Genomic DNA, 72089 nt, shown 5'->3' on the forward strand with positions numbered 1-72089 from the left:
ACTTTTTAATTCTTATATAATACTATATAGTAATATATCTTAATTTATATCAATAATAAAAAAGAATATCATTATATTACGTCAGATTCGAAGAATTTATCAAGTGATTGTATAGATTTGTTTTATTATGACGTATAAGGGGCTCAGTGGTAGAGCGTTAACCTCTGGTGCGTGGGGTCCCTGGTTCGATACCTGACCGAGAAAGCTTGTGGTGGACAACATCGTACTCATGAGTTTTGTCAGAGTATTATCATTTCCTCCCACTTTCCATTCCACCAATTCTTTCATCATAATTCGCTTGCTTTAATCATCGTCTCCCTTAAACAAAAAAGTCATAACCGTTGGACGTTAAACTGAAAGATTTCATTTTCTTATAACGTATAGGCCTAAACCGACTGAAAACAGTCCACTGATATTCAATATCTGTGATCAGAATTTTTTAACTTGTGTTTTTGGTTGCGAACTGGGATTGAACCAAGAACCCTATACACCATAGGTGAACGCTCTAGCTTTCCAAGAAGAGACATCGTTCCCAGGATGTCTTTTCAAAATGATACTGCTTCAGTTCTCGTAGTATACAATCTTAGATTCAGGGGCGAATCCAGGACGGGTTTCTGGGGGAGGGGCGATGGGTTGGAATACTGCTACTTAGAGCTACCTTTAAGAGGTCCAAATTCTGGGATAGGTTTTATTTATATCAGTGGCGTATTTAAGGGGGGGGGCTTCCGGGCTTAAGCCCCCCCCCCGAAATCTTACTTACTGTCTTGCAGAATTTTCACATTTTCAGGCAACCCCCCCCCCGAAAGTTAGCAAAGCCCCTCCCGAAACAAAATCGTAAATACGCCACTGATTTATATATATAAAATAAGAAAGTTTACTCTTCTGGGGAGCGATCGCCCAGATCGCCCCTCTCCCTGTATCCGCCACTGCTTAGATTACACCTCAACCGTTCGTATAAGAGGTAAGCGATCTACCACTACTTATATCTCCATAAAAATAAAAATCTAAAATGCTACCACTAAACCACTAGGCTATATCTCCATAAAATAAAACTACAGCAAATAATTATCATCAAAATAAAGGGATAACTTTTTGAGAACATGAGAAGATCGGAAAGAGAGAAAGAATAGGTATAGTCCACGATAAATGAGAAATTGATCAAGTGATAGAACAGGTGGAAAGTTACTGTGTGCATTACTAGTGGAATTTTTTTTACAGCACTGTCCTCTAACGTCGAAGTCTCGAACTATCTTGTTTTCCTCATGCAACGCTTCACCCACTGCTTTTATAATATAGGTCATTGTGTTATGAAGTCAGCTGCATTCTGCTGGCAGCACCAAACGAGAGCAGAATTCATGGCGACGTGTTTCAAACACACAAACAATTTGGATGAATGACAGGTTTCCTGTGATAGTGAATACAAGTTCTCCCCGCTTCCTGACCGTCTGCTTATTTCGTTAATGCTAATCATTATTTTGAAGGCTGTTCGAGAACTGTCTGAAGCATTAAGTTGCCACAACTGTTGCTGTTCTCGGTCACAGTAAACAACAAACAGGTAGGTAAACTTGTCTACAATCTTTCATCTTGTGATATTATACATACATAGCGGAGTTATTTTATTTTAAAATGTTAAGAGAGAATGGTGCAAATTAATAATAAGCTAGCATAGAAAGTTATTTAAAACATATTAATTTAGAAAAAAATACTTTTTTTTAGACCTATACAAGCTTCTTAACTAAGGTAATAGGGTCTAAGGCAGGGGTTCTAAATCTGTGGTACGTGAGACACTGTCAGGGGCGGATCCAGGACCAACCTCTGGGGGGGTTGTCATACTGTTACTTTTAAGGGCTCCAAACTTCGGAATGGGTTTTATTTATACATATAAAATAAGAAAGTTTTACTCTTCTGATGGGCGATCGCCCTGATCACCCCTCTGGATCCGCCCCTGGACACTGTTGATGCTGGTGTTGGTGGAGTTATGGAAGTACACCTTTGGTGGTACGCGAGTGGAAAAAGTTGAGAAACCCTGGTCTAAGGTAAACAACACTATAGATACGAACAAAAATCCCGCCCGGCAGAACGCTGGGGGTGAAAATAGCTCAGGCCAAAACCGTGACATAATTAATTCAGTGGCTAAGCGGTTAGCGTATGCGCCTTTAGTGTGGGAGACCCGGGTTCGAATCCCAGAGGGAGATCATGTTCGGATTCCACGTTCATGTCTCATATAGCCTCTGCTAACGGCACGTTAAACTCGAAATCAACTCAACACAATTTATTCAATGCACAATGTTCAGTACTGGGCTACGGACTTGACTCTCTCGTTCTGAGAAATATTAACGTCATGCAGCAGGGTTGATTGGAAAACCTGAAGGAAAATATACATCATGTTGCATTAAAACCGACTATTTTCCTGAACAATTATCATCGTACATATTTTTTAATTTGGGTAAGGTTATTTATTTGACTCATTCTAGCCGTTTGAAAAGAACATCATACGTAGCATGAAAGCAAAAATGAAAATGAAATCTTTAAGTTTAACGTCCCACGCATATGCCGGTTAGGCTAAAGGAGACGGTGATAATGAGAAATGAGTGAATGAAGAAAGTGGGAGGAAACGGGAGAAACCCAAGAAAACCCACGAGCACGGTGTTTGTCCACCACAAAGTCCACACGGCGCGAGCTGGGATCGAACCAGGGACCCCAAGCACCGGCGGTGAACACTCTACTACTGAGCCACCGCGCCCCCCAGCATGAAAGTAAATGCAGAGACGGATCTAAGAGGTAAAAACTGGGGGAAGCAGTCAGAACCCAGACTATGATAGGTATACCATGAGTATACTATAAACTTCCAAAATTATATAAATAATAGCTTAAATTGTTTTTGTCATTCAAAATACTGGGGGGCCTAGGCCCCAGTCTAGATCCGCCATTGAATAAATGTAAGCAATTGCCTCAAAATCTAACAATTTTCGCGAAAGATATCGGAAAAATCGTTTTAATCATGCTGTTTTAATAAGGAAGTGTTGAATTTCGGTAAACCTTCCATTTTCTACCCGCTTTTCTTTAACCAATTTTAACCAGAGCCGGATCCAAGACAGACTTCTAGGGGGGAAGTTGTAATACTGCTACTTAGAGCTACTTTTAAGTGCTCTAAACTGAGGAATGGGTTTTATTTATGTATAAAATAAGAAAGTTTCCTGGGGGGGGGGGGCGATCACCCGCACTGGATCCGTCCTTGACCCGAGCAACGGAAATTATAGGGAAGCCCTGATTAAAAATACACACTATGTTGTATCAAAATACAACAATGTTTAGTTCATTACACTTCAAATTGCAGGGTCATTGTTACAGTTGGTAATTTTAGGTGAGGTAGTGAGGTGATTTTGAGTTTAACGTCCCGTTCAGCAGCGAGGCTATATGAGACGTGAACCTACTGATTAAGTGGAATCCGAACCACATCAGCTCCCACCGGGAATCTAACTCGAGCCCCAACGCCAAAGGCGCGTACGCTAACCGCTTAGCCACGAAAGAGCTCATAATTTTAGGTGGTACAGTCACGAAAGAAAGTATTCTTCAGTTGACAAAATTCTTAATAACTCAACAATAAATTAAGCTATTACAGTACCGATTTTGGCAAGTTATCAAATTATAACTCCTATGAATAAGAACAAAAAGATTCAAGTTAATTCACTTGTTCCAGAGTTATTGGCAAAAGAAAATTTGTCAACTGTCAAATACTTTCTTTTCATTGTGTACCTCTGTTTTCTATTAAAATGCCCAAATAAGCTTGTGCTACGTAGGCAATAATACATTAACACTCCTGTCCTTTAGTTAAACTCTTTTCAATGCAAGCACCTTTTCTCAACATAATAACCGTTTTGTACTTTTCTTTCTTGCTTCTCTCTCACATTTTATTACTGTAATAAGTAATGAAACGAAATTTAATATTTCAGTTTAACATCCCACGATTATCCCCGTTAGGCTAAGGGAGACGATGATTAAGTGCGTTTAAATATAAGATGTGGGAAGTCTGAAGAGTACTGGTTTCCCTCTAAATAGCTATTACCAAATAGAATATAGGACATTTAGATAACCAATTTCTTGATTATTTTCCACTCCTTTTTTTTTTATTTTTGTTCTTTCTCTTTCTCTCGCACACACACTCTTTGATGGTATATTTTTTAATCTATTAATGTTTTTAAATTTTAATACATTCTGGAAATTAATTTAAGCGTAATTTTCAAAGTTTGATACACTGTGAACATAAGCATATGGAAAAAATCCTGATTATTATTACTTACTTTTATTTTCATCAGAATTGTGTGCAGATCACTTTTCCCGGTTCCACTCAATCAGCAATGATTGAATAGAATATTTGTTGACAAGTCAAAGTAGAATTATTATTATTTTGAAACGAAACCAGCACAATCAAACACTCTTTCAAAAGCTCCAGGGCTAATCCATATGAAGTGGTCCAGAGTAGGTTGCTCGACCATCTCCGAAAATTATAAAAAGTGGGGTGTGAAGAACCTTGTGTATGAGAAGGTCAATAACACGAGTCACGTTTTCGGAGGTACAATTGTTCCTCAATGGCGGCCATCTTTGTTGTCGGCGGCGTCTCATTTTCTGCAGTTGTAAGCGTTTACGAAAACCACATTTGCTCAAGACTTACTAATCAGAGGAACATGAAACAAAAACTAATGTGTACAGGAGAGACCAAGGTATACGGAGAATATATAGTCGTGCGCCCACGTAGAGATTCAGGGTTGCAAACTAATACATGAAATCACCAAAAAAGTACAGAAAAGTGCGCGTTTCAAGGGGCTGTATTTTGGAATGGCATAAAGGTAGTGGTTTAGAATTTATGGTGTGAATACTAGTGCATGTACAGATTCTTCAGAAACATTCACAGCTATGATACGACTGTTGCCACAGAGTTATGGGAGTTCGAAAGTTGGAGTTTGTCATTTTTATGGCATTTTTGGGGCTTAATATCTCAGGATGGCAAACTGCTAAAAATTGCTGCTGCAGCCACAAAGTAGTTCTGTATGTTAATAAACTATTACAAAAAAATCATGACTGATATTACATGGAGAACAAAGTTACGACAATGTTAAGAAAGCACGTGCACGACGATGGTATTCAGTGTATTAGTACTGATCGAGCAACAAAGCAGTACAAAAATCAGAATTAGTTCTCAGTGTGTTACGGACACACATTTGGCAACAGGAAAGTCCTGAAATTCGTCACTTGTTGATGTAACATAACATCGTAAGGTATGTTCAGAAATGGGGGTAAAACGATGGAAGTTTCTTGTGCCTGGAATGGACTGACAGCTCGCAAATCGCTCTTTCAGTTCATCTTCATGTTGAGACACGACTTCAGTGGAAACAAAGACATAAGTGATCCCCTTGATGTGTTCTGAACAAAACTGAAACATATCGTAAGGTGTAAGGATTTGATCAGTAACTGGCCTCTGCAAACTAGCCCTTGCAACTTCTCTCTTCGTCACCCCACCAACACCATCACATGCAGTTTTGCCGTGTGACGTAGCAAAGAAATGCCATTCGGCTTCGAGCCCAAAGTCTGCTTGATGGTGACACAGATTAACAAAGTTCTTCTTGTTCTTGTACTGGCTGGACGCACCATCAGAAAAGTATGTAATCTTTGCTACGTGTGGTAAATGTTCTCGAATGTGACTGATAAGATGTTGCTGAAACACGTGAACTGCCACAGTATTATGCGCTAAATGATCACTTATTACGCAGAGACAAGAGTGCTTCTGTTCTCCACCTTGTTGGTAGTAGTAGACAAAAGGATGCAGAGTGGCTTGCTGATTTACCCAATGATAGGACTGTATGGCATCTTGGGTGATGAGTGTATAGTTTTCAGCAAAATCAGCCAAAACTATACACTCAGAATCACTGAGATTGTCTTTCTTGTGTTTTAGGTATTGTGCTTGAACCTTGGAAATATAGTGATGCTTTTTGAGACCCTCGAGTTTCTCACATAATGTTTCAAAAAATTCGTCCGCATGTTTGACTACTGTAATCAGTTCAGTCCTATCAACTGTAATCCATTGCTTGTATTGAATAATGTCAGGGAAAACTTCACTTTCCATGGCTTCATCAAACATCGACAGAAGGGCAGCTTTTCCTGGACAGTGTTCGCATGTTTGCATCATGTAGGCATTGCTGTTAATATCACATACGAGTAACTCGAGGAGATCCTTGTATCCAACGTTTAGTTTTGCCCCATCAATCATTAACTTTATATTTTGGTGGTACATACATACGCAGACACTATGAGTACCCGCAGCACCGGCAAGAATGCACCATTTAGGTCTCATTGCACAAAACTTAGCCCTGTGAATATCTGTGCATTCTGGATGGTTCTGTTTAAATGCCAGGTAAAGCTCGTGCAGGTTACATAACAACAGTCGTTTCTGTTTCTGAACTCTCACACTTCCTGCACGTACTGGTCTACAATCTTTCTTGCCTGGACACAAACGGCTGTATTCATCATCTTCATAAAAATGGAGAACCTTTTCTGTTGTCTCTGGTGACACTGATACTCCCTGCTTGTGCCCAAGATCTGGTAAAATTCCCTGCTCACTCACCAGTTTCCTAGTAATCTTGACAAGACGTTCTGACACATTAAATTCAGTTGCAATCTTCTTACGAGGCCATGTTGTTGGGAGCAAACTTAAGATTTTTACTTTTCCTTCCTTGGTAGCAATGGTACATTTCTCTTTTAATTGACATATCAGGATTTCATAATCCGAGGACACTTGTACGCTGCCGTCTTCATCTTCAATAGTTTCCTCGAAGGCAAGTTCTAATTGTCTTCTTAGCGCTTGTGACACTTGGTCCATTTTGCGTTGAAGCTTACGTTTCCTTTTCTCGGCACTGACTTTTCGTATTTTTGACGGTGGCGATAATCCTAACGTACAACATGCTGAATCTAAAGTTTCTAAGACGGATGTTGACGGAACAAATTCAACATCACTGTTTCTGTTTTGATCTTCCAGGTTACTTGCACTGGATGCAAACACCGCGGAATAACAATTGGGACAAAGTGCTTTTCCTGGTATTAACTGAACACCAATCTTCTTTCCTTGTAGCATGTGTTCAACGAGAATTTTTCGAAGTCCCTTTTTAATAGATTTCTTATGAATGTTCATTGGGTCACAACACACACGACCGAACAGATGGTTATATTGCTCTAAATATCTTATTTCATGGTACTTGCACACTGTAACAGGTTCACAGCCAATTCGCAGACGAAGCAGCTCCTGACTTTTGGTTTGCAAGTCCGACATATACTTTAGTTCCTTTGCACAAACACCATACGTAGATTTATAGCATTCCTCATTAGTCGCATTTCCCACAGAACACTGAGAGGACAGTTTCAGCGCACAACACAACAACCTTCCACTGTGGCTATAGCAAAACGACTGACGGATACTCCAAACAGCTGACTGACATTCGGAGGGTAAATGCACTGATAACAAAAAACAATACAGGTGGGTAACTCCAACGTGAACGATTTATACCATGATTTCACTGCCACCTGCTGCCTGTTTCCTCACACTGATAAAGTAGAATGAATATCCATCCGATCATAACGTAAAAGGTGATACATGCACCGACTTTTTATCGTCACGCACGTGCTTTCTTAACATTGTCGTAACTTTGTTCTCCATGTAATATCAGTCATGATTTTTTTGTAATAGTTTATTAACATACAGAGCTACTTTGTGGCTGCAGCAGCAATTTTTAGCAGTTTGCCATCCTGAGATATTAAGCCCCAAAAATGCCATAAAAATGACAAACTCCAACTTTCGAATCCCCACAACTCTGTGGCAACAGTCGTATCATAGCTGTGAATGTTTCTGAAGAACCTGTGCATGCACTAGTATTCACACCATAAATTCTGAATCACTACCTTTATGCCATTCCAAAATACAGCCCCTTGAAACGCGCACTTTTCTGTACTTTTTTGGTGATTTCATGTATTAGTTTGCAACCCTGAATCTCTACGTGGGCGCACGACTATATATTCTCCGTATACCTTGGTCTCTCCTGTACACATTAGTTTTTGTTTCATGTTCCTCTGATTAGTAAGTCCTGAGCAAATGTGGTTTTCGTAAACGCTTACAACTGCAGAAAATGAGACGCCGCCGACAACAAAGATGGCCGCCATTGAGGAACAATTGTACCTCCGAAAACGTGACTCGTGTTATTGACCTTCTCATACACAAGGTTCATCACACTCCACTTTTTATAATTTTCGGAGATGGTCGTGCAACCACTTTCACCATTTTTGGACCACTTCATATGGATTAGCCCTCCAAGGACAAGTTACTCATTTGGCATTTTCTTGATTGTGATCTCTGCAATAGGGATGTGACTTCATGCTTCACTTGTTGCAGATTTTTTTCCTCTCATTTCCAAAACTATCCCAAATCCCCCCCTTTTTAAAAATAATTTGTGGAATGGCAATTGAAAACAAAGACCAAAGCTATGTATCCAAGTTTTCCCTCTCCCCTTTGTACCGGGATCGACCCCCTGATAGAGTTCTGCAGTTTAGCTACAGTGACTGAATGAAAAGGTTGTGTATTATTGCATTCGTATCTTTCTAGTTTTGCTTAGATTTTTAGAGATGGCAGGGATTTTTCCATTCGATATTTTAATCCTTATTGAACTTGTGGAATGTAATGAAATCTTTTAAGTTTTATGTCCCACAGTTTTGCCGGTTAGGCTAAAGGAGACGGTGATGATGAGAGATGAGTGAAATGGTGGAATGAAGAAAGTGGGAGGAAACGGGAGAACCCCAAGAAAACCCACGAGCACGATATTTGTCCACCACAAAGTCGAACCAGGGACCCCAAGCACCGGAGGTGAACGCTCTACCACTAAGCCACCGCGCCCCTTTTGGAATGTAGACCTTGCATATGGAATAAGATAAGACTACTTCAAGGACAGAATTAAAACGCAAAATGCATGGCGAAAAGTTTATGCAAGCCTTGCCCAGGATTTTTAGTTGATGGACAAAAAGAAACGAGAAACGACAGGTATGTATGCAACAGCGCAAATCTGTCTTCAACATTGGGGAGGGGGGGTTCGTTTCCATATTATATATATATATATATATATATATATATATATATATATATATATAGCGATGTTCAAACTATTTCTGTAGTCTAGAAACAATGCTGTGGAGGATCAGGGGAGCAGAGTTGTCTTCAACACTGGGAGGCGGACATATTTAAGGCTTATTCTGAGTGGACATTAATTTCATCTCACTTTCCGTTCTGGCGATCGGACACAATCAAATTTATCTCCCAAAAAACACATTTCAAATCGGATTATTGGGGGGGGCAATCTCCCCAGTTCCAAGATTGGAGGGGACATGTCCCCTTCATTCCCCCGGGATTTGCGCCAGTGTATGTATGGAGCAATGTAAAACAGAATTACTAATTCGAATCTTATCATTTAATCTACTATGACATTAATGTTAATTGCATAGAAAACAAAATAATATACATACAATATGTAATAGTGTTCCAACAAAAATTAAAACTAATATAGTTTGCAATGTACAGCAGCATCAATTCTCATCGAAACGAAAATATGTTCACAGCATCTATTTAAAACGGCACTGTTAAATCTAAACATGTTTAGGCATAGGACTGTTTTTTCTAAGTTTTGTACCATCCTCTACACGACTTCAGAACAGTTTTTGTAGTCCTTGTTTTAAAAATTAATTTTCCCAATTATTATTTTTTTTATTTGTTTTCATATATGGATAAGATTTTTTTGTGTGTCCCTTACTTCGCTCATCGCCAGCAACGATATTGTTGGGGCTTTCACCGATATTGTCGGTGACGTGTGCAAACGCACTAAGGCAAATGAATAATAATAATAATAATAATAATAATAATAATAATAATAATAATAATAATAATAATAATAATAGAAGAATCGATGGAATGAGAGTGTGGGAGGAAAGAAGGCCGATATTTAGTATCTCTCCCTATCTTTCACATGCAAGATGTCTAGTTTTATCTCTAGTGTTAGTTACTACAGAAGATATAGCTGAACGAGCGACAACGAGCGAAGGGGGTTTAGAATAGGGATGGCCAGAACCGGTTCCTGGTGGAACAGGTTTTCGGGCCTGAACGGATCCGGTTTTTCGGATTCAGATCTGGAACCGGTTCCCAAGATCCGGTTCTGGAACCGGGACTTTGTGGCCATCCCTAGTTTACAAGCCTCACAGGGTCCGTTTTTTCTACCTTTATCACAATTTAGACAAAGTACTCGGTTCTGGAGCCATGAAACTAGTTGGGGGAGATACTAAATGCCATCTGAAAACGGGACTACTCCGAGAAGACACGATGAAGCCTGATCTAACCCACACTAACTTGGCCGGGGAATCGAATCAAGGATCCTACGCACCAGAGGTAAGCACTCTACCACTGAGCCAGAGTGCCTCCTATAATAACCAAACAAGGAACGCCAATCATGTACGACATCATGTTAATTTCTCTTCGATACAGTTTCGTTAGCGAAAGGTACTGAATAGAACGTAAAGAGGTGTGACAAATTCAAACTGATTAATCACAGTAATCACCAATCGCTAGTATAAATTCTTTTATACTTACAAATATTATTGAAAGTCCAGAGATCCAGCGTCACTGAAGAAAGAAATAAAAAAAGACAAAAAATATTAAAATGTTAAATGTTACCTGTTCTAATAGTTTTGTGGATTTGTGTCTTTAATATCATTGTAATCGGAAACTTGTTTTAGGCAGACATTTTAACACATGACTCAATTTTGAGTATTTCTATATGATTTAATTAGTTTTGAAACTGTTTGTATAAATAGGTCCTAATTACAATTAAAATTTACACAATTTTCCCAAGACTTTACACCTTTTTTTCCAAACCTAAAATTTTGCACCTATGGATTTTCTGCCTTTTAGTCCCTTACTCTTGACAGATTCAACAACGAACAATATGGTTGTTTCCTGATGTTGAAAGAAAGCACATGTCAAGATTTAATAAATCCGATAAATTAGAACTTCAAGAAAATCTATTTTTTTAAAGCCAGAATTTGAGTATGATCCATCGTTTTACACTGCAAAGCGAGGGCACTAATTCATCTTGATACAGGGTAATCTCCCTAAATACATGTGATAGGTTAGTCTTAACCAGCAGCACCTACTTCTGAAGTTACTCAATGACCTTCCATTTCTCCACCAAAACTTTGGTGCGCACGTTTTCTTCGAGAAAATATTTAGGGACAGGGAGAAATTGAAATGTGAGAATCTGCGCTGGGATGTTATTTTGCTAAAGAATATCCATTGCATAAAGCTGACATATACTGGAATTTAATTTATGGTAGTCCGGGCAGGGCGGTTGGCCAACTCGTTTTTATTTATTTTTTTCCCCTTTGGAAGTTTGTCGGAAGAAAACGCTATGAGTTGCAGTTTTGGTTAAAACTATCTCTATTATATATTTTATATCTAATTATACATTTATAAGTTACTCATTAGTTTCACCTAATTTTCTGGCGCGGAAGACTCATGTGGTTCAGATTTCACGTTAATCTGTATGTATACATCTCACTTAGCCTTGGTGCAAAAAGGGACACTAAACTAAGCCAGACATTAGTTAGCTAATTTCCTTTTGAACCCACCTAAAATCTCAAAGCACACCTTGTCATAACTCCACTCACTACAAACACTTCTGATAGCTAAATTTTTGTTGCACACGAGCTGCAAATTCCTTTTTCGAAAGTAGTGTTACATTGGTGTACGTTGGGAAGTAACTGGTAAACTATATTTTTTCCTTCGTAAATTTGACAAGTAGCGGTGTCACGTGCACATTGTCAAGGAGCTTGGTTTCTATGACGTGATATTGTCTCAATATTGAAACCAGAAGTAGTAGATATTTGAGTGGGGATACATTATATTCTTGAGACCCTTAATTGATTGCAGAAAACCGTTTCTCAGTATCCAACATGGCTTATACTCTATGGTGATCAACGTTAAAACCGAAGTAGTTGATTCCTGCTATGTCTGGCTTAGTATAGACATTAGAATTGAGATAGAATATACCTTTTGGACATTCAGTTGATTACGGGACACACTTCTCGCTATTTATTAGGTTTTTGTTCTATGGCGATCAAAGTTAAAACCGGAAAGATTGATTTCTACTACTTATAGAGCTTGAGAGATAGATGCTATCTATTTTTAGTACAATAGCCCTAAAAAGATTCAAAAAAGAAAAGAAAAGAAAGAAGCGCTTCTCGGTAACTCATCGCTTTTGCTATATGTAGATCAACATTGAAACCGGAAATGGTAGTGCATTTCTATCACTTCCGGTTTTAGTAACAACGATGGAAATTAAATGTTTTCCTCAAAAAGTTAACTCGATTCCAGGAAACTTTCTCGATATCCATTATTGATTTTAGTCCCAAGTGATCAGGGTCGCTTCGAGGGAAATTTCTGGGAGATGAGTCTATAACTTTTTTTTTTTTATCTTTTACTTCTTGCGCCATCTCCTCCCTTCTCCCGTAAAGAATAGAGCCAAACTATTACTACAGGTGGTCGTGCTGTTCCTTGTACACTCATGTCCAAAATGATTGTCGCATATCTATAACTGTCTTCTTGAAATAATATAATTTGATAATGATTTTGCAGTGTACTTTTAATACTATTACTATGTGTATAATCGGGAAATGTATATTTGAGATTAATTTCATAGGGAAAAAATTATAAATGCGAAAATTAGAATGAGTAAAGCAAAATATTGCTAAATCACGGATGCAAATAACCACTTGCCCACTCGCCCGGGACGAGTGGTTTATCGGTGCGGGCGAGTTTTTAATATCACTATTATTTATTTCAAACTGTAGAGACTAGGATCTGGGCTAGTAGCTTTTTCCTTGGGCTAGTAAAATTTTGTTGCTTATTTGCATCCCTGTGCTAAATGGACAAGAAAGTTTTATTTTCGTTTTATTGTTGTTATTTACTTCTCTTTTGACATAAAATTTACCACATACTTGTCTTTGTCGAATGTACACATACTAACATTATAGGAAATACTGGGCGAATTTGTTATCAAATTATATTTCTACAACAACATATTGATGGGCATGCGACAATAATTTTGGACATGAGTGTACAAGCCTCCAAAATATTGTTCTTTTGTCCAAAGCGGTATGCTGTATTACTTCGATACTTTCTTGTACTTCCTGTTTTTAATGATGTAGTACTTGTAATACTAATAATAATAGTAATGATAACAGCTGCACTTATTCGAATCAACTATTCAAATTGAAACGAATGAAAGATATACAAACTGAACTTATATCCAGCTAAATGCTGCGAATCCTATTTCAGAGATAAGCTGCCTACACCGTTTAGAATAACATTTTGTTGTTATTTTTGGTTTAAATTAACATTCCTTTGAGCACCAAGGCTATATGTCGTTGATATGCAGCTTAACATAATACCAAAACTACACGAACTTCAACCGGGAATCGAATCTGGGTCTTCTGGATCGGAGGAGCGTATGCTAATCATTTATCCACTAACAAGGTCTAAGAATCACGTATTGCAATGAAAGAACGGGGTGAGAAGACCGCTTCGACCAACAGAATTGGAAGATGTAACATATTCGAACATTTTTTTTTATACTAAAAAGATTTTACTTTCCAAACATGTCTGTTTAGTATTTGTTTTCTTGTCGTGTGACACTGTTATGAGCTTCTTTAATACTCTTGTGAATGTGGCACTGTCTCAAAATACAGTTTTGTTGTCCTGTATGGCTTAGCGTAGCAGTTATCTTGAAATCAGCTTTTGACACACTGTTCACAATTCCTTATGTTGCCTAATTTTGAGAATGACTCAGACATGTTTATAGACAGTTAACGGCTAAACATTACATTTTCTCACACGCATAAAATTTATAGAACATTTTTATAAACTCTTATATCAATTCTAGAAGTTTGTAATATAGTCACAATAACACCCTATATATGGTGTGGTGTATGAAACCCCATTTTAGTAAAGCTAGGTTGACATGTTGCAAGAATCTAGTAGCTGTCATTTAAAAAATCTTGCAACTCTACAATAATTCTGTATGTAAACATAATCTTGAAAGGGCGGGAAACCCAGGTTCGATTCCCGGTGGGAGCTCGTGTGGTTCGGATTCCACGTTAATCAGTAGGTCCACGTCTCATATAGCCTTGCTGCTGAACGGGACATTAAACTCAAACTCAACTCAATCTTGAAAGGGACATGCAACAATTTTTGATCTTGCAAGGATTCAAACCATGTGCAACTTTCTGGATCGTCTTGCTTGCTACCTGCGATCGCCCTCCCGCTGACATAAAGAAATAAGAAAAAAAAAACAGTTTCGCCGCTTCCGAAACAACAGATTCATTTAGTCGGGGAGGGGGAGCGCGTGCCAAAATACACGTTTTTAATGAGGAGGTTCACTATTTGTCCACTAGAGTGCAATGTTGCATGGATGGAGATATCCTTCTTGCTTTCAGAAAGTTGTAAAGTGTAAACAGTAAACAGAAGAATGGGATAGAAGAATGGATGGAAGAATGGGCAAGAATTTTTAATGACAGCTACAAGATTCTTGCAGCATGAGAACCTAGGCTAACCGAAGGCTAACATGGCCAGTGGCGACGAAACGGATTTTGGGTCCCTTCCATAGGACTCAAAAAAAAAAAAAAAAAGCCTTTATGTAAGTAAACTTTTATAACTTGAGGATTCCCTAAAGTAGAAGTGGGCACACACTGTACATGGCTGCAACCAGACATCGAACGGGGTTTCTCACACTAAAGGTGAGAATAATGCAAAAACATTTAGCTGCAAGGGAGACCCTAAAGTTACTGGTCCGTATTTGATATATGAAATACTGAAGTTGTGTTCGAGATACAAGCTTACTGTCAGAGAGAGAGAGAGAGAGAGAGAGAGAAAGAAAAAACGGAAATGTTTATTCTAATTTGAAGAGTAAACATTTTATATTTAAAGTATTAATGTACATTTAAAGCTTCCTTATCTTTATAAGCAAACCATGATATAACAATGACCATATTTGTACTTATTGCCTTGTAGATTTCGGTCCCTGGTTGGATGTTTAATTCTGATAAGAATATAGCCTATACGTTTTGCTGTTGGTGAGTTACCTGTTTAAAAAGTAGTTGGCGCTTCTTTGTAAGTAGGTATAAAACACAATAACAAGTGAGTTCAGTTTCACAGTGCAAAACTACAGTAGACTTTCAAAGTATAGGAATTAAATACTCAAACTTAAAATAGTACATTCAGAACTCCTCGTTTTGGTAGATTGTTTTGGTAGATTGGTATAATCATAGTACATTGCCTCCGCTTTCGTTCTATGGCGAGAAACGTTGAAATCGGAAATGGTTAATTTGAATCACTTCCGGTTTGAACGGAGGGATAACGAAAGAAATGGAACCTCTTTTTAGGACGGTGAATCGGTTGCAAAAAAACAACTACTCGATATTTCTTACCTGTTTTCCTCTTGAGACCTGTCGGCTGATGGATGGACGGTTAAGAGGCTTCATCACTGCGAAATTAAAATACAGCTAATTTTACAGTAATTATGTGATATCTTCAAATACATAAAAGATAATCGAAAACTGGAACAAGATCTTCGTAGAAAATAATATTTTGCGTGAGATACCGTTATCATGACTCATTTAACTCCTTCGATTTCCAGCCATTTAGAAAATCGGCATTTATTTTCGCGTTTCTAAACGGCTGAAAACAGAAAGCTACTAGGTCACTTGTGATAACGGTACCGCGTGCAAAATAATATTGTCTAGGGCACTCTTGTTCCACATTTCGATTATGTTTTATCTCTTTGAAGATATCACATAATTACTGTAAAATTGGTGGTATTTTAATTTCGCAGTGATAGGGACTGTTAAGGTCATTTTATAAGACTTCCTACACTTATGCATAGCATAGTTGGGAAGTGAATAATTACAGTAAAACCTCACGAGAAGACGGTAAACCAATTTTAAAGGAAAAGAACAGATAAAAGAAAAATATTGGGTAGCATAACTGTGTTTGTTGTATGTTCTAGGATAAAAGCTTAGGACTTAATAAAAATCTTTGACCATGGTTCATAACTTAACCTATTTAAATTCTTCTATTGAGATCCTAATTTAATTTTCAAGATGAAATCAACATACGATGGCCATAAAGGGAAGTGAAAACGCAAGAAAAAGAAAACTTTGAGTTATGAAATAGAAACATTGTCTGCCATTTGTACCGGTATTTGTTCTGTAATTCTAGTAAATTATACATACGATTCATTCTGCGTCTTTTGAAAATTGTCGTCTAAAGAACTAAAGAATTTTGTCACGCAAAGCCTTCTGTTTCCTTGAAAACATTAAAAGCAATACTATTTCTCTCTTTCGAAGAATGAATAGACTAAACTTCTTTGAGAAAACGTTTCGCCTCTAGGTCGAGTATTCTTATGAAATAAGGTTTTTTTATTATTTTTTTATAGTTTGATTTGTGACTTCTTAATTGGATCCTATAAAATATTACTGTTCAAAAAGTGCATGTATGATCTCATTAAAGGATAAGAAAAGTAAACCTTCATGTCAGAATGGCTTGTTTCGATCTCAGGAACTATCCTGACAATCAAGTCTCTTTATAAAAGTGGAAGAAAGGGAGCGGTGGCTCAGTGGTAGAGCGTTTTCCTCTGGTATATGCGATCCTTGGTTCGAGCCCAGCTCGCGCCAAGTGAGCTTTGTGGTAGACAAACAATGTGCGTTGGTTTTCTCGGGGTTCTTCCGTTTCCTGTCACTTTCCTCATTCCACTATTTCATTCATCATCATCACTGTCTCCTTTAGCGTGTGGGACGTAAAACTGAAAGATTTCATTTTATTTTCAAAAGTGGAAGACGCAATAAATGTTATATTCTCATTAACTAGAGTGAGTAGATATACGTATTTTAGAAATCTGCTGTCTAAGTTATAAATTGCATATCATTTCATATAGAAAATTTGTGCTTCTATCAGATTATCGAACCCCGAATTAACGAAAGCAGAGATGATTTCAGGGGGTCTGCTTCGAAGCTGCGAAATTTCCCCCCGGGGTCATATCTTCTTTGATGTGGATTGTCAGTACTTTTGCAGTACTACTTTTCACCCCAGTTTATTGAACCCTCCTCCACTCCGATGAAAATCTGAAATTATCCCTGAATATAGACAAAATGTATCATAATGAATAGAGAGAAAAAATAATTCTAAAGGCACAAACCTAAGCAATACGATTTCTTGTGTTCTATAAACGTTAAAGTGCATAATATTTATGTTGAAAGACAATGAATTTTCCTGAAAACACATCACATGATAGAATATTATTTTGCATTGAGTACCACATACTACCACAAACTTGGTATCTGCTTGACTTTTCAGGGTATGATGCCATGCATTGAAAATCACAAAAGTCTCGAGACTGTAAATCACAAAATTGAATAAATGCGCTCCCGATAGAGTGGGTATGGCATTTGCATCATAATTCTATCGACGACCAGATCCTTAGCTTTCTAAAACCACGCAACTCTGCCTTCAATGTTACCACTGCTGTCTTACAAATGGTATGCTGCTAATCCGTAGATCTGCTAATCCGAATAAAACACATGCTAAATTCGGGTTCAGAAATTCTAAACATTTCTGTACCTTTCAAAAAGTGATTTTGGAGGCTGAATGTAGAATGTGTTGACCCTTTTCTCTGATGTTCTCACAGATGTGGTGGGGCAGCAATTGCATCGTAATTAAATATTCCATTATCCTATGACTTGATATTATTAATTTTCTCAGACGACACATTCAATAATCCATTTCCAGATGAGTGTGTGCCATTTAATATATTTTGGTTCATGTGTCAAGCTCTGTCTTCTAGTGTCTCTTCGAGGAATACTTTTACCCTGACATTACAAATCACTCTGATGCAGCGTACGTCCTTTTGCAAATTCTCTCCCAATGCAGCATCTGTATGTTTCGAAAGTGGAATCAATATTTTCATCCAGTGGCTTCTAATCACTTGAGAAAATCCGCTAGCATGTTGTGGTCACTCCTAATTTTGCAGGACTTAGTAATAAAATAATACTCTTGAATAAAATTATTAGTTGTGAAGTTCTATTCATAGGAAAGAGGCAGGAATACTTTTGAAAGAACAAAGTTGAGAAGAGACACGCAATGCAATATGTAATGTGTATGACAAGTTTTTGCTGATACAATAAAACAAACATTTGTACGTACAATATCCTAAAGTAGATTTGAGTCGAGTTTAGCGTCCCTTTCAGCAGTCAGACTGCATGAGATGTGGACGCACAGAGTTTAACGTGTGATTCGAACCACATCACTACCCGACGGAAGTCGACCTGAATCTCCTGTCAAAGGCGTGTACATTATCCATATAGTTTAGAGAGAGTTCATGTTGCAGTAGGCACATGCACATGCAACATGTATAGATCTTGTAACCCATAGATACATGTTGTTTACGTTGTTGGTTCGTGTCTGAGTGGTTAACCCGCGTGCTTTCTGTGTCCAATGGCCGAGACTTGCTTCCCGCTCCGGCTTATTTGCCCTAGACCAGATACAAACAAGTTCAGATCCCTATTTCAACAGTAATTCTGTCTCATAAAGCCTCAATGCTGAAAAGTGGAGCTAAATTTCAATCAACGAATCAACCAGCATACGGTTCAGTTCAAATATTAGAAACCTTTGGAGTAAATTGTTATAGCATTTTTAACAAAACTTCCAAAATTTGAAGAAGGCAGTGCAGACTACGAAAGCATCGCATGGTATCTTGAGATTCAATTTTTTGTTTTCCTAAATGAAAATGTATAGGAGAATAACAACATTTTTTGTCACTAAACTCTGATGCCACCAATTTTAAAATTAAATGAAGACAGTAATATTGTTTTGCATTAGGCAAAACTTTCGCATTCCCTACTGTCACATTTTGTTTCAGTAAAGGTCATACTAACTCAATTTAGCATTCATGTTCATTCGTTTTCAAAGATTTCTTGGTAAGGAGAGTATTGCTGAAATAAGTAATATGAAATTATTTGAGTAGTTTGAGATTTGTCAAATTCTAAATGCCCCCTTTTCCAGCTTTTGGAAAATAAATGGGTGAAATGATCTCTAATGAACAGTCATGCATCATTACGGCCATCGAGATTTGATTTGAACTTTCCATAATAAAAATTCTGAATACACTACACAACATCAAACTAAAGTCCGCTTCACCCGAATTGGCGTGTGGCATCAGCCAATAATAAGCTCGCAGTACCCTGTTACTAAACCTTCAGGGAGGAATCTAATCATTCATAATCGATTTTGTTCGTATTTATGGACAGTTACGAATGATTAGGTTTTTCCCTGAAGGTTTAGTAAGAGGGCACTGCGAGCTTATTAGTTGATACTACACTCCAATTTGGGTGACGCGGACTATAGCATAGCTACATATAACGTTCAGTTGCCGGCTGGTGTAGTTGTGCAGTGCAGGGAAATTGTAAGACTTTTCTTGCCTTGGGTTTGGATCCCGTTCAGAGTATGCGTATTACGTATTGTTTTTTTTATCATCTTTTAATTATGATTAATTTCTCGTTGTCTATTTTAATCTAAACGGGAGAACCACGAGAAATCTTTGAAAAGCTCAAAAATAAGTACGGTAACATTCATTTATTAGAAACTTGCAGGTATACCATCTTTCTTCAGCGAGTTCTGTTGACAAAATCTGATCAACATTTTTTTTAAAAAATCCTTTTGAACTATATATTTTTGTTAGGAAAATGACAATCAGGATTTTTTTCTGTCTTTAATATTTTGTCCTGAGTTGATAGAATTACTTCTGTGTTCCTTTTATCGATAGACAAGTAGTGTAGTAATTTTTCCACAGCCATTGACACTCTGATTATAACGAAACTAACACTTGTTGCAAATTTTAAATCAAATTTCAGCTCTTTCTGAAAGTTCCTACATTAATTTTACAAAATTTGTTAGAAAATTAGAATAAAACTATGTACTATATTCTTTAGATTATGTAATCTTTTGAACATGCTGGAGATGGATATTGCAAATAGAAAATGGTCTCTCTTATTATTATTAAACGTAGGTTAAATTTCGTCTTAAAGAATTGAACTTTTCTTTTTTAAATTCATTTCTCCAGACATTGTTGGTTGGTTGTTTGATTTGGAATTTGTCCTGTTCAGCACCGAGGCTATATGAGACGTCGACATATAGTTTAAAGTGGAATCCGAGTTTCTCTGGCTAAGGACGCTTACACTAATCACATAGTCATGAATCAGTTCTCTTTAGGCATTGTTGTATCTTAACTGCTAATCAAATGTACCCATTGTTGACATAAATAGTTTTTACATTTTTTATTCGTTAATATCAACGATCTTCCAGATCATATACCCAACAGTGAAAAATTTTTGTTCGCTGATGATCTCAAAATATATGCCAGGATAAAATCAGTGCATGATTGTCTTGATTTACAACACGACTTAGAGAGTATTTCGAGAGAGATTATGAAAATGATTGAGAGTATGAGTCCCTATTATCATTCAGCAGAAACAAAAGTATGGTTATCAGCTTAATAATAATTCTATAAATAGACCTAATACAGTTAAAGATGTAGGTCTTGCATTTAACCCAAGGTGACCAGACGTCCCAAATTAGCCGGGACAGTCCCTTATTTTGAACCGTTGTCCCGTTTTATTCTGATTCTCAAACGGGACGCCCAAATGTCCCATTTTTAAGAAAAAATGACCCAGGTGTCCCGCAATTATTATTCAAAATATAAATGGCCAATGCAAATTCTACACTCTTCCGTACCAACACTCATTGGGAAGGTTCAGCTGTGTCTGGAACTTCTGAATGTTCAAATGGGAATTGAGTGTTCTGTGCTTTGAGTAGTACTTAAGTTAGAAACGCTGTGTTATCATTTTTACTTGTGTACTTTGTAAATTAAAAACACTGCTGAGTCCCAAAATGCAATGTGGAATGCCCCCTCCTCGTCGCCGATTCGTATGCGTCCCGTTTTTAAAAGTAAAAGTTCTGGTCACCTTGATTTAACCCGAAATTAAGGTCCATTAAACACATCGAAAATATTATTCATGAGGCGTTCAAGTTATTAGGATTCATAATTAGAAGTGGTAAGGACTTCAGAAATACTGCAACACTCTTCAAAATGTATTATTTATATGTACGCACCAAGTTGGAATATGATGTTGTGATTTGAAATCCCTCTCAAGAAAAATATCTTCAACAAATTGTAAACGTTCAATCAAAATTTCTAAGGTATTTGATATACAAAATGACTGGAATTTCTCTCTCACTTGAAAACCATAGCAAACTGGTAGACAATTGTAATATTTACTCATTAGAACAAAGGCGTAATATTGCTGATACGGTATTCTTCCAAAAAAAATAGTTCGGAATGAATTCGATTGTTGAAAGTTTAGACCTTCATTATACTTCCATGTTCTTTTGGTTAGAACTAATAATACAGGTATCTTTTATTGCAACAAGGCTGTGATCAACATAATGCCGAAGTCATCAATCTGGAAAATAAGATTTTCTATAATAAATTATGTCTAAAACATGATACAGTGTCCTGTAAAGTTCTTAAAAAAAACTGTTGTAAAAACGAATTACAATATTTCAACACTTCAATTGGGTATGTCTGTTGTGCTGATAAATAAATAGAGGTATTTTCGTCAGCCGTTGAAACTTTCAGGGCTGGGTTTCAGTGAATTTACCATAAAGGATATGATATGTGTTGTATAAATGATTAAATATTTTGGTATAGAAGTTTCAAAGGCATTCTTGTCATGAATAAACTATGCTAGATATCTAAATGATCCATGTTTTTAATTTCTTAAGTATGTCATAATGTTAATATGTACACATTTAATTATCTAGTTCGGGGTCGCGGTGGCTCAGTGGTAGAGCGTTCACCTCTGGTGCTTGGGGTCCCGGGTTCGACCCCAGCCCCCGCCAAGTGAACTTTGTGGTAAACAAACACCGTGTGCGTGGGTTTTCTCGGGGATCTCCCGTTTCCTCCCACTTTCTTCATTCCACCATTTCATTCATTATCATTACCGTCTCCTTTAGCCTGACCGGCATAACCCTGGGACGTAAAACTCAAAGATTTCATTTTTTCATTTTTAATTATCTAGTTTTTGAAACTTTTCAAAACTAAATGTTTTTCACAAGATACTCCACTTAGTTTGCGTTTGCTCCTTCTATTTACAGACCCTGAACCATGCTGAGCAAACAAGTGTGGAGAAACGAAAATGGTATCACAGTCCAAGTTCTAACCAAGGATCGCTTCCAAGATGCACTTCAGTTGGTGAATAGGTCTTTTTATGTTGATGAAAGCTGTTCGAAAGCAGTCCGCTTGTCTGAAACTGAGCAGGGAAGAAAGGAGCTGGATCTCCTAAGTCTAAAAGTAATTGAAGAAGGCGTGTCGTTGATTGCAGTGGATAATGCAACAGGAAGACTCGCAGGAGCGTCCTTCAACAAAATCCAGACAAAGGCTGAACCAGGGGAAAGTTTCTTCGAGGCATTTATGGAAAAGGAATGCAGCGATAAATCTGCAAAAGCCCTGATGGATTTCATGATCCAAATAGACGGCCGCACTGATATATTTGGTAAATATGGAGTTAATAAAACTTTGGAAGTGATGTTTCTGATGGTGGACCCTGATTTCCGAGGAAGAGGGGTTGGGAAAATGCTGGTGCGCACAGCCTTTGATGTGGCACGGGAGTTAGGTATTACGGTGGTCAATGCAATATTTACGTCAGTGATTTCACAAAAAATTGGAAAGGCGCTTCAAATGGACGAACTAGTGGAAGCAAGCCATGATGATTTTGTATTCGATGGGGAACCTTTCACACCGCGAACCCTACCGACAAAAAGTAGTATTTTAGTAGCCAAGAAGATTGTTTAACCGCCGATCTCATGTAGTACATTAAGTGTTTTAACCAAATAGTCTAACAGGTATATGCTAACATTTAGTATTACTTAAGGCTAAAATTAATGTGTGGATAATGAATCTTACAAAAGAATTGTCGAAATGTTGTATCGTACAAAATTTACTTTTCTTAGCGTAATGTTTTTTTTTTTAATTTTATATAGAAATAAAATGTAAAAATGAAAAACAATTCGTTAATTTTATCAAGAGGTTTGTTTATTCCACGCTCGTAAATTTCTTTGTTTTGTTTTTTCATCCACTTGTTAAATGGTCTAAACAAGACAAAAAAAAAAAAAAGAGAGAGAGAGAGATAGCATTATTTTTACATATGTAAATTACGTTGTTTGCTTCCGTTGTAAAAATTCCTTATCGTGTAAAACTGTGTATGCAATAAATTATAATAAAAAGGTAAAAACTTCTTAGTCACTCATGATAATAAACACTTTTCTATCAAACTAACATATTTTTACACACGTAAACGTTTTAAACGCCAGAAATAATACTTTTTACGTGTTAGCACAAATAATGTGCTTTTCTGTGATATATAAACAGAGGACTTCTTAGTTTTATTTAATTTAATCTCTGCTATAATCACCCATAACTAGCAAACCAACACCTTAACCTTTTAATAATAAACAGCTGAGTCTACAACCCTATCTCTAAAACTCAACATCTTATATAAAAAAATAACAATCTCAATTACCATATATTCTTGTTCTAAATTACACTAAATAAGTAATAAATCTAGTAAACTAGTTTCATTTATCAATTTACAAATACAACCGTTTCCAGGTTATTAAAAAATATCTACATCACTAACATCGGGTTAATAAAATAAATTTTCCTTACATACACAAATTCATTACACTATATTTCCTAAATCTTCAGTAAAAAAAAAAAAACTATTACATTCAAATATAAAATTTATGTGCAAACAATTATTTCTACGAAAAAACTAAAATTACCCAAACAAAATTGGTAAAAAATACATATATCTTTGTAACACTATATATTGTAATATTTTAGCTCTATCTTCACCCTTATAACAGTGTCACATCACCAAAAGAACAATCGTCGACCCATCCTGCTCATAAAGTGGCTCCTAAAATAAAAAAAAATGAACAATGGTAAAATAATATGACGACTAAAATAAATTGTATGTAACTTAATGAAATTAAAATGTAAAGGTCAAATGAAAGCGAAGATAAGTATGATCAGAATGACCTTGGCCGAATCATTTAGGAATCTTTTTTGAGCCATCGTCTAAAATATTCCTGTCCGACAGGGTAGCTTAAAAAATTTGTGATTTTGAGCATTTCTTCTCTAAAGATTTACCTGCAACCTTGCCCTTGATATACGAAGTAAGAAGTTTCAGGCTTCCCACAAAGGATTCTTGCTTTAATAAATTTGATAATTTTTGAACATAATATCCTCATTTGTTCAATTAATTTCTTACTTCGTCTCAGATTATTATATAACCATAATAACCAATTGAAATTGTTGGATTTATTTTTAACTAATATTGAAAAAGATCAAATTTGAACATAATGTTGAAACGTTAATGACAAATTCCAAAATGTTGAACGTGAAGAAAAGTCAGTATCCTTTCCAGAAAGCAAACTTTGAACAAGTATACAAGAGATACTTTACGAATTAAACGGAGAACTTGAGAAAAGTTTATTTCCAAACGTAATAAGAACTGAAGTCTCCAATTGAATACAAGGGAACTTGAAAAGTTAGAAAACAAGAAATGGAAGTATCACATGAAATATAAGTAAACTGGGAAGTTAAAAAGTTATTTGAAATTCTCAAAAAAGTAGTTAGGAGAAAATGTTTTGAGTAAAATAGAGACAATGTTATAAAAACTTAAGTATAATGAATAACTCAAGTCTTTTTCTGTGTATGATTTTAAAAGATTTTTTCAAAATTTTCCAAATACAAGTTGTCTTAGTAATTGTTTTATTGGTGACTCACGTATAATAGCGGAAGATATTTATGAAACTCATTTTAAAATAACAAATAGTCCGTATTATATGCAAATACAGTACATAGAACTGTAGTTAATAAGTTGATTTTTCTTTTAATTTGATAGACATATCATTTGTAACATAAGGTGGCATAATTAAAGCAATTAGAAAATTAAAACCTCGAAGTGCTGTAGGATTTGACAACATACCCACTTATGTAATAAAAGATTGTAAGAAAGGTGTAGTATCGATATTTTTTTATATATAGTTATATAAGGAGGTCCATTTCTCAATTTTGGAAATTTTGAGTTTTACGCTGTAAATGGTTCCATATCAATCCAAGGCAACCTGTGAGAAAAATGTGCTCAATTGAATATTAAATGGTACTCCAAGCGATCACAAATTTTCAATGAATTTTTGATATACAATACGAGGGAAATATGTCTTGTAAGTTCAGAACAATTAGATCGAGTGACACTATATCTTGAATAGGGATAATAAAGATAGATCTAGAACAGCATCTATTACCGTATAGCATCATCAGGGTAGCCATATTAAATTTTGCCGTTTCATGGTCAAAACTTTTAATGGGAAAGGATCATGCCACGTGTTTTGAGGTGCTTTTAATCACAAACACACGTCTGACGATATATCTTACCTTTAATCATTTAATAATTTGTCATTATCTTCATGATGCCTGTTACAATTGTCCTTCCAAACTTACAAGGTACCTTTACTTCATATTTATTTATATCTATATTATAACATTGAAAGTGACTATCTTTGTGACTCTTAATCTCTTGAACCGCCCGACCGATCTCGATCAAATTTTCAACGTAGATGCGGTTCTGGCCTGGGAGTGCTTCTAGCTATTTACTTTGAGGGTACAACTTAGGGTAGAGGGAAAAGGGGAACATAGAAAAAATAAATAAAACTTAATAACTCTTAAACCACCCGACCGATCTTGATCAAATTTTCAGTGTAGATGATGTTCAGGACTGGGATGATTTTTATTATTTCACTTTAATGGAGCAACCTAGGGGAGGGGATAGAGAGGAGATATACAAAACTCAATAAATATAAAAATAAAAGTGACTATGTTCGTGAATTAATTACTTTTGAACCACCTGATCGATCTCAATCAAATTTTCAATATATATGAAGTTCAAACTGGGAAGTATTCTATCATTTCATTTTGACAGTAGATCTTAAGGGAGGGAAGGAGGGGAAAAATATGAAAATGAATAAAACTTAACACTGGAACCACGTGACCGATCTCAATCAAACTTTCAATATAGATAACGTTCGGGCCTGGGATGTTTTCTTGATTTCACTTTTACAGTGCAACGAAGGGGAGGGGGAGGTATATGTAAAAAGAATAAAAGTAAAAGTGACCGTCTTTGTGACTTATCACGGTTTAACCACAGGACCGATCTTAATAAAATTTTTAGTATGGATGAGATTCGGACCTGAGGTGCTTTTTATCATATCACTTTAACGCTAGAACTTAGGGAAGGGGAGGGGACAGATATAGAAAAATAAATAAAACTCAATAACTCTTGAACCACCCAACCGATCTCGATCAAATTTTCAACATAGGAAAAATTTTAAGGTTCGGGCTTAGGAAAAATTTTATCATTTAACTTTGACGGTGCAACGTACTAGAGGGGAAGGGGGAGGGGAGACATGTAAAAAAATAAAAATAAAAGTGACTGTCTATATGACTTCCCTCTTGAACCACCCGACCGATCTCGATCAAACTTTCAACATAGATTAAGTTCGAACATGAGATGATTTTTGTTATATCACTTTGACGATGTAACTTAGAGGAGGGGAAAGACATTTACAAATGGTCGAAAATGACTGATATTAGTGTCGAATCTATAGTTTTCGAGGTCGCTGAGATAAACACTGACACTTCTGATGCCATTTAAATACAAATTCAGCCCCGCAAAAATTATGGGAGGGGAGGCGGTTATATATATATATATATATATATATATATATATATATATATATATATATATATATATATATATATATATATATATATATATATTTCAACATTATACTAAATGTACAAATTTTACAATATCGGCATTTGAAAGCATCTGTTTACATTCATGTAAATAAGTTAATCCAATAATCGAGATTTGAAAGCAATTAGATACAACCATAAGTAATTACATAAGAATTGTAAAATAACAATGATTATTAAAAAAACTGTTATAATGAAAATTTCAAATGAAACAGTAAATATCTATTCTTCGGTACTTTGTTCCCATGATGTTCGGCAGGTACTACTAAATCTTCTGCTTTCAAAGGCTCCAACCTGTCATGTTATGTCACTGTCTTGACGTACGGTACAGCATTCATGCTGTTTATATATATATATATATATATATATATATATATATATATATATATATATATATGTATATATATATATATATATATATATATATATATATGTATATAAACTTATGGACTGTGAGCTCTCTCTTCATACTCCTTGCTCGGTTGCTACATAAATTGATGCACCAATGATGTTTCTTTTTTCTCCTAACCTCCCTTCTCCGCAATTACAGAAGAAAGACTTCTTCTAGCTCTTTACTAGTGGGTAACGTTCCCATTATAGCCGACACGTTCCCACGTTGAATGGCTATGCTTATGCGTTGAATCAGGAAACTTTTTGCTCGATTATCTCCTGATTTAATTGATAGACGGAGGCCGAATTCTTTTATAAATTTGAGGCCTCCTTCTTCCCAAGAACCGCTAGACTCAATTGCTATTGTAACAAAGCAATAGTTATCGAGTAGATTGCTATATTTATTCCTTTTTTCTTTCGCTCTTCGAGCAGCTACGAGTCCAGCTTGTACTGAGGCATATTGTAGGTTGGAGGGGGCATAGGTGTCTGAACATGTGAAGTCCCAAATCAATGCCTTTCCTTTCTTCCAAGGTACTAATGTCATACCATCGGGTCTTTTTCCGTCAGATCGGCTGCATCCAATCGGTTCCCTCACTGCTGGGATCCCTGCTGATATTAATGCTCTTAATATTATATCATTTACACTTGAATGACGTGGGTGTCTGCCTGCGCTGCTTTTGCACGACAAACCGTGTAATCCTTTTTTATCTACAAAGGTGTTACAAATGGGGCAGTGGTGTGGTTCACATATATCTGCTCCCAACCGTAGTGCAACTGATACTCGGAAGCTCTCATTGGATAGGTGTAGGCCCAGAGATGGTGATGGTAGAGCTTGAAGCCATGCTCCGTTTTCTGGGGACATGACCGCTAAAAGTCTGGCTTTATCTTCGATGTTATTTGTAGTCTGCAATAAAGAAGCTGCATGGCAATTAACGATGGGCTCGTCCCAAGCCGACTGATTGTTACGTTTTTCGAGAGCCGTAGGGTCTAACCCAACTAAATTTGTCCATTTAGCTATGCAGTCCATCACATCTGGATTGGTGATTTCGTCGTTATCCCATTGAAGAAGTGAACTAACTATTTGACTTGCACCGTAGAAAGACGCTAAAAAAGACGGAATAGCCATATCTGTGACGCGACGGATTCCAAGGCCTCCATTTTTGACTGGTAAAGAAGCTTGTATCCACGAGTTGTTATTAAGAGAACAATTGAGGATGGATTCCAGACCAGTTTTAAGAGTATCGTCATACTTTCCCAATAGGGCATCTTCCTTAGCGCTTATAATTACGAACAATGAATCATATTTTCAAAATTTGACCTCTTGAGAAAAGCGTGTTACATGATCGGACACTAGGGGGCGCGGTGGTAGAGCGTTCACCACCGGTACTTGGGGTCCCTGGTTCGATCTCAGCTCGCGCCGTGTGGACTTTGTGGTGGACAAACACCGTGCTCTTTGGTTTTCTCATGGTTCTCCCGTTTCCTCCCACTTTCTTCATTCCACCATTTCACTCATCATCACCGTCTCCTTTAGCCTAACCGGCATAACCGTGGGACGTAAAACTTAAAGATTTCATTTCATTTTCATGATCGGACACTAATATAGAACTTTAAAAAAATAATCAATTAGCCAGCATTTATATACTACAAAACATTTTAAGTTCTGATATTGCAACAAGACAAGTAATGAAGAATGTTAATTGGCATAGTAGGTCTATGTTAGATAGGTTGCTAAGAAACGTACAGTCGTTTCCAAAATCATTGTCGCATACCTATAACTGTCTTGCTGTGGGAATATAATTTGATAAGGATTTTGCAGGACACTTTTAATACTGTTACTATATGTATAATCGGGAAATGTATATTTGTGGTAAATTCAAAATACAAAATAAAAATAAGTAAAACAAAGTGTTGCTGAATGGACAAGAAAAGTTTTTCGTTATATTGTTCATATTGACTCCTCTTTTGACATGAAATTTATCACATATATGTCTTTGCCGATTATACGCATACTAACATTATAACAAATTCCGGGTGAAATAGTTATCAAATTATATTCCTAAACAACATATGTATAGACATGCGCCCATTAATTTGGACATGACTGTACATTAATCTCAGTGTAATTTTTAAAAGAAATTCCCATAAAAGTTTAAAAGCTGCGATAATTGTACTACCGTACCATGAATTTACATCAAGCTGTAATACATGTTATTAGTTATTATTTATTATGTAATTTATTTCGATTATGTATAAGAAGCCGGCTCAGTGATAAAACATTCACCCCTAGCGTGTGGAGTTCCTGGTTCGATGCTAGCTCGTGCCAAGTTAAGTTTGTGGTGGACAAACATCGTGTGCATGAGTTTCCTCGGGTTCTTTTGTTTCCTTCCACATGTTCCTTTCATCATTTCATTCATTGTCATAACCATAGTTTTTTTAGATTGAGCGGTATAACTGTAACTGAAAGAATTTTTTTTATTTCCTTCTCTTTTGAAACTCGAATGTAGTAGTAGGCATTTAAGAACAAATTTGTTTTTGTTTAATTCGTGAATTAGATTGATTTCACGAATATTTGTAATATAAAATCTACATATATTTTAAAATTGAAACATGTGAGAGTAAAATAGTGCATTTGTTCTGTACACTTTCTGTAAACTGATAAATAAACGAGTAGTAATTGTAGTCTTTATGCTTTGAATTATATTTTATGAAATAAGAGCTTAAACTGGAAGCCAATATAAATTAGCTTTGGTAGTACAGAGCTGATTTGTTAATAAACCATTTGTAATAAATTTGATTTGTTATTTTTATAGTTTGTAGCTGGAATAATTAAATTTTATATACAATTTGTGGAAGTTTAAGAACTAGTATACTAACATAATTTAAGCCTGCCTCTGTAATTATAAAATTAGAACATAGTGTGCTGTATCAAATTTATTCAATTCGGTTATGGATGCTATAGTTAAAACTTTTACAAGAGTGACTTTGCATTGATGTAGATAGTAGAAGTCAAATTATTATATTGTAACTTTACAATATAGCCTCAAATTAGAAAAAAAAAAAAAAAAAGAAAATCAAACTAATTTAATTTGCTCTTTATCCAGATAACTTCTTACAAGGAACCCCTTGAGTGCGAGGTCGCAAATGCAATCTCTAGTAAGGCTCATTTGAAAGTGTGTTGTGAACAATGATGACAGGAAAAATATTAGCTGCTACTGACTCACCATGTGCATCAGTAGGGCGACAGAAAATACCCGTCCGAGAGGTGCAAAGATCAACCTTCTATGGAATGTATGTATTACACTTTACAAAATGGATATCGTCGACATTGACGAAATGTTCAAAATGAACCATTAACTTGCATCATGAACACCGAATGAAAAATAACGCGCCATAGTGATCACAAATGTTCGCACCATAAGGCCCGTTACACAGTCAAGCGGAGCTCCGCGCTCCGTCTTCCGTGCTACGCGTGTATGCTTACACAGTCATCCATAGCTACGCGCCACCTGATTACATACACAATTCTCCTCAGTCAGTGTTGCGATTCAACATGAGTAAGATCGAAACGACAATAGTGGCTTCTTATTATCTCTGTAAGAAGAGAAAACGAAGGACACAGAAAAATAGGCGGTTCCAAAGTCATCCCTTAGTTACTCAAAGAAGTTTGAAGGGAGCTTTTGTGACGCTTTATGTAGGTTTGCGAGATTAGAAAAAGTTCTTCAATTATTTTCGCATGTCAGTCCGGTCGTTCGATGAATTAATTGGAAAAATTGCGAATATCACGATTTTTGTATTCTACGTAAGCGGGATCCCATAAACATGGTCTTAATTCAACTTCTGTAATAAGTCTGTCTGGATCAATCTTAATTTCGGTTTTGCTACTATGCACCTTGCTCTTTACATTTTAAAGGGAAGTGGTTGCTCCGCGCGCGGAGTTCCGCGTGACTATGTAAGCACCCATTTGCTGAATGGCCCTATCCGCCTCGCGGAGAACGAAGCGCGAATAGCGCCACGCGGAGGCCTCCGCGTGACTATGTATGCACCCATAAGAAACAATAGAACAATCTTGCCACGCGGGACTCCGCGCGCGGAGCTCCGCGTGACTGTGTAACGGACCTAAAGATCGATGGCGAAGTGCTTGGTAGTTACAAACCGTTCAGTGCGTTTAGCTAAGTATCCACTCTTAAATAATGCATATAGAATCATATTGATGTGACGGGTGCCATCCCATTCCATCAATCCTCATCTCCCCGTCTCATGAAAATAGGGACGCAATCCAGGAAATATATTTATAATTCTTTTTAGTGATGGGACAAATGACAAAAAGCGAGTATTTCCATATTCCAGTTAGTAAAACTGCAAAAATCTTTTAAGTTCTACGCGAACTGTGTAAACATGAAAAAACTTGTACACTTTAACTACAAAACTTTCAATACGATAAAGGAGACTATCAACACCTGTTTGCAAACAACTATGTACGATATGTGCCACACAGCCTATGCCAAAACTATTCTTATCCAGTTTTGATTGCAAATTTTGGCACACATTATTCTTTCCACGTCTATTGAAACCGCCAAAGTTCGTGTTGGTGTTGTCAGCACAAAGCCCTACAACTTTATTTTCAAAATTGTGTATCTCAAGAACCTTTTTCAACAATCATCACTGGAGTTCAGAATTTTTACCTGGCAGAGAGGCGAATTCCAAAAATCTAATATTAATACCACCCTTAGAAAGAAACAATCTTACTAACACAGGAAGCAGTTTCTCAGATTTCTTGTAGTAGCGACAATATTTAGAGAAACATTGAAGCGGGATTTCAGATCATTGTGAACATTTTCCAAAGATAACGGCGCTAACACAATGCACATGATTGCTTTACTTTTTTGTGCGAGCAGCAGAATATTTCGGTTCGAAAAGCTCTTTTATTAGCTTTGATATACAATCACTTGAACGGAAACTGTGCCCGTGTTGAACAGTATGAAACGCAAAAACTCCTTCAATAGAATAGAAAGAACTTTCTCGTTTTGTGCTTTTATCAAAAAAGACGCAACGCTGGTGGTGCTACATCTTACTTTTTCAGCATCTTTATGTTTTTTCGACTATGTATGTTCACTCCTTCCACTGTGTCAGACAGAAAAGCTCACACCACATGTTTGGCACACAACACGGGATTTGTCTTTTGTACTTAAGTCAAAACGCAGGAATTTAAATTCTTGTTGCAGATTCATTGTAGCTACATGTGCGTTTCTTGATAACTAATTTTAAAATATCCATCTGTTGCCTTTCGTCTACACATTTGGAAACAAATACACGGTTCCTGTTTCCGCACTTAAATCGCACAACAGACTGCTCGGGACGTACACAATCCTCAGAAGAAAAAAATCTTTCAGTAGACAACGAACACCTCCGTCTTACTGACTTTTGCAGAGTTACCAACATCCATCCAACATTCTCGAATGCCAGAGAGTTGCCAAGCTGCTAGCATCCCTTCCCAGCCATGCCCGTAAGAAATTTGGCGTTAAAAATTTCGGGTTCAAATTTCCTCTACCTACATACAATTTACTTATAATGACTATATTTTTAAAGACGTAAGAATGAATATGAAAATTGTCTATCAAATGGTTAGAAGTGAAAAGTATGTGGCTAGGATTGCTACTGGTGTTGAACTAGTAACCCTAGACTTTTAGGCCTACCTTTGTTCTTATCAGCGCCCTGATATTGGAGCTCACCCCTCTTTTCCTCTCTGTTACAAGGCAGGGTCAAGTAATTCGATACTTATGGAAAAGAAAAGACACGGTGAAGTTTGTTCAACAAACAGCTACTGTTAAAATCTTTTGCTGCCTTTCGAGCAGTACTGCGAACTATGGATCATGTTTAATGTAGGGAACTAGCCTTCCCCAGACCCCCAAGTTTGCTCGACCTACGGCCTTCTACCTCTTAAACCCGCAATTCTACGGAACTTCAAGTTTCTTTTCCTATTTCAACTATCAAAAACAAAAAAAGTATCCCAAGAAAACCCCATTTAAATAACATGGGAATTTTTTCATCCCCCCTTTAGACCACTTAAAAACTAAAAAGTATTTATTTTTGGCAATTTTTCTGTGGGTTATCGGACGGCTACAATCATGCCAAATTTCATCATTCTAATCCTGCAGGAAATGCCGGAAGATGTCCCATATGACATATGGGAAAGATATTTTAGTTGCTTATAAAAACACTCTAAAGTTGAAACTTATTTTCGGTGATTTATTTAGATAACGCTTACGAAAACGTACAGTCCGCAGCAAAAAACTTGCAACATTAGCATGTAAGTTTATTGCGAAACGACGAAGTCTTTCGTTCCAAAATAAATGTGCAGGCGAGGACGCCGAGGTTTCTCCTGGCGTGATTCGTGCCACTTAGGCGTAGTTTCACAATAAATTTACATACTCATATTGCAAGTTTTTTGCTGGGGACTGTACAAGCATACCGAATTTCAAGTTTTTATTCAAATTCCAAGTATTTAAAATATGAGATTGTAGGTCCAAAAAGGACATTTAAATAACATGGTGAATTTCTTCATCCCTTCTTTAGACCTCTAAAAATTTAAAATATTCACTTTTGTCAATTTTCTTGTCGGTTAGTCCGGAAAAGTAACAATCATGTCAAATTGTAGCTCTACAGGAAGTGCCCAATAATTTTGGCGTGTAAAAGGTATCCCATATAAATAACGGGGAAGATTTTACAGTTCCCCATAAAACCACTCTAAAGTTGGAATTTTTTATTTTTACTGATTTTGTTAAATAAACGTACAAACATACCGAATTTCAAGTTTCAATTTTAATTGCAAGTACCTAAAACATGGGATTATAGGTTAAAAAAAAAACATTTCAATTACTGGTAAATAGGGAATTTCTTCAGCCTCTTAAAAATTAAAAATATTCACTTTTGGCAATTTCCTGCGGGGTTAATCCCAAAGAGTTGCAATCATGCCAAATTTCCACTTCCACGTCAACCGGAAGTACCCCTCTATTTTATGACAGTCATTTCATGTAGTGTTATATACCTATAGTAGAATGATTTCAGTTCAATTCTTGCCTCTTTGTTATCAATGAATATCTTTAGAAGGAGAAAAATTACTGTCTTTGTTATTTACTTATTTTACTTGCATGAATGAATGACAGGTTTCCTTGGTTTCCTTGGTTTCCTTGGATGCAAATTCTACCCACTTCCTGACCGTCTGCTTATTTCCATAATGCTAATCATTATTTGGATGGCTGTCGAGAACTGTCTGAAACATTAAGTTGCTACAACTCTTCCTGTTCTTGGCCACAGTAAACATCAAAACAGGTAGGTTAATTTCGTCTACAATCTTTCATGTTGTGATATACATACACAGCAGTGTTATTTTAATTTTTAAATGGTAGAAAGAATGGTGTAAATCAGTGTTTCTCAAAGTGTGGGTCGCGGACCGTTTCTTAGTGGGTCACGAGAAGCGTTTCCTTTTAATTGTGAAAATTTTATTTTGATGCAGAATCATATGTGGGAAGTATTATTCAGAAAACGAAAATTGGAAGCGTTTGTTAATGAGATGAAAAGTGGTTATTCAGAGTTCAGAGCCCTGTTCTATTATACAGTCAATAGAGTTACTGGGTTAGAATGGAAAGATAGTGGGTGAGCTGAGTAGGGTATTGGTCGGGAGTAGTGTTAGATCTGTGTTCCTTTCTATGGCAACACTTTAACCTTTTCCGCCTGTGTACAATTTCATATGATAAAATTACTGAGAAAGAATTTACATTATTACACTTCCTCGATCGTCACCGATTGATATTCTCGTACTGACAGGGCCACTAAACTCATAAATTTATATTGCAATTTAGTTTGAAAATGATATATTTGCGATAGATATAAAAGAAACCAACTAAATGTTTATTTATTAAAATTTAATAATCGAAGTCTACTTTGTAACAATCGTGGTTGCTCGGGGTATTCACATCTCCAAATAAATTTCATGTTAGTCGTACGGCCTCTTATTGATAGAACTAGAATTAGAGATATGATTTACAAAATTGAATTGCTTTGAAATACACCACCATTACGCAGAATGTCAGTATGCATTTTAATAAAAGTAGGTGGGCCACAAAATACTTTTTATTATTTAATGTGGGTCGCAGTAACAAGTTTGAGAATCACTGATGTAAAGGCGAACATAAAAAGTAAGTTAAAACATATTAATTCACAAAAGTACTTATTTAGGCTTATACAAGCTGCATACGTATAATTAAAATAAGGGTGTAAGGTAAACAACAATATAATCAAATCACATAGCCATGTCATCATCATCATCATCATAGATATTCTGCCTTTATTGGCAGGTCACTTGCCGCAGCTGAGAAGCTTCCATGCTCCACGATCCTCCGCTAACCTTTTCGTCTTCGCGTATGATCTTTCTGTTTTAATATCATCCATTAATTGTATTCTCTTTCGCCCCCTCCCTCTCTTTCCCGCCACCATACCCTCTAGGACGTCCCTCATGATACAATCTCTTCTTAGGCAATGTCCCAACCAGTTTCTCTTCCTCTTCCTAATAATATCTAAAAGTGTTCTTTTCTCACCCACCATTTCTAACACTCTCTCATTCGTTTTCCGCTCGACCCAACTAACTCTTTCCATTCTTCTCTACACCCACATTTCGAAGGCTTCCAGTCGATTTTCGTCACCCTTACGCAATGTCCACGTTTCCGCCCCATACAGCACAACAGTCCACACGAAGCATTTTATGAGTCTTTTTCTCAACTCTTTGTTCAAGGTCCCACAAAAAAGACTTTTCTTTCTTTTAAAGGCTTCTTTCGCCATTCCTATCCTTGCTTTTATTTCACGTTCGCATTTCATGTCATTACTAACAACACTACCCAGGTATCGAAAACTATTCACTTGTTCTATTTTCTCCCCTCCTACTTCTATATTTGACACAGACCCCTTCGTTCCAATCACCATGGCTTTTGTCTTCCTAACATTTATTTTCATCCCATATTCTTCAAAGCCCCTTCTCATTTTTTCTAACATTTTATTAATTTTCTTTTCAGATTCTGCAACAAGGGCCATATCGTCTGCAAATCTTATGCATCTAATCATTCTACCTCCTACCGAAATGCCATCATCATCATCATGTAGGCTCTTTTTCACTATATCTTCTAGATAGACATTAAATAGTGTTGGCGAGAGGCAGCATCCTTGTCGAACTCCCCTTCCAATTGCACTCTCTTCCGTCAGTTCTTCCCCTATCCTAACACTTACTTGTTGGTTCATGTATAAGTTTCTTATGAGTCTTCTATCTTGCCATGTAATCATCAGTGAAAAGAACATTACATATATGATACAGTATCGCTACGAACAAAAATCTCGCCGCCGCAAATCCCACACGCATAAATCTCGCTATGCAGAATATTGGGGTGAAGATAGCTCGGGCCATAAGCTCATCATATTTTATTCAGTCCACAATATTTAACAGGGAACACTTTTAATACGGGGATATTGGGTTTACTCCCTTGTTCTGAAAGAAATTTAACGCCATGCAGTAAAGTTGATTGGGAAACATGAAGAAAAATATACACCATATTGCTTTAAAACCGAATATTTTTCTAAACAATTATCATCGCACATATTTTTAAATTCGGGTAGGGTTATTTGGCCCTTTCATTCTTCAAGATGTCAACCCTTTGAGAACACGATAAGAAGTCTCAAAGAAAATATCAGCTGTATTGCGTCAAAATCTAATAGTCGTAGCGAAACTTACCAGGATTTTTTTTTTTCAAATCGTGCAATATGAATAAGGAAATCCTGAATTTCGGGAATCGTTCCCCCTTTTACTCTCTTTTCTTTGACCAATTTCAATCAGCAAGCAACCGAAATTATAGGGAAGGTCTGATTAAAAAATGCACACTATATTTATCAAAATAGAACAAACCTTTTCGCTTATTGTTATTCAAACTGTACGGTTATTGCTACAGCTAGTAATATTAAAATGCCGAAATTAGTTTTTTGTTGCATAGAAAACAATACATAACATTCTTTTTTTAAAAAATGAAAGCAGCTTTTCTTAACTAATAACTGTTTTGTGCTTTTCTTTCTTGCTCCTTTTCCACATATTATTCTTGTAATACTCAATTAAATGAAATTAAATCTTTTAGTTTAACGTCCCACGATTAGACCCTTTAGGCTAAGGGAGACAGATGATTAAGGCAAGTGAATGATAATGGAAGAATTAGTTTGAGTAGAATTTCGAGTCGAGTTGGAGGAAATTTTTCAAGCCGATTTCTCGAGTCGAGCTCAAAGTTGTCTGTTTCGAGTCGAGCTTCAATAAAAACTCGCTCGAACTCGCACATGCCCATCTCCCAAATAAATACGAGGGTCACTTCATATATAATGCACACTATAGCAGCAATGCGGAGTGGATGATGAAATCGAGGTAAACATTTCGTTAGTTGAAGCAGCAGAACGTGTGCTTGTGCGCTTTCTAGTGAATACAATCTGGCTGTGACAAGTGTTGTCTACTGATTCTCTACGACAACACTCACCTGCCCACCGCTAATGCTATGCGTCAAAAGCTTCGTAAATACTGTTGAAAAATGTTATCTCATGCTCCCTACTGTCCAGACATGAGTCCACGAGATAGGACCTGTTTCCAAAGTTGAAACAAGGTATGGTAGACGCTCGGAAGAGCTTAATGCAGCCGTTAACTGAACCATTCGACAGCTTCACAAAGATGACGTCATTGTTTTAATACAGAAGCTAGCCGGATGTTGAAGTTAGTTCCGTCATTGCCAAGCAGGGAGATCATATTAAAGACCTGCAAAGAATTCCTCTCTGAATAATAAACGTGTAAGTCACAAAAGTTAGTGTGCTTTATTTATGAAATGACCCTCGTATAATGTAAAATGATTAATAATTATTCAGGTATAAGACTAATTGGAAAGGATGTTAGAAAATGTGTCAGGAGACTAATTAGGTATGTGAGTTTAATAAAAACAAGATGCGTTTCAGCATGGTTCATCGCTTATCCCACTTCAGTTCTTCTATTGACATACTCATTTAGTTTCGTGCAGTTAGTTTATAGGATGAAATTAATTTAAGATGGCCAGAGAGATAAATGAGAAAAAAAAGAAAGGAAAATGACATTTGAGTTAACAGTGACCGCCATTCGTCAGTATTTGCTTTGTAATTCTGGTAAATTATGGATATGATTACTTCCGCGTATTTAAAAATTGTCATCGAACAAACGAAGGAATGTCACGCAAAGCCTTATGTGTTTCTTTGAAAACAACATTAAAAGTAATAGTCCTTCTCTCTTTAGAAGAGAGACACCATCAAACATCTTTCAGAAAACGTTTCCGTCTCTTAAATTCTTATGAAATAAGGTACGTTTTATTTTTATTCTTTTATTTTATTTTATTTTATTTTTTATAGTTTGACTTGTGGCTTCTTAGTTTGATTCTATAAAATATTACTGTTCAAAAAGTACAAGTATGACCTTAGAATTTCTTAAAGGATAACAAAAGTAAATCCTTATGTCACAGTGGCTTGTTTCAATCTCTGGAACTATCCTGACAATCAAATCTCTTTACAAAAGTGGAAGAAGCAATAATTGTTTTATTCTCATTAACTAAAGTAAGTAGAAATAGGTTAGAAATCTCCTCTTTAAGTTGTAAATTGCATAACATTTTTACGGTTTTGGGTCAGTGAGCAATTTTGTCCTGTTTTGATGCCACATACAGCCGAGATCATTTACTGGTTGGAGAGACTTAGAAAAGAATCCTGTTTCTTTAATTTAATAATTACAATAGTCTCACACAAGTAAAGACATTGGTTAGAGCCTAGCACTCATTTTTAAACCTCGGGGATTATCCTAGTTTCTATTTGCCCGTACCCGTTATTTGATATTACCGCGTTTATATAAACCGTAGTATAGAAGTTGGTAAGTGATCAATGATGTTAAATTTATATTATAAAATTGAAAGTGACTAGGTTTGTGACTCTTAATCTCTTGACCCGCCCGATCGATCTCGACCAAATTTTTGACGTAGATGCAGTTTTGGCCTGGGAGTGTTTTTAGCTATTCACTTTGACGGTAGAACTTCGGAAAGGGAAGGAAGGGGGAAAATAGAAAAAAACAAAACTTAATAACTCTTGAACCACCAAACCGATTTCGACCAAATTTTCAACATAGATGAGGTTCGAGACTCAGATGGATCTTTTCATTTCACTTTGACGAAACAACTTAGGGGAGGAGTGGGGGAGATAATTATATGTAAAAAAAAAATAAAAATGAAAGTGACTGTTTTTGTGACTTTATTACTCTTGAACCATCCGACCGATCTCAACCAAAATTTTGAACATAGATAAGGTTCAGTCCTGGGATGGTTTTTATCATATCACTTTGACGATAGAACTTAGGGGAAGGGGAGGGAAGGGGCATATATATAAGAATAAATAAAACAACTCTTGAACCACCCGATCGATCTCAATCAAATTTTTAGCATAGATGGGGTTCGAGCCTCTGATGATTTTTATTGTTTTACTTTGACGGTGCGACTTAGGAGAGGCGGAGGAGGGATATATATATATATATGCATGTGTATATTGTTTGTAATATTCCATGTGGTATTGTGTACAAACAACATATTACGCTTGTGTTTATAAACACTACTACATGGTTTTACATCAAGATACTACGCACAACGTGGATGCACTACAACCAACAGACAACGGACTTCTGGCTCCTCCCACGAAGCAGACGTCGACAACGGAAGAGCAGCGCCACCGCCGTCCGAGGAGCCCTATAAATTTGATGTCCGATAGCAGACCTGTACCAGTTCTCTGGTGTTCCTCCTACTGTTCGCAACGGAACATTAGGAGTAACCTAACCCCAAGCCTCTAGTCTGCTACGGGACTCTTGGTTTTTCCTTTCACCTTTCTTAGTCTGCTACGGAACTCTGTTGGGAATCCTACACCCAGTTGTTTAGCCTTCTACGGGGTTCTGTGACCACTAACCTCCTCACTGCTTGCCACGGAGCTTTGGGGACCTCTTCGCCACTCTCCTAGCCTGGCACCGGGCTTTGTGGAAATTCTGTCTGTGACCTCCCGGTCAAGGACTACCTGTTTCTAACCTAACAAATTTAGAGGAGAATAACTTTGTAGTATTTCTGTAAATACTGTTATTTAGTGATTTTTATAATAAAAGCCGGTAGTGGGAGTCGATTCCAGACACTTATTTTATTAGCTCGCTCTACCTACAATCTATATGGGACAGAGTTTTACAATGTAAAAAATAAAAATCAAAGGAACTGTCTTTCTGACTTCATCACTCTTCAACCACCCGACCGATCTCAGTGAAATTTTCATCATAGATGAGGTTCAGATCAGAAATGGTTTTGTCGTATCACTTTGACGGTGCAACTTAGGGATGGAAGGAGGAGGAGGAATATTTATAAATGATCGAACATGGTTGATATTAGTTTCGAATCCATAGTTTTCGCGGTCGCTGACATGAACAGTGACACTTTCGATCCCGTGTAATCCAAATTCAGCCCTGCGTCTTCGGGGAGGGGGGAAAGGGAAATACATAAAACTTACCAAAAATTAACTCATATTAGTGTCGAATCCATAGTTTTAGGGGTCTCTGAGATGAACAGTGATCTTTCCGATGCCCTTTAAATCGATGCCACTAAAAACGAAAACAGTATATTTCACGGATACTAAACACATGAGATACGGAGTTGTGCATCTGAATTTTCATTTTAACCCAGCGAAGCGGGTAATCAATGCTAGGATCAGATAACGTGATAGTTTCATAGTAGATTTATAATAGAACAATGTGGAAAAAGGTCCGTAACAAGAGCTCTCAAAATTATTTCTCATATGTAGAGAATGGTGACAGCTATGGAATCATGTTTCTGCAAACTTTGGCTTGAACCATTTGAAGTATACGGTGTTTGATGTAGTGGTCAGAGAAAACAGTTGCACTTAAATTAGCATTGAGTTCAACGACTCTTTCAGCAAAAGAAGCTGGAATCAATGTGTGATCCGAACTATATGAAATCGATATATATCAAGTTATAGGATAATGGAATTATTTAATTACGTGTAATTGCTGCAACACTACATTTGTGGAACATCAGAGAATAGTGTCAACAAATCCTACATTCAAATCCCAAAACCAGTTTTTGAAAGTTATATTTGCCTAGAAAAAAACGAAATGAAATCTTGAAGTTTTACGTCCAACGATTATGCCGGCTAGGCGAAAGGAGACAGTATTGATGAGAAATGAATGAAAATGGTGGAATGAAGAAAGTGGGAGGAAACGGGAAAATCCCGAGGAATTGTGTTTGTCCACCACAAAGTGCATTTGGCACGAGCTGGGATCGAACCAAGGACCCCATGCACCAGAGGTGAACGCTCTACCATAGAGCCATCGCGGCCCTATATTTGCCTAGAATTTCTTAAACTGAATTTAGCATGTTTTCTATTCGGATTAGACACCAGTATTAGCAATAAAGGAAGACTTGCGCGGTTCTGGAAAACGAAGGGTCGAGTCGCCGACAGAAATCTCATGCAAATAACGTATTCACTTTATCGGGAACACATTCATTTAGTTTTCTGATTTTCAATTTTGAGAATTTTGTGTGAATAAAATTCCATTTCCAGATCAATGTGCGGCATCTTACCCCAAGTCGCAAGTTTTTAATAAAATTTCAGCTTCTTTTTTTAGAAAGTTCCTATTTTATTTTACAACATTTGTTAGAAAAATAGAAGAAAACTATGTACTACTTTCATTAGGTTATATTACACTGTTCAACAACGAAAATGTAAATTGAACAAAATCAGCTAATTCTTATTGATTTTGTGGTGCTGATCACGAATTTGAAAGTTATTTTCGAATATTAGCTCTACTTTTCGTTTTACAGGCATGTCTAATAATAACGCTTTAAAAATAAATATATTCGCTTCATTTGGGGTAAAATGTTACACTGATCCGGCAGTACTGGAGAAACTATATAAACGCTTGGTTTCATTGTGTTCCTTATCTCAGTAGTGTTCTGCTATTGTTAGAAAAGACAGGTTTAGTGCAGTTATCAGCGTTTTGGGTGTGACGTTTGTGTAGTGCAGGACATAAAAATACAACTACAAGTACGCAAAAATACTGGTATTTCGAATGTATATTTTTAAATAGTTGTCGGAACTATTTCAAGTGACATTTTGAGGATTTCAATAAACAAAAATGCTGCGAAATTGTGTAAACAGTGCGGATAGCTTCTGCTACGTGTGTGGGGAAGTGACATTTTCCTCACAAAAGCAGACTATAACACCACTAATAAGAAAAGCCTATCAATATTACTTTGGTTGTAAAATTGGAGACCAAGATAAATCTTGGGCACCCCACATTGTAACACTTGTGCCAGCAATCTAAGAAATTGGATTAATGGGAAGGGGCGCTCAATGCCTTTTGCAGTGCCCATGATTTGGAGGAAGCCAAGCGACCACATTAGAGACTGTTATTTTTGTATGGTTTCTTCCGTCAAGAAGGGAATTTCCACGAAGAAGAAGCGGGCCTTGATCTATCCTAACATTCCTTCTGCAATGCGCCCTGTTCCACATGGAGAAGGACTACCTGTTCCTGACCCACCTAAACAATACGATCTTTTTTCTGATGATGATCAAGAAGTTGAAGCTCCTGAATCAAGTACTTCGAAGGACCCTACGTTTGTTGTAGAAGAACCTCCATGTGAACCACATAGACTTACTCAAGAGGAACTAAGTGATCTAATCAGAGACTTGGACCTCTCGAAAAGCAAAGCCTAAATTTTAGCGTCACGCTTAAAGCAATGGAATTTATTGCAGGAAAAAGTAAATATTTCAGTGTATCGGAATAGGGAAAAGATGTTCACTTCATTTTTTACTATGGAAGACACACTTGTGGTACGTACAGATGTAAATGGTCTCATGAGGGCACTTAAAATTAATTACGAACCTACGGAGTGGAGGCTCTTTATAGATTCATCCAAGGTGAGTTTAAAGGCAGTGCTTTTACATATTGGAAATGAATTTCCTTCAATTCTTGTAGGTTACGCAGTTCATATGAAGGAATCTTATGAAAACTTGAAACGTTTACTTCAAGCCATTAAATATTACGATTTTCAGTGGCTCATTTGTGGTGACCTTAAAGTAATAGCACTGTTGCTAGGTATGCAGTTAGGGTATACAAAGTATTGTTGCTTTATATGTGAATGGGACAGTAGAGATCGTGGATCTCATTACCGCAAAAGTGATTGGAGTACCAGAGAAACTCTTCAACCGGGAGTGAAAAATGTGCAGCATGAACCACTGGTAGATCGTAACCGAATTTTGCTTCCCTCTCTACATATTATATTAGGTCTTATGAAAAGTTTTGTTAAGAGCATGAACCAAGAGGATGAGGCCTATAAGTACCTAAGAGGACAATTCCCTCGATTAAGTGATGCCAAAGTTAAAGAGAGTGTTTTCATAGGGCCACAGATTAGGCAACTATTCAAAGATCACAAGTTCGACGAAATTCTCCAAGGTGAGGAGAAAGCTGCGTGGGAAAGCTTGAACAGTGTTTGTTCACAGTTCTTGGGAAGACACCGAGCAACAAATTACAAACAACTGGTAGCAAAGTTGTTATTGTGCTACGAAAATCTTGGTTGCAATATGTCTCTGAAACTCCACTTTCTTCATTCACATCTAGACTTCTTTCCCGAAGATTGTGGAGCATGGTGACGAACATGGTGAGCGTTTCCATCAAGATATTGCAGCCATGGAGAAGAGATATGAGGGAAAGTGGAGTTCTAACATATTGGCCGACTACTGTTGGACTATTGCAAGGGATGCTCCAGATGTAACCTACAAAAGGCAAGCCAAGCGAAGACGCTCAAAATAAAATAAACATAATCCTGTACAAGGGATCACTTGAAACTTTTGTCTACATTGCAGTGTAGTTCTTGCACAAAAAGGTATTTGTACATATTTTTCATGTTTTGATGTTAATACTGATTTTTATTGCGGAATTGTTAATGTTTAACTTGACTGCGGTTACTTTTTTCTGTATCGCTGTGAAACTGGTATTTGCGCAATTTTGAAAAAGTAAGTATAAGGGTATAGAAAGCTATAGGTTAGGGTACTTCTTAACTCCCCAGCATATCACATCACAGTGAAATAGATTTTTAAAAAAGTGAAATGTAGGTTTTTACAAGGATTTTGCTTAAATGTTCTATAAATATTAATACATTTATATATATACAGCTACTGTTGTACAAGGGCGTTTTTTTCACAACCTGAGCTAAGAAAATTCTTCTATTATCATTTCCTTCCATATTATGCTTAAATGAATGTAAAAATCGCAATTTCAAAGAATTTACATACTTTCGATCAAAATTTGCTGAACAGTGTTATCTTTTAACTCTTTGAGGGGCTATATAAGACGAGTGATATTTTGAGTGGAACATTTGTACTATTTTATTTGCAATGTTTTTCAATAGAGAAATACTTTGCTATTCTAAGTTTACTGTTTATAGCATCTATGGAAAAATATGGAAATTACTTAGGTGGTTTGCGTACCTAGCCATCAGCACCAAAATGTACGAGAGTGATCAGAAATGTGGGTTAGTGTAATTACCCACCGCCCTTTAAACATGCTGGAGGTGTATATGCAAATAGAAAATGCTCTGTTTTACTATTAATATAAACGTAGATTGTCTTAAAGAATTAATCTTTTCATTTTTAAATTCGTTTCTCCAAACATTGTTGGTTGTTTGGTTAATTTGGAATGTAGCGTCCTGTTCAGCACCGATTCTATATGAGACGTGGACATATAGTTTAAAGTGGAATCCGGTCCGAAGACGCATATGCTAACAACATAGACACGAATGAGTTGTCTCTAGGTATTGTTGACTGCTCATCAAATGTATGACATAAATAGTTTTTACATTTTGCATTCGTTAATGAGACCTTTTTTTACTCAAACGTTAGAACATTTTCTTGATTGTCGTATTTTATACTTTAAACATATTGTTCTGGCTTTCAATTCACATACCATAAAAGATAAGGATATGTGTTGTGAATGATATTATGGTTTAGAATTTTTAGAGGCATGCTTGTCATGAATAGACTATGCTAGATGTCTAATGAATCTAGTTTTTAATTTCTTAAGTGTGTCATGTGTTAATATCTAAAAATTTACTTCACTAGCATTTGAAAGTTTTCAAAACTAAATGTTTTTCACAAGATGCCCTACTTAGTTTGCGTTTGCTCCTTCTATTTACAGACCCTGAACCATGCTGAGCAAACAAGTGTGGAGAAACGAGAATGGCATCACTATCCAAGTGCTAACCAAGGACCGTTTCCAAGATGCACTGGAACTGATGGACAGGTCTTTTAATTTTGATGAAACTATTGCGAAAGCAGTGCGCTTGTCTGAAACTGAGCAGGGAAAAAAGGAGATGGATCTCTTAAGTCTAAAAGTGATTGAAGAAGGTGTTTCGTTGATTGCAGTGGACAACGCAACAAGAAAACTCGTTGGAGCGTCCTTCAACAAAGTCCAAACAAACGCTGGGCCAGGGGAAAGTTTTTTCGAAGTATTTATGGAAACGGAATGCAGCGATAAATCTGCAAAAGCAATTATGGACCACATGATCCAAATAGACGGACGCATTGATATATTTAGTAAATATGGTGTTAATAAGACTTTGGAAGTGATGTTTTTGATGGTAGATCGTGATTTCCGAGGAAGAGGGATTGGAAAAATGTTGGTTCGCACAGCTTTTGACGTAGCACGGGAGTTAGGTATTAAAGTGGTCAGTGCAGTATTTACGTCAGTGATTTCACAAAAAATTGGAAAGGCACTTCAAATGGACGAATTAGTGGAAGCAAGCCATGATGATTTCGTATTCGATGGTGAAACTTTCACATCGCGAACCCTACCCACAAAAAGTAGTATTTTAGCAGCCAAGAAAATTGAATAGTCGCCAACATGAAGTGTATATTATTAGTGTAGTATTACTTTAGCCTAAAATGTAGGTGTACATAGTGAATCTTACAAAATAATAATGATAGAAAGATTATCTTGTTCAAAATTTACTTCTCAAGATTAGTATAATGTTTTTTTTTATTATTTACATAGTATTATAATATTACAATTAATTCTCACCTTATAACTGAGCTTTCATCACTTTTAGATCACTTATTCCACATTAAAAGGTTTCCTAAACTACTATACTTTCTTATCGTTGCTAAAGTGTCAAATTGGTTAAGTGGGAACACAAGCAGTAAGATATTCTATCCTTGTCACCAAAAGACCAATCGCCGACACATTCCGCTCATAAATTGGCTCCCAAAACAAAAACAATGGTCAAAAGTATTATCTCTAAAATAAATTACATATAAACTTCATTAAATTAAAATATATAGAACAAATGATAGCGAAGATAGGTAGGTACAACCAGTAATCATGGTCGAGCCGTTTAGGAATCATTTTTTGAGCCGTCCTCTAAAATATTCCTGTCTGACAGGGTGGCTGAAAAATCTGACAAGTAAGGGACCATATGATTGTCGCGAAAATCAGATGCAGACATACGCCATCTGATTGAGCATGAAAAGATATGGAGAACACAAAAATTTAAGGCGCTAAGGGCCATAGGGAGCGGAGTAAGGAAAGAGGAAATATTGAATATCGGCAAAATTGGAGAAAGTCAGGAATGACGGGAAAAGGTAATTTCTTGCAAACAGGGAAAGAAAGTCAACCAAAAGTAAGAAAGTAAACATAACAAGGGCATCAAGGACGAAGAAAGATCATAATCAGGGTTGCCATCCGGACCGCAGTGTTGCCAGCTCTGCATAACATTGATATGGAAGATATAGCACAGTATAGCAATTCATGCACAAGGAAAAATATTAGTAACACAAAAGACAATTGAAAAGACTCTGTACACGTACGTAAAAAGGTTTAACGTAGTCGTGAGTGAATATTACACCCATGTGAATACAAATGGAGGAAAATAGAGAACAGTACGCACCATTTGTAGTTTAATTGCAGTTGACGTGAAGACAGCGGATAAAAGCAAGCTGGTCACACACGTCTCTGCAGCATTCCTCTGTGAGTCCTTTTTCAAAGCAATATACGGAAGGTGTTTCAAACTGTCCAGGCTGTTCATTGGAGTAGCCACATTTGAAAAACGCTAAGCGTATCATCTTTTGAAATCGCCTAGAGGAAAACTGGTAATGAACAAATGACTGAAGGCGGAGAAAGTTCTCCCGTTGCCACACATTAATACTGGAGAACACTAATGTATCTGTGCTGAACGATCATCATCATCATCATGGAACGATGCTCCCAAACACTTTCGTTTCTGTGTTATCATGTGTACCCCCTTCACTTTCATGTCTATATTTGTCCTCCATCATGTACATTATTCACTCACAACTATCGTTAAACCTTTTTACGCACGTGTACAGAGTCTTTTCAATTGTCTTTTGTGTTACTAATATTTTTCCTTGTGCATGAATTGCTATACTGTGCTATATCTTCCATATCAATGTTATGCAGAGCTGGCAACACTGCGGTCCGGATGGTAACCCTGATTATGATCTTTCTTCGTCCTTGATGTCCTTGTTATGTTTAGTTTCTTTCTTTTAGTTGACTTTCTTTCCCTGTTTGCAAGAAATTAACTTTTCCCGTCATTCCTGATTTTCTCCAATTTTGCCGACATTCAATGTTTCCTCTTTCCTTGCTCCGCTCCCTATGGCCCTTAGCACCTTAAATTTCTGTGTTCTCCATATCTTTTCATGCTCAATCAGATGGCGTATGTCTGCATCTGATTTTCGCGACAACCATATGGTCCCTTACTTGTTTGACTTAAACACGTTTATTTGGTTTTGAAAGTGTCTTTTCTCAAAATTTATTCTCAACTTTGTCCTTGGTATACGAACTATGTAAGAAGTTTGTACCACAAAATATTCATGCGGTCATAATTTTATCTTCATGAGGGTTGAAAATAATACCCTCATTTGTTCAATCAATTTCTCACATTCGTTCAGGTTACTATTATTATATAACCTCAATAACCAACAGAAGGTATTGGATTTATTTTTAACTGATATTCTAAAAGTCAAATTTCTAAATAATATTGAAACATTATTAACAAATTTCAAAATGTTGAAGGTGGGGAAAAGAGTTTATCTTCAAACTGAAAATACGATCCGAAGTCTGTCATTGAATACAAGGGAACTTTTAAAGTACTCAGACAAACGCACTGAGAAAAAAATTGTAGGTTGCGTACTTAAAAGATAGGTTACATGCGTATTTCCTGTAGTTTTTGGACTTAACGTGTAACAGACGTATAACTGAAAACGCATGTTTTATAATACTTTCTGTATAAGTGTTCCATCTATACGTACTTTCCGTATGAAACAATGTAGGCGGTCAAGACCTCACATACAAATGGACGTATATAACATATAGCTGACGAAGGTAACATAAATATATGCATGTGATATACGGAAAACTTAGATGTCAGACATCCTGCAACGGCATGATGTAACATCTAAGAGCAGTGCCTATGTAGCATACGAATAACGTATGCTCCGCACTGATTTTTACAGTAAGCAAGAGGATACCGTATAGAAATATTTGAACAATATACCGCTGTCCGGAGAGCGAATTTTTCTCCGTGCAGTTCGAGGAAAATATTTTGCGTAAAGTATAAAGAATATTATAAAAACTTGAGTGTAATGAATAATACAAGTATTTTTGTGTCTATGATTTTAAAAGAATTTTTCAAAATTTCCTTGTGTTGATAATTATTTTATTCACGACACACGTTGTAATGCGCCGCTATTATATAGCTGAACGGTTGCATTACACTATTCTTGAAAGATGGTGAGAGGCATACCAGTCTGCATCAGATGATCTTAAGATTAAAATATAAAATGATATTAAAACATTTTTCGAATCGAAAAAAAATGACATAATATCTATAGTGAAAAACCATAATGTAAGTGTTTTCATTTAAACTAAAGATTTTATATCAAAACATTGCTGTACAAAATTGCAGCACAGATGTGGACCAGATTTGACTATTGCAGTAGATTTTTACTACAGAAGAACGGTGCTTTCATACAGTATTTAAGTCAATGTGTTTCCCTCAAAAACTGAGATAAAACCTGACAATGTATTTTATTATAAACATAGCATGTAAATTATTTAATATGTATTGTAAAAAAAATGTGTCTTAAGGAAATTGTGAGGCTCGGATCGAACATCGAAAGCTAAACCAAGTGTAAATTCTATTTGTGTTTATATTTAGAACTTGATACTTATATGAAACCTAGATATATCAAATTAGTTCGAGCTGTTGCAATTACATTATTATTTTGTGTATATAGGATATGCGGCTTAATAGAAACAGATGAGAGGGATTGAGTATAGCCTCTATGAAAGTTAGATATAAATTATTTTAATATGATGAAATATAAAAATTGGGAGTGTGTTTAGTACAAGGGGTCCAGAAGCACGTAAAAAACACAAAATTTACAGGAGAAATGAATGATGCAAGTACTTAGACCTAACATAACGTAACCAAATCTAACCTAACCCAACATAAACTAACATAAGCTAACCTGAACTAACCTAAACTAATCTAATATTGGTAGAAATAAGCGAAATACTATCATTTTTTTGTAAAATTATGCGGGACCCCTACACTAATATAACATAAACTAAACTAACCTAAACTAACGTAACCTAACCTAAACTAACCGAATGAGAACAGAAATCACCAAAATAGTAACATTTTTTAGAGAAAATAGCTGGACCCCTTCTGCTAAACATAGGCCAAAAATTGTATGTGATGACAAAGATGATAATAATGGTAAGGAATGTGTTATAATATGTAATTTTATAAAAGGGCTGTTAAGAAGTTTAAACTGGTTTCGGCTTAAGTTTAGAGTTGCCCCTCCAGTTTCAAACTTACAAAAAAGCAGTAGAAACATTAAAACGTGCAGTTTTATTATACAGATCCATAGTGTAAGTAGTAGTAGGTGTAGTACTAGCAGTAGGAATAGGAGTAGAGATAGTAGTAGTAGTAGGAACGGGTTAGAAGCCCCGCAGGGGTTCGTTGGGCTCTGTTGTCGACATAAAATGGGCATGCTGCTGAATCATGAAACCTTCCGCGTCTTGCAAATAGTTACCAACTTCCACACATCTTTCCTCGTATTAAACATAACTTTACTACCAAACTTACATATCAAAACATCACAAAAGAACTCCAAATCATAATTTCTTACCTCATTTCTTCTGTAAATTTTCCTAATTCTTATAAAAAACGGAGGGGCAACTCTAAACTTAACCCCTGATTTCTATTAAAATATCGTATAAATATCAGTATGTTCTCAAATGCTGCATACTCTAATTAACATTTAATAACTGTTTCCTGCACAGCTTGAGTATTAATGGTCGGTTTCATAATGACTGATAAAGAGGGAGCTTACGTTCTTCATTGTGGAAGTTTCTTCATTTGCGCATCGAACCTCCAATTTCATAATGGAGCATGTACCAGTGTGTGTGAGTAGGTGCATTTCAACGTGTAATAGCGTAAGGTTTTGAATGTTCATTTTAAAGTAATAAATAATCAGTATTGTAAATACACAACTTAGAACTGTTGTTAATAAGTTTATTTCTTTGATAGTCATACCGCTTATAACAGAGGATGGCATAATTAAAGCAATAAGAAAATTAACATCTCGAAGTGCTGTAGGATTCGACAACATACCTAATTATGTAATAAAAGATTGTAAGGAAGGTGTAGTGTAGTGTCAATACTTGTTTGTTTACATAAGGAAATCCCATTTTTCAACTTTGGAAAGTTTTTGAGTCTCACCCTCTGAAATGGTTTCATATCAAAGCAAAGTTAGAGGTTCTCCAAGCTATCGCAAATTTTAAATACATTTTCGATATAGAATACAAGGTAAATGTGTCTTGAAAGCTTAGAACGGCTAGATCGAGTGACACTATATCTTGAATAGGAACAATAACGGTAGACTGTATAGCACCATCATGACGGCCATCTTGAAGTTCACCTATGTACGTCCAAAACTTTTAATGTGAAGGGATCATGTGACATGTTTTGGGGTTCTTTTCATCACAAACACACGTCTGACGTTATTGTCAACTTATTCTCTAATCATTGAATAACCTAATCATCTAACCATTATCTTCATAATGTCTGTTTATTAAATTATCGTCTTTCCAAACTTACAAGGTACCTTTACTTCATATTTATATTGTAAATATGTATTTGAAGCACCATATAGTATTATTCAATTGAGCAAAATTTTCCAATGGGTTACTTTGGCCTGATGAAGTATCGTTTTAAAGGTTGAGACTGAAAAAAATTAAACTACCATAATAAGCTGAAATAGTAAAAACGTGTGAACGAAACAGTAATATTCAATTTGTAGATAATGTTTCACCGCTATTCTCCGTTTAGGGGGCATAGTGGTTCAATACCAGAGCGCGTATCTCTGGTGCGTGGGGTCCCTGGCAAAGTAAGGTTGTGTTCGACAAGTAAGCTGTGTTGTGGGATCCCTGGGTTTTCTCAGAGTATTCCTGTTTCGTCTCACAATCTCATTCCGTCATTCACTTGACTTGATCATTCGTCTCTCTCACCCTAAAGGACGTAAACTCAAATATTTTCTTAGGGGGGCGCGGTGGCTCAGTGGTAGAGCGTTCACCTCTGGTGCTTGGGGTCCCGGGTTCGATCCCAGCCCCCGCCAAGTGAACTTTGTGGTTTACAAACACCGTGCTCGTGGGTTTTCTCGGGGTTCTCCCGTTTCCTCCCACTTTCTTCATTCCACCATTTTCACTCATCTCTCATTATCACCGTCTCCTTTAGCCTAATCGGCATAACCGTGGGACGTAAAACTCAAAGATTATTTTCAAATATTTTCTTCCATTTTTGTTCTCGGTTTGCGTAGAAACTAGGGGTAAAATATGAGGTGGAACGTGAGGGGGACGCCGTCACCCCACTTCCAGAAAACATTTGTAGCTTCCTCCCACTTTCCAATTAAAATTACAATGGGGAAAGATAGGCATTGGGGACGGCACCCCTACCCTTTCAGATCCACCTTTACCCCTGGTAGAAACCACAAGGTACCAAAGTTTAGTTTCTGTCTTTAACACTTTGATTTCTGCCTTTCATGTTAAAGTGTTGGTAAACAATGGAATGTGTATAGTTTAGAAGAGACATCGGAAGATTAAGTATGTGATAAATGTCAATACATTGATATGTAAATGAGAAGCATGTCTTTCTGATGCAAGGACATCATATGAATACAAATTAATGAAGCGAAGGAAATACCGAGTTATTTATTGCATATTGGTTTTCCGCATAGTAATATACCTAGGTAGTTGGATGAATTCCAAGTTAAGTGAGATCCGAGGGTTTTCCAAGTACTTATCTTAACAGCTCCGAGTCAAGAGTATCGTTCATTTCTTTCGTACTACTAATATTCTTATTATTAGAAGTGGTTATCGTCAGAATTCTAAAAGGGACAAACATAATCTGAAATTAGGCCAATTTATAAGAAATATTAAATTTTAAAACTTTCGTAAGTTGTAGTTTAAAATCCATTTTCACCACCGGTACTGCATAAGACGAGACCTATTGTTGTTTGAAGTGGAATCCAAAAAGTTTTTCGGGTATTTTTATCCACGGGGAGTACCAGAACCGGTGATAAAACCAGGCGCGTCAGACACTCGACCGCAAAGTGACACTAAGTTGTTAGAAGTAAGTTCATTTTAAAATATTCAGTGTTCTAGATATAAATGTCACCCCTTATGTAACTCACACATTTGAAATACCGAAACATTTGAGACACTGAAAGAAGTTTGTGTGACAGTTGTCTTTCTGTTGTTGCCATAAGATGTTCAGTGCTGAAAAAAAAAGTCTGCGCACGTAGATCCAACCAAGTCTGTTAGGACAACTGAAATAATTAACAAAGTTCGGAATATCATTTTGAATGATTGCAATGCAAGTCTCAGGGAGTGAGTGAGAAGATTTTTCGCCAAACAATAGCGGAAGTGTTAAAGAAATTGAAGCTGTGTGTACGTGTCCCAATCCTTAACGAAGAAGCAGAATTGGAGTGATTACCTATGAGTTTTTCACTTGAAAAAATGAATTGAGTGTTTCTATATCCTGCATACTTGTCAGACCTGTCCCCTGTGATCACTTTCTTTTCCCCAAATTATGAATACCGTTGAAGACTTACTTGCTCTGTTTTCACCACCCAGAAAGCAGTGACAAGAATCTTGAACACCATTACAGTCCAGGATTATCATTGCATGAGTTAATGGGTCTGCAAAGCTGTGTGTTTATACTTTCAACAAGCCGAGGTAAGTATATGACTACTTGTTATATGACTACATTTGTTTTTCACAAACTGAGGCTCGTTTTCTAATTGCCGCACTATGTCTTCTTCTCAGGTCAGCAATATTTCGGTTGATTTTTACCCAACTTGCCACTCTTCCTTAGCCTGAGCCACACTTTTCATTTCCATGAACTTGTTCTTATCTATATATTTTATTATTTGGTTCGTATTTCTCAATTGTGACCTACCTTTAGGTATTTTTCCTTCTGCCATTCCATCCATAGTTCAGAGGGTGATTCCTTTATGTTTCTTAATATCCCTAATCATCCTATCTCTTCTTTTCGTAGGGATAGATTTCTGGAACAGGAAGTATGGTGGCTCAGTGGTAGAGTGCTTGTCCCTGGTGGCTAGGGTCCCTGGTTCGATCCCCGGAAAAGAACGTTTGTGCTGGACAACATCGTGGGTTTTCTCGCGGCATTTCTTCCCACATTCTCATTCCACCAATTTTTCCGTTATCATTCACTGGCCTTAATCATCCGTCTCCCTTAGCCTAAAGGACATAATCGTTGGACTTTAAACTCAAAGATTTCATTTTCAAAGAATTCTGGAAGAGAAAACTTTCTGAATCAAATATTTTCACTCCAAACCATAATCAACACTTGAGAACTAGTATAACGACACTGTGGTGTCTTTGTCGTAAGAACATAGGCTATTTAATTTCCTTATAACGTCACGAAAGAAGGAAAATGGGGATACATACATTTCCAACTGATCGCCATTACTATCCCGTCCCTACCTTTACATCAGTGGTTCTCAAAGTGGGGTCTGTGGACCCCTGGTGGTTTGCGGGACCTAGCCAAGGGGTCCGCGATGCCTAAAACTTGAAATGTGTTGTAATAAAATGGAACTCACAGCTGTACCTACGTTTGTAAATTTAATGTTTTCCTATTTTACTAAATTTCTGATCTGCGAGTATGAAGAGTTATCTAAAAAGGCATTGCAACATTTGATGCCTTTCTCTACCACTTACTTATGTGAGCAGACCTTTCCTGCTCTTTGAAGTATTAAAACCTTAAAGCGAAATCGTCTTAATGTGGAATAGGACCTAAGATTGATGGTTACGAAACTTATTACAGATGCAATTATGGAAAAACAGAAATAATTTAATTTCTCACATTAGTGACCCCACATTTGAGAACACTTTTTATCAAGTGGATTACTTTAAAAAGAAAGAAAAAAACATTGATTTTTAGTCTTGAAAGTTACTGTATTTTCAATTGAACTTTTGTTTACTAGGAAACGAAACAATCATGTATCTGCAGAATAAATTACTTATTGCATTATTTTTCTTAATCTTCTTGTCAGTGGTATTTCTAATTAGTATAGTTTTCAATACCACGGGAAATTTCAGATAGCACTGCAAAGGGGTCCGCGGATCACTTTCCGAATGAACAGGGGGTCCGCGTTATCGAAAAGTTTGAGAATCACTGTCTTACATAATAATTTTGCAGCTTTCAAGATCCTCTTGTTCCATCCGAAATGAACATTTTCAGCCAAGTATATTCTCGGGACCTACCGGTAGATTGTGACAAATAGGTTTAGAATTCCTACACCTAATTTAACTCATAGGAGATTTATACGAAGTGTTTGAGAATTTGGTTTCTTTTTGGAGATTTGAAGAATAAATTGAAAGATTGATGGAAACTGATTAACTTTGGAGCGTAAAGATGTTCATTAGTTCCATTACATAGTCATAATGTGAATCTCCAACTGGACCCTGATAGCTGGAAACCCGGACGCGTTATCCTTGAGCGCGTGGTTTTGTTGTAAACCTGCTTCATCAAGTTGAATGGCACTGCACTTTTGTGTCAAGGCTTGTGGCATTATACATACACTCACCATATTGTCCGCTAAATTCTCTCTTTGTAACTTGTATTTGGCAATGAAAGGAACTAAGTATTCAAGTTACTACTGTGTTTAATTCCGGAAACGGCATTGGACCTGTTTTGGACGACATTTTGAACTGCATCGCTTTAGGAAAACAGTCCACCAAGACGATTGCTGGTAAAAAGCTACTTTTATACTGTAGTTCTTTATTTGCCATTTTGATTCCAATGCGAACACTAAAACTTTACGAATATAATCAATTGACAACTGCTCTGTAAATGCTTATGAGTTTCGTTAGAAGTTTATAAAATCTTATTACTATTAGAAGTTGTAGCTTAAACACGGAAGTTGGAATTTAAGCTGAAAGCAGAGCATCGAACTTGGAAATTGAACTGAACAGCATTTCCAGCATCAGAACAAATTGAGTAAGTACTTTAATATATAATTTTCTCTGTTTACTCATAAGAAATATAGATTAAGTTGCATGTTGAATATAGACGCCATCTTCTATTATAACTCTAGTGGTTTATGAAGAAAAGTAACTTTCAATTTCATTCGTATAACAAAATGATAGTTATTTCCTAATGCTGCCTGTTTTCGTATTTTGCTAATTCGGTCTTCAAGGTTACCATAAGATGGCTTACTTTGCACCTGATTTAAGGAATTTTAAAGAGAATCACATGTAACTTACAAACGTAATGATTGAGAACAACACTGTATTGTAAACATGTAATAGCTATATATAATAAGGAAAACATTCATGCAAGTGCATCAGTAAACATTCAGTATGACCATCGTTATTGAAATACAGAGCGTTCAAAAAGTCTCTATACACCTGAATCGTGGCAAGTCAAAGTCGCATTCAAAGGCACATGAAATAAAATTTTATGCGAAGGTTTGCAACACTGCTATATTATCGCCTTGCGTGAAGTTCTTTTCTTAGATTCCAGTCGGCAAAGTGACGTTGAAGTGATTGTTGCATCTTGTTAGCAGTCTCTGAAACAATGGTGTTAACTTTGGAACAACGAATATTCCTGGTTTAACATGTGTTCCGTGAACAAGGTGAGTATAAACAGACAGTCAAAGATAAGTTTGCAGCTATGTTTCCGGATACACCTGTTCCGAATCGTCACACTGTAAGGGCACTGATCGATAAATTTAGAGACATTGGAACGGTAATGGACTATGATCGAAGTGGTAGACCGTCAGTGCTCGATGAAGAAAAAATGCTACACGTATCGGATGCAATGCAACGTAGCCCCCATAAACCACTTCGAAAACTTGCCCAGGAAGAAGCAATAAGTGTTGGTACGGCACAAAAGGCGGTTCGTAAGAAACTGCGTCTTATCCCGTATAAGGTGAGAGCGGTGCAGCAGTTTCTTCCTCCCGACAGTGTAAAACGAGTGCAGTATTGTGAATGGTTTACACGGTTTGTTATGGACAAGTCTGACGATGTTTTGGATATTTTTTTTTTTTTTTTTTTTTTACCCATGAGACCTGGTTCCATTTATCAGGTTACGTCAATGCCCAGAACTTACGTTTGTGGTGTGCAGAAAACCCTGCATGAACAACTTGTGAGAGTATTTGAGAACAAGAAGAAACGTACGCAAGCATGTTTGGAGGCTCATGGGGGACATTTCCAACATTTGCTGTGAAAATGTGTGTTAAAATGTGTGTGTATATGCTACGCCCTGTACATAGTGCTTTTATGCCATAAAATATAATAAATTTTGAGTAAAATAATTTTCTCGTTGCTTTGAATATGTGACAATTCAGGTGTATAGAGACTTTTTGAACGCTCTGTATAAACTTTGATGCGAAGTAACCCTATACATGACGATCCTTTGCACAACATACTGAAAAGTATGTTCAACATACCCATATGAACATGGTATTTCTGTGCAATGTTTTCCCTTCAGTATTTACACCATTTAACTTCCCACACAAAAGTGCATGCAGTCTACAAATATTGATATTATAATTATGGTACTGGTATCAGTACTTAGTATGAATTATTTATAACTTATTTGTAAAGAAAATTATGTATTTTCTCGTACCTGCACAAGAACCACATTCCGATAGTTTAGCATATGTCCCACAAAATGCCAACTCAAGCACAGAAAGAGATCCCCGTGTACTGATTTGCCTTGATTGCTCTTTATGTCCAAGAATATCATCCCAAACGTAATCAGTGGAATATTTACATATTTTGGGCTTTCAAGCTGAAGGTCACCAAAATTGAATGATTTTTTAAAAATCTAATTTAGTCATTCCTATGCGTATATGTTTCAAGCCCCCTCCCCAAATTCTAGCGGTTTGTAAATAAACTAAGCTTTCCTGAATGAAGCCCCTCTCAAACCATTTTTCTGGATCCGCCGCTGTTCGTAATTTATTTTCCAACAACAAATCCATTCTGATATCTACCTAAATAGGAAATTTACCTAAAACTAGAAGGCGGGAGATACCAGCAGTCGTAATTTCCTATCTTACAGGTTCCTTTGGACCGATGCAAAGTAACCTCAATTAGAGGTTGAAACTGCCTTCTCCTAGTTTATATAGGCATGACAAAATGTTTCACACTTCAATTTCAACTACTGTTTCAAAGTCCCATTATACGCAGTAGTATTCTACGAAACTGACTTAACTTTGACGGCAATTCTTGTACGTGATATCTCAAATTTTGTTGGCCTTTACAGTGACTGTTTCCCGTACCTCTACAACAACAAACCCTCCGGGTAATTAGAACTGAAGTTAACCGCCAACAGAATAGGCAAAATACACTTAGACATTCTATCTTACGGTGGCAGTGGAATCTTTCTCTTTACAGTTCATGGTTTTACCGACAGAGGACTGTGCAATTCTTTTCATATTTTGTGCAAAGTCTTACGGTATGTTACTAATGTTTTACAGAAAACTATTATTATTATTATTATTATTATTATTATTATTATTATTATTATTATTATTATTATTATTATATTTAACATTCGTTCTCTTCCATGAGACTATCTTAGACATGATAGTGCAGAATTGTAATAATAATAATATAATATTAACACATTTCAAAGTTGAATATTGCAGAGGGTCGATAGTTTGCAGTGAATTATGGCTGAAGGATGGAAAGTGGATAGGATACCATTTCATAAGAATACTGCAATAGTTACAATGGACCTTTAAAGTAATGTCAGGTAACAATCAAGTGTCTAAACAATCGCTGCATTTTGACTGACTCAGTTTCGTAATAAATACGAACACAGAAAACACATTGTTCAACGCTCCAACGATGTCCTTAGTAAACGTTATGGTATTCCTATGAAATGGCATCCTATTCTCTTTCAATTTCTCACCCGTAACCCACTCCAAGCTATCGCGCCTGCGCAATATTCAACTTTTTGAAATGTGTCAGGCGGCTCCGCACCACCCTGTATATGAAGTAAACTTTTGAAAATAGCTTTAAAAATGCAAAGTGCACTCAGATCCTTCTGCATGAATTAGCAAGGAGAAAAAAAAAACACTCAGTGATAAAATAGTTGAATTGTGAGTTGCATGGAAAATACAAGAATTGCTAATACCCAATATCGGCGGTTGGAACCCTCCAAACGACCTGCGAAAATTTGTAAAGAAAAATTACGGTAAATGAAGAAGATATTAACGGTTGATAGTATGTCAGAAAAAAAATATAATAACGTAATCTCATCAAGGAACACCTGCTTGATACTAAAAGAATCGTCTACAACAGGAAGGAACAAAGTTAACAACTTTCTAGGTTTTATAGCTCTACAAGATTTGGAAATCTGTGTCAAATATAAAAGTAGGAGGGGAGAAAATAGAACAAGTGAATAGTTTTCGATATATGGTTAGTATTCTTAATAATAACATGAACTGCGAACGTGAAATAAAAGCAAGGATAGGAATGGCGAGAGAAGTCTTTAGGAGGAAGAAAAGTCTGTTTTGTGGGACCTTGAACAAAGAGTTAAGAAAAAGACTCATAAAATGCTTCGTGTGGAGTGTTGTATTGTATGGGGCGGAAACGTGGACATTACGTAAAGGTGACGAAAATCGACTGGAAGCCTTCGATATGTGGGTGTGGAGAAGAATGGAAAGAATTAGTTGGGTCGAGCGGAAAACGAATGAGGGAGTGTTAGAAAAGGTGGGTGAGAAAAGAACACTTTTAGATATTATTAGGAAGAGGAAGAGAAACTGGTTGGGACATTGCCTAAGAAGAGATTGTATCATGAGGGACGTCCTAGAGGGTATGGTGGCGGGAAAGAGAGGGAGGGGGCGAAGGAGACTACAATTAATGGATGATATTAAAACAGAAAGATCATAGATAAACACGAAGAGATTAGCGGAGGACTGTGGAGCATGGAAGCTTCTCAGCTGCGGCAAGTGAACTGCCAATAAAGGCAGAATACCTATGATGATGACAATATTTGGTTAGTAGTGTTGCCCACGTGATGACAAATTTGTCGTCTCCTCTTGATTCTTTAAAAAATAAAAATAAAAAAAATTGAAGCCAAAATTGCTCTGTAGACTAGATATAAGACGAAAATGCTACTTTGTATTTCGAAGCTCATCGAATATCCAAGCAAAAGAAGAAAATAAGTAGTTGTCTTGCGTGTTGCGTACGTATACTCATGTCCAAAATTACTGTCCCATGTCTATAAATAGGTTTTTGTAGGAATATCATTTGATAAGGACCTCTCATGGTATTTCTTATAATGTTAGTATGTGTATAACCGGCAAAGACATGTATGAGGCAAATTTCATGTCAAAAGAGCAGTAAATAAGAACAACAAAAAAAAAAAACTTGTCCATTTAGCAACATTTTGTTTTACTCATTCTAATTTTCGTATTTATAATTCTTTTCCTATGAAATTTACCACAAATATATATTTCCCAATTATACATATAGTATCAGTATTAAAAGTACCCTGCAAAATCATTATTAAATTATATTCTTACAACAAGACAGTTATAGATATGTAACAATCATTTTGGACGTGAGTGTACATTAAGTTTCTTTCTCCTTCCTAGTATGTTAGAATACACTACTTAATCTCCAATTTACTGCCCGATATAAAGAGTCGTTTGTTCTCAGCACTGCAATACGACTGTGGTCTTACATAAGTTATGTTACATTGGTACCCCGAGTACATATGAGTTTTTGGTAAGAGAAGAATGACATTTCATTACTTGTTTACAAAGTATGATCAAAAAGTAGTAAGCCCGGTAGCCTAAACATTTGGTACATACGGTCAGTTTCAACTAGTTATGACATGTTAGTTGGCTTCCAGACGCAGAAGAAAGAGGACGTGTTAAAAGAGTGTCCGTCGCGGGCCAACATGAACTTTTGTTCTAAGCTGAAAAAAGAAAACGAAAGTACCAAAGAAATTTACGAAATGTCAAAATCAGTAGAGATGACGATGAAGTGATGGTATTGAAGACTGTTTACAGGTGGTATGAGGCATTCAAATGTAGCAAGAAGTCGGCTGGAAACGACCAACGATCCAGACATCCTTCGACGTCAAAAACAGATGAAAACGTAAAACAGCGACACAAATGATTTGTTCAAACAGGCGAATGACTATTCGAAAGCCTTTCGAAGAACTAAATATCTCGCATGGGTTTCATAAGAAGCAGTTTAACCGCCGATTAAATGGGCAAATGACTTCCTTCTTCACCATGAAAATACATCGTGCCACACCTTGCTTTTGATCTGCGAGTTTTGGGCCGGAAAAGTGTTCCTGTCTGTCCACATTCAGGTTACTCATAAGATTTAGTACCTTCAATTCTGAATTAGGACTCTTGTTAATTTACAGTCAAAATATGTAGGCCAATTTATGAAATTAGATTTTTACTATTATGACATTTGGCTTTAAGAACTGAAGGCCTAGTGTTAATGTTTCAAACATTGGTTATAACTACAGAAGTATACCTGAATTGCAAATACAAGTTCAAAAATATTTACAGAATTATGTCAAATGGTCAGTGGATGGACGAGAGAAGTAATTTGAATAATACTCGTAGCATCGTAAAATTGACATCAATATGTTTCTGTAGCGTGAAACACCTAACATATATAGATTATTATGGTACGGAAAAGAAGGTTAAACGTTGCGGTAAAATGTGACAAAAGGCATTTTATCAAAATTATCTAATTTTTCATGTTTTAAAATATATTAACCTTGCATGAAGGTCGACTGGTCATGTATGGCTTCATTCAGACATTGATAGAAAAGTTCAGTTCCCAGACAATATTTAGTTTTCCTTATCTGTGTCAGTATATGTTCAAATAATGGATCGCTCTCCTAGCACAGAAGTAGCAGCAGTGTAAAGCAGATTCTTTGGTCCTCGGTCAATTTGTCCGTCTTTTTACCTTTTCTAAAAATGAAATGAAATGAAATGAAATCTTTCAGTTTAACGTCTCACGCTTCTGTCCATAAGGCTAAGGGACACAACGATTAAGGCAAGTGAAAGATGATGGAAGATGTAACTTTATATTTTATATTTCAACTTGTTACATTTATAGCCCACAGTTCGAATCACAAAAATTGATAAATACTATTAAATACCTTAATGGTTCTGATTTTTATTCTTATTTTATGTATAATTATTCCGTTGCCATAGCAACAACAGACAAATAGCTATCTTCTTTTTAACAACTGGCATTACATCATTATCTATATAAAATCAACACATATATTCTTCTTCTTTTTCTTCTTATCAACAAATTGTGCACTTTTAAGCGCCGTTGCCCAAAATAACTAGAAGAAAATGGAAGTAATTTATGGTTAGATATACAATCTCATTATAAGGAATTGGTGAAATGAGAGAGGGTGGGAGGAAACGGAGTACCTCGAGAAAACTCACGGACATGATGTTGTCCACCACAAACTTGCTTGGCCGGGGATCGAACCAGGGACCCGACCCACCAGATGTAAGCGCTCTACCACTGAGCCATCGTGCCCCTGTTTTTTTTTACAAAGAGAAAAAACTTATGTGGCGTGCTTACAGAGGTAGGTCACATGCGTAAATCTTGTAGTTTCTGGACTATATATAACATCCTGCAGCAAAAATATAAGTGAAAACGTACGTTTTATAATACTTTCCGTATAAGTGTTCCATCTATACGTACCTTCTGGATGACTGTATATAGACGGTAAGGATCTCGTATACAGATGGCCGTATATAACATATAACTGACAAATGTAACATATGTAATATACGGAATACTGTTACATGTCAGATGTCTTGCAGCTGCATGATGTAACATCTAAGCGGGAAAAATGGAGTACGTATGTAGCATATGGATAATATATGCTATGTACAGATTTCCGTAGTAAATATATCGATTACGTATATTTGTACAATATACCGCTGTCCGGGTAACGGATTTTTCTCAGTGTACATTTCTAGTTTCTCCAAATGCCATGGCGAAAATAATAAACACTTTAGTTTCTTTGCAACCTCTGTTGTTGTTTTCTGCAGATCTGTTTCGGGGATCAGCTTCAATTAGTAAACTCAAAAACCGAACGACTTTAGTGATTTTTCTTGTGCACGAAGCAGAATTCACCGTGACAGAGTTTTCGGAGCCTATCTTCTATTGTATGTTCGTTCAATTTTTTTAAAAATTTAATCTCGCTTTCATTAATATTTCGAATCATTTGGGCTCTCTGCTTCCAAATTTAAATAGTTATGCTGAAGTAGATTTTGGGGAAAATCGTCTTTTGGGTTCCTATCCTCTGAGGCATGAAAATAGACGTATGCATTGATATATTTCCTATGACGTATATATATTTACAAAGTGCTAAACATGAGCATTCGACTTATATTAACAAGTAAAAGTGTTAAAGTAAAAGTACCCGAATTCCTACATTAATTTTGCGCAACGGTAGTTATGCTCGATTTAGTCACGGGTTGCCATTGGTCTTGTTATCTAACTAGTTTATCAAGGCTACTGTTTATACTATTTTCAAAAGTCAAGTACAGTAGAGTATTGACTATCCGGCCAAGTTGAAGAGAGAGAGAGAGAGAAACTCTGTAATAAAATAAGAAATATTGTTTCAAAAGGTCTAACCAACTTGTAGCGCTTTCATAAAAACGCAAAGTATGTCAAGGAGAAACAGTCATGTAGCAAAGGACATTTTTAAAAACTAAAAATTGGACGTTTTGACTATTTTAGGCCTACATTTTTACATTTATGTAATCATTTATGAACGTTAATATTTTGTTTATTTCAAAATTGTATGCATGTACAATGTAGGCTATATCAAGTTTTCTCAATCTATGGTACGTGAGTTGCTGCTGGGTCGTACGTACGACTTACGGTAGTACGCCAGTGAAAATGTTGAGAACGCCTGGTTCATATTATTTCATATTTCCTGCAATGAAGTTAGACATTATTAAATTTATCTTAAAATTTGTTCAATATTTTTAATGTTGAACTTCCTTTTCTGTATTTTTTTAAACATACAATACAATAGATAAGAAATATTTATATAAGTACTGGTCTGTACTAAGAGTTGACAAAATATTCAAAAAGTGGAATTTGATATATAAAAAAAAGTGTTTTTAATGTTATAAGTGCAGGAAGAAGGAAGTAATTATAGAATTCCAGTCTATGTAGCTTTTTTTGTTATTCGGCCATATTAGGGCAGATAGTCACAGTGTACAAGGTGTTTCAAAATGAATATCTGGGTTTTCAGCTTTGTAGTATTTATTATATTTAACGTAAAATTATAAAGAATACATTAAATGAAAGAGCAACTCAAATAGCTTTTGCTACAAGAGTTCAATGTGAGCATCATACGTCACACGGCACACATTCAGTCGATAGGCGAGAAAGGCCTATGAACTTTTGGCCGGGATATGCCACAAAACATATTCAATTTAGAGGAGTCTCGTTGCAGCTGTACCATTTCGTGGGGATTTGTTCACCCACAGATGCGAACATTATGAGTGTTCGCATTGCCACTTAGGTGAAATGTCGATTCATCACTGAAGACGAGTGATTCAGAAAATACTCATCGACACACAGCAAGATTTCGACATATAGCAAGTTGGGACGTAAACCGTTGTCTGTAGTCTTGTAGCAGCTGCAAACGATAAGGACATAGTTGTAAGTGTCTCCTTAAAATTCTCCACACAACGGTTCCACTGTAAAAAAAAAAAAAAAAAAAAAAAAAAAAAAAAAAAAACTTTCTGCTTGCTAGTCGACATCTTTGCTACTAGCGCTTTCTAACGGCACACAGAGGAAACAGTGCATGCGCATGCACGCTTACAAAACGGTTTGAGTTGTTCTTTCATTTCATGTGTTATTTATAATTGCAATAAATATTACAAAGCCTTAAAACTGCGATATTAATTTTGAAACACCCTGTGCTGTATATACATATAGGGAAAAGAGGATACGAAACATTTTGAGACGAGATTAGAAGAAGCTTACCTAGAATCGACACGAGATGAGAAAGAACCCTTCGAAAATAGACGAGACAAAATGAGACTTCTACAAAAATTTACGAGATGAGATGAGAAAACTTATTTCTCGTCTCGTCTCGTCTCGTGAGTAAGACTACTGGTTAGTCAATATAGTCTCGGTCTGCAGCCATACACTTGCAATCGGTCGGTCAACGATTGTATTCCATGGCGAAAAGAGCAAGGAATCTGTGAGATAAAAAGTTCTAAGCTACATATGTCACTGATGGTCATCAGGGGAGTTGAATGAACCCTCCCAAGAAGTGATCGACATGATCGCAAAAGGTGGTAGGCAGTAGAACAAACGCCAGAAGAAGAGTTTTCGCATTGCGACTCATAAAATCTTCACCGCCCTTTAAGCGACATGTATGCATTGATTGTCGTATAGAATGAGGACTCTCGCAGTTTGTGACTTTTTGGCTAAAAAAATCTGTGTCAGTCCACATCCCCCGTATTCGCCTGATTTATTGCTGTGTGACCATTTCCTACTCCCAAAATTAAAACTGGGCATGAAAGGAACATTTTATGACAATGTTACACACGTCCAGTCTACCATCACGAGGATCATGGAGGCGATTTCGAAAAAGGGCGTTCAAAACTCTATGCTAGCATTGGTTGAACGTGCCTAGCGGTGAATTGATGTGGAAGGGATGTATTTTGAATAGACAGAACTACAGTTGATAGAATGCCTAATTCGTTTCGTTTAATTTAAAAAGTACCGTTATTTTTCCGACATACTGTTTATAATTGTTTATTTTAATGGGTAGTATCCAAGTTTTCTGCAATGAAAATCTAAATGTTTCACTTTCAAATATTAATACCCAAAAAATGCAAACGAAAATACTTTATTATTATTATTATTATTATTATTATTATTATTATTATTATTATTATTATTATTATTATTATTATTATTATTATTATTATTTGTCAATACCACTGCGTCCATTATTCAAAAGTATCAAATCCAATGGCATAACAAAACATTTGTCAACGATTGACAAAAAAATGTACGGCTAACTATACATCTTTCTGGCATTTCTTTCTCTTTTTTTCCACGTTTCATTTTTTCCTTTTGTTGTTTGTTTATTACGACTTTTATTTCTCCCAAAAAATATACGATTAAGGATACATCTTTCTGTCATTTCTTTCTTTTTTTCCCTCCACGTTTCACTTTTATTTCTTTTGTTCTTTTTTATTACTTTTATTTCTTTTAGAGTCAGTCGAATAATTTTATGGCACGTTGTTAACATTAAATACTTACAACGTAATTTGTCTTTATCGCAACTCCAATTATGATACCCATGTATAATGGTTTGAGAAAATTACCACAGATGGCAGCACCAAGCACACGTACGTAGTGCCATCTATGAAAAATGAAGTTTATTATCAATGTATGTCTGGAACAATAAAGGCATAGATCTCGAAACTCTATTGAATTGGTATGATTTGCATGAACTTATTATTGTTACCGATTTTTATTAAATTCAAATCCTAGCTGAAATGTCCCTTCTTCACAGGAGAAAAAATTGATTTATGGAAAATGTTTGATACTACGTGGTTCGCATTGGATACGCATTTCAATGAAAGTTTAATGTTAAAAACTCATAAAACAGTATATTTTAGTTATTTTTCTTCTTTTCTTCACTGTTATTATTGTTTGTTTTAGGTCTTTTGTGGGTATGTAAGTGTCTTAATCAAATGCACAGAAGAGAAACTAAATAGCCTACACATGTGATGAACAACAAAAGTAAAATCAATAAATAATAAAACAAAATTCAGAGCAGAGAAATAAAATACAAAGGTGTCCAAAAAAATCAGGTATAAAAGCAATAGAAATTACAGTAAAATCACACAGTAAGGCGAGCAAGGTGAAAGATGAAAAGTGATAACTTACGTAGTTGTGTTGGTTCTGCTCGGAGATAGAATTTGTCAATGGATCGTGGTTCAACAGGACGTAACCCACCGTGACCCACTCTGACCCACCGACACACTATGACTCACTCTTGCTCACCGACCCACTCTGTTCAGTGCATTGTAGACAGCATTTTCCGAACATTGGTGAATTTGTCTACGTTTTACTTTCAATTCTTCCATTTTTCTTCCTTTTTCATTTCTTTCTCCACGGTGTTTCAAAACAAACACCGACACCATTGGGGAGGTGATTCCTGACACCAAGATAAGGTAGAAAGTATAAGCCAACCTGGATGCACAAATGCTTCCTTTCGGACTTACAGGCTGCCGAAAACATGAAAAAATGAAACTTAAAAGTGCATAGCTCCAAAACTGTGGGACCTACCGTAGTCGGGTCGACTTCACTTAGGAGCTAATATGTGCGCTATCCAAAAATACATGTTCCAGAATCCTAAGGTACTCACGCAACAATTTTTATAGAGGGAGTTTGGCTACGGGTATATAATTTGAAGTAGTACAAGCAGAAATACAGCAGTATTGTGAAAATTGAATATTTGGATATTTATACTAGTTCCTAAGTGAAGTCTTCACCCAACCACTATAGGTCCCATAGTTTTAGACCTATGGATTTTTAAATTTTATTTTTTGTTTCATTTTTTCGGCAGCCTCTAACTCCGAAAGGCCCCATTTGTGCACCTAGGTTGCTCTATACTTTTTGTCTTATCTTGGTGTCAGGAATCACCTTCCAAACGTCGTCGGTGTTGCTTTGAAACATCCTGTATTTATTATCTGAAATGAGTATATCTAAGTGGAAAAAGAATTTCAGGCGCTTTTACATATTGATATTTGCAATTGTAAGACTAGCAAAGGAGTAACTACAGAAAAAAATATTTTTGAATCATCTGTAATATATGTATTATTACATAAAAAGTTGAACGTAAATATGTGTGCATGATCATCACGACTAAACTGCAAAGTCAAATGAAACGGACTTTTGGTATATAGTTAGGCCCCAATCCCAAGTGGGATGTTATTATATCTCTTTCATTATTACACTTATGTTAACCCACAAACGCTCCTTGTGCCACCAGTGACCCACTTTATTTTTCACTATGTTACACGGGCTATATCATTCATTTAGCCAAACCCCCGTTGTTCCACTTCAGGCACACTACCCGTTCTCTTGTTGTACGAATTTCGTTCAGTTTTCTTCTCAGGTTTTCGATGTAACACGGTATTGTTCAAGGCAGTTGCTAACGAATAAAACTGGTCTTGGGCGTTTGTGGGTTAAGGGGGAGTGGGGGTCAAATTTTTGCGGAAAATTTAGTATCTAGGAGCCGTTCAACTTAGGAACTTAGGATTCAGTGCATTAACTCTTTATTAAAAATAAATAGAACGTGTTCTAGCATTTTTGAAATTCCCCTTTAATAGGGGGGGGGGGACTTTCTTTGGTAGTGGGTTGATACGTAAAAATTATGGAAAACAACGGATATTGGTTGAGAAATAAATTGAGAAACAATTTATTAATTGAGAAACAAAAACTCCAGTAGTTCCATTTTATATCCATTGCTTTCTATTATAATAATTGCTGAAGGTTGTGTTTATTATATGGAGCGTTTCAGAGCGCAAATCAAACAAGCCATAAAGTTGTGAGAAAAAATATATACAAAATTTGTAATGTAACCTTAATTACATGGAAATTTTAAGTTTGTAGCGTATGCTTAATTGTATGCACTGTTTTTTTTTCTTTACTTTGGCCTAATTTACAGTCTATTTGATAAACTTGTCCTTTCTCACAGTTGCTTTCCTCTGTTTTTCCTTCCTGCACGTGGTCATAATCAGGCAAGAAGAACTATTTAGTGGGTTTTCTAACAAACAATATTCTTAGTCCGTGTGCATTTTTGTGATTAAGCATTGTGAGTGGGTTCGTTTGTTTTCCTTATGCATTGTAAAATAAGAAAAGCCATGATGGACATCTGGGAGCCGTGACTGGCAAATATGGCGACCGTTCCAAGATGGCGGACGAATGACATTTTTATTTGTCTCTATCTCGGTTATTTTTCATCCGATTTTTATCATTTTTTTAAACGAAAAGTCTTTAGTAGTACGAAATTTCTGCTATCTACTTTAGCTTTTACCCAAAATGCAAACTTAATGTTTTTGGTCATTTTTTGTACTTTTTAAAACATTGTTGCAAGATAAGTTTGGGATGAGATTAAACTAACTGCGAATATGGGGAAATCAGTTTTATTGGACGCTTAAGATGTACGAGATGTGATGTTCAAGGTCTTGGACTCTCCATTCACAAACATGGTGGCCATTTCAAGATGGCTTACGGACGAAATTCAAACCCATATCTATCTCGTTTATTTTTTATTCGTTTTCGATTGTTTTTTTTTTTTTTAACGAAGCTCTTTTCTAGGTCTTTAATACTTGACCACAAAAATGTACATGGGATGAAGGTGCCAAACCTACTAGGGGTCTAAAATTAAAAGTTTGGAATCGTTAAAAAAAAAAAAAAAACTTCAAATGGCTTTATTGAACCAGAATTGGGTGATAATTCCAGGAGACCTATACATAATAATGGCCGCATTGAGATCTATAGGTAATTACATCAAGTTGACTGGCATTCCCGAGCTGTGGATCTAAAACGGTATCTCTAGTGATACAACTGTAAGTCATTTATTAGACGGAAAACCAGTTCGTAGGTCATGTAAAATTCACATAACTACATTGCATTAATTCTTGAAGAGTTTCTTAAAGAACACAAATACTTAGAAGATAAATGCAAAAATATACAAACAATGATTTGGGATGCATGGCAGAGAAAAAGATTCAGAATCCGTACAATTAGAAAAAAAAATGTAAGAAGAATACCACGTTTAAAATGGTTCTAAATTATATAAATATGGTATTCAGTTTGCGCAGTACGGAGTGCAAACTGCAAGCTAAGATTATCTTCATTAGAAGATTTTGCAAAGTATTTCTTTGCATTGAACTTTCCCAATTACAGTGAAATTCTGCGCCTTCCATGTTACAATAATGAATGCAGTAGTGGAAAATGATGAAAAATGAAATGAAATCTGTGAGTTTTACGTCCCACGGTTATGCCGGTTAGGCTAAAGGAGACGGTGATGGTGAGAGATGAGTGAAATGGTGGAATGAAGAAAGTGGGAGGAAACGGGAGAGCCCCGAGAAAACCCACGAGCACGGTGTTTGTCCACCACAAAGTTCACTTGGCAGGGGCTGGGATATGGAAAATGATATAGAAGTACGGTCACAATTTGCAGAAGGAAAGTGGGCTTCTAACAAATCAGGTTCACCATTTCGTCATCTTGGAGCGGATGAAGCACTGAAGCAAGGAAATCGGCGATTGATAATTAGAGGTGGGATTGTCGGAATAACTCAAAATAAGGAAATGTTAATGAAGTTTTTTCTAACAAGTCCAGAGCTAACAAAGATATGTACTCTAGGCACGAAACCAAGTGAACTGAAAAAAACCTGAAGACCATCATGAAGCAAACTGTGCTGCATTATCGTTATAAGAAAAATGTCATTGCTATGATAGAATGTTTGAAAATCCGTGTCAATCCTTTCACCTATGATGGAGAAGAACTGCTTAATATTGTCACAATGACTATTGCACCATCTGATGTGAAACATGATGTGTCCAGCATGCCAGACATTGGTTTACAAGAATACCAAAAAATTTGTTATTGAACGAATTATTAAAACAAAGAATTTCTGGCATCCATTTTCACACAGAAAACTAAAATTGTGGAAAACAATGGTAAGAAAGTGAAAGTTCCGAGTAAAGAAGGTATCCTAGAAATAAAGGATGACAAAAAGCTGTTTAATCGTCTTGTCGTTGTTTGTCGTTCGCGTCCTGATGTAAATTTCGAAGAAATTATCGTAAAATATGAGTTAACAGCAGTCCCAAGATCCATGTTTGCAAGTGATGGAATAATAGTCACAAGTCAAGCCAAAAGGAAGCTGATGCACCAGTTGGAAGAACTTTGCACAAACGAAGTAACAACAGAGATTCCCAATCCTTCTTCAGTAACCAGCAAAGGTGCAAACCAAGTAGAATCTACTGACTTTGGGACTGCAATTATAGATGGTATGGCAGAATTACATACATTGATATTGCTGATTTGACAGATCAGTTCAGCAATAAAATTTTAGGCAAGTACAACGAATACGCAGAAACTTATCGTATTCTATACTTACTTTGAGAATTCCCTTAAAAAAAAAAAAAAAGAGAGAGAGAGAGAGAGAGAGAGAGAGAGAGAGAGACGGCTGCATGGTAACAAACCTATACAAGGTTGAAAAAAATAATATGATACATGTCACCATGAAAAAGCTTTTATCTCATTATAAAAATAAAGACTTACTGTAGTATTAAGTCAGAATTTACTCAAAAAGTGTAGTCATTTAGAAAAAAAAAAACAGTTATTCTTTCTTTCCGTGGCTAAGTCAAGTCAAACAAATCATTGGCAGATCTCAGCACTTCACACGAAGAAGCTGATACAAAATTAATCCTCTACGCAATTCTTGCAACCCAAAGAGGAGCTAAAAAATTAACAATTTTTTCACCAGATACTTTTCACTGAAAAGTATCTGTAATTCAACAAGGGAATATTTAGATATGAAAATTAAATTAAATTATTTTTTTCCGATGCTTTTCCTGCGCCGGTCTTGGTCCATCTATGTAGATACAGTTTTGAAATTGGAATGACAGTGGTAGCTGTAAACAAGGTGTTAGCGAACCCACCTTGGCTGCGAGGAAGTGAACAAATCCATTTTAGTCTTAAAACATTAGTTTGAAATTTATTAGAAACATCGTTAGTAACATATGTCCTTTGTTAGCCTATCTCAGTGGTTCTCAACCTAGTTTCTATCACGACCCCTATTTTATCATATCCTCTTGTGAGCAACCCCCGT

The 72089-nt window shown here is 36.3% G+C and overlaps 1 protein-coding gene across 3 annotated transcripts; it reads left to right on the plus strand.

Moving 5' to 3' along the window:
- The first annotated feature begins 1233 nt into the window (after positions 1 to 1233).
- On the plus strand, positions 1234 to 47189 carry LOC145669029 (arylalkylamine N-acetyltransferase 1-like). Of its 3 annotated transcripts, XM_081737376.1 has the most exons (3): positions 1234 to 1555; positions 34619 to 34784; positions 45772 to 47189. In XM_081737376.1, the coding sequence occupies exon 3, from the start codon at positions 45782 to 45784 to the stop codon at positions 46466 to 46468; it is 687 nt and encodes a 228-aa protein (XP_081593502.1). In that variant the 5' UTR covers positions 1234 to 1555; positions 34619 to 34784; positions 45772 to 45781; the 3' UTR covers positions 46469 to 47189. The 3 variants fall into 3 exon arrangements, with proteins under 3 accessions (XP_081593502.1, XP_081593503.1, XP_081593501.1); XM_081737377.1 differs by lacking the exon at positions 34619 to 34784 and having other exon boundaries at positions 1237 to 1555; XM_081737375.1 differs by lacking the exons at positions 34619 to 34784; positions 45772 to 47189 and adding an exon at positions 22340 to 25265 and having other exon boundaries at positions 1289 to 1555.
- Positions 47190 to 72089: the final 24900 nt, after the last annotated feature.

This window comes from Thermobia domestica, chromosome 13 (genome assembly GCF_964235325.1).
Source record: "Thermobia domestica chromosome 13, izTheDome1.hap1.1, whole genome shotgun sequence".
NCBI classification, from domain to species: domain Eukaryota; kingdom Metazoa; phylum Arthropoda; class Insecta; order Zygentoma; family Lepismatidae; genus Thermobia; species Thermobia domestica.

Bases quoted from the DNA above. Each gene is read 5' to 3' on its own strand.
- LOC145669029 (XM_081737376.1), top strand. From the start codon at position 45,782: ATGCTGAGCAAACAAGTGTGGAGAAACGAGAATGGCATCACTATCCAA.